At 36.7% G+C, this 71,315-nt stretch overlaps 1 protein-coding gene across 2 annotated transcripts; it reads right to left on the reverse strand.

The window, feature by feature from the left end:
• Positions 1-31,502: 31,502 nt before the first annotated feature.
• kcnj3a (potassium inwardly rectifying channel subfamily J member 3a) lies at positions 31,503-60,047 on the reverse strand. Of its 2 annotated transcripts, none has more exons than XM_053497309.1 (4): positions 59,839-60,047; positions 58,626-59,309; positions 57,410-57,626; positions 31,503-33,973 (listed from the first exon to the last, which is right to left on the reverse strand). In XM_053497309.1, exons 2-4 carry the CDS (start codon positions 59,301-59,303, stop codon positions 33,381-33,383), a joined length of 1,488 nt encoding a protein of 495 aa, XP_053353284.1. In that variant the 5' UTR covers positions 59,304-59,309; positions 59,839-60,047; the 3' UTR covers positions 31,503-33,380. The 2 variants fall into 2 exon arrangements, with proteins under 2 accessions (XP_053353284.1, XP_053353283.1); XM_053497308.1 differs by having other exon boundaries at positions 59,575-60,047.
• Between the last annotated feature and the right edge of the window lie 11,268 nt (positions 60,048-71,315).

The raw sequence follows: 71,315 nt of genomic DNA on the forward strand, positions 1-71,315 counted from the left end.
ACAGTGATAACACTGTTGAAATGACGGGTCAAGCTGAACAGATTAAATCATTTGTCCCAGCTTTAAACCTACCACAGTGTGACATTTAGCATATCCCCTTTATTTGATTTTCTTTTTATGAGGGCTAAAGGTACAAGTCATTTATCACTGTGTGTTTGTGACTGCTAATTTTGCCAGGAACAATAGCGTCTGTTTGGCTGAAAGGTAAAAGGGGTAAAATAGTTGTCGAGATGTAGAGTAAGAATGCACACAGTAAAAGTTTTAAAGGTGAATGAACTAATTTGATGTTAATTTTTCATTTTTAAATAGCATAAGTGTTTACTGAACACCATGCATGTTGCTAACGAGAAATAAAAACACAAGTACAAAAAAGGTACAGTGCAGTGCATTGATTCTGGTTTGTCATCCATAATGACCACTCGTGTTTTAAATCGAACACTTTCCTAAAATTTTCTTCACATCAATCATACCAAAACCGTTCATATAATTCTTAATCATTTACAATATGAGAAAACATCCTTTTTTTGCCGTATCTTAAAAGAAAACATTGTCACTTGATGACGCTAAATTAATAGCCTGAGTTAAGCTACTCATTCGTACTTTACAAGTTTAAACCAAGTAAAGAAACAGTACTCTATTCAAAAGTAGAAAGCTGAATAATATCCATTTAAAATCCATATTTAAAAGCAAGAAATTAAACTACTTTATGTGGTGCATTTGAAGTGTAATAAAAAAAGAATGTAAATTGATATACACATTGTTTTAATAAACTCACATTTATAATGCTTATTATTGTCCAGAGTTGCATACATTTTGACCGAGATCTTAATTGATAACTAAAATTGGATGCATCTTGGCATTGCATTGATAACCTGATCATTCAGTACATTCAGGTCATTAGCTGACTTCATTTTATTGCCACATGACATTGCTGAGTCTAAATCTGACCAACTGACGCTATCCCAGACCATAACACTGCTCCCAGAGGATTGTACAGTGGGCAGTATGCATGATCATACAGTATTTTTGTGCTTCCCTACTTACCCTGATGCACACATCACTCTAGAATATGGTCAGTCTGGGCACATCAGACCACATGAACTTTCTCTGTTCTCTATTTTATTTATAAAGTCCAATCTTTATGTACCCTAAGAAATTAGAGATTTTCAAATATAGAAAACATTAAAGTATTATTGATTGTATATATAGAAAATAATAAACTCATTACAATAATTTGTCTCACTTATTCTGCTAATATTAGCATGTCCAGTAAAGCATCAGAGAAAAGAGACACATTACAATCACTGAATTACTCCTTCAAGAACCCCTGCTTATAGACTGCACACTAAATAGACTAAAGTTCACATTCTATCCAATTACTTATGGATAACTACTACAGTCTGTCTGGCTTTAAATGAAGGGAGTCGATTAAGACAGCCATATGTCTACATCAGCTGAGCACTTCTTAAGGAGTCCAACCATTTACTGGTCTACTATGCTGCAGATTTATTTTAAGTTTAGTACTTTTGACTTAATTTAGTGGATGATCTATTATCAAGAAACACATTTAATTAAATGTCCTTATTTTAGAATACAGACAAATCTCGGTTAATGTCATATTAGCTGAGGAATTAAGATTTTCCACTTAAATGTTAACAATGTATGGTGCTCTACAGTTTACATTTGTTTATTTCAGATTTTACACACTCTTAAATTTTTTTTATTTTACCTTTTAAAAGACGTAACTGCTAAGTTGGAAAACAGTGGCTCAATGCTGTGTTAGTTACAACCTGTGTCCACCTGACAGCCATAAACACTGATTTGACATTTGCACACTTACAAAAATGTCGACTTTAGAACCATTAAGAGTTTTTTGGTTTGTCCCTTTGTGAACCTTTAAAGGTCCTGCGTGGAACCCTGCAAGTTAGGAGGCAAAAGTACCTAACAGAAGTTAAATGAAACTGTGACCTTAGGAATGGCCTAGTACAGTATATTGCTGCCATGGATTATTGCAAAGAGGATTATAAAAGCATCATCCAAACTTCACCACACCACAGATCGTATGTCTAGAAAAAAAAAAAAAATCATGATTTTTAAATTGACGGATTCTGACATGCTGCAGCAGATAAGTAATAAAATGCAGCAAAAAAAAAAAAACAGGACGTATTGGTGAAGCAGTCTGTTTTGTAATGGTTTAGAAGACTTGTCAGTAAATAACAGACTGAAGATGCATTAAAAACTGACATTTGCACTATTCTATCTGAGAATTGTTGATTCATATTATTGTGTCTGAAGGATATGACATTCACATTAGATTACTTCCACTTGTCAACTCACCCATGAGAAATGAAATTAATTATTTTTTATTAATTTCTCCTTATAATTACTTTGCCTCGTTACCACATTTCTGTAAACTGTGCGAAAGGAACTTTGGTGCAAATATTACCAAGGATTTATAATTAGATAAACACACTTGGTCTAAACACACAGTGGTCAAATCAAGGTTCCTTCAGTTAAGAGTTTGGTTTGAGCTCAAGTTCATGCTTTCCTTCTCTAAATTTTAGGAAATTACCATGTCTTTACTACATCCAGGCTTTATTACAGTAATGCAATTATACAGAGGAATCAGCCAGTCTTTAGTTATTCATCAGCAGCTTGTCCAATATGCTGCTGCTAGGCACCTGACGAGAACACACATCCCGAGCCATATCTCCTTTCGAGAGCATCCTCTCTTAAATAACTTCTGGTTTAATTCAAAGGTTTATCTGTTGTTTTAAGGCACTTAATACTTAGCACCTTCCTACAGTATCTCTCTGAGCTTCTACGTCTCCACACACATATAGTGCTTTTTAGCCTGTTTCATATAGACATTATATCATACTTATATATGTAAATCATAAATCTGTTTAAAACCCATAAAACCCAATTGGCACAGATACGTGATAGCAACGTAGCATAGGTTTATGATGATAAAACAAAATAAATAAATAAATAAGTGCTAATATAGAAGGATTGTCAGTGAGTATTAAAGGGGTTTGAACTGTAGGTTTTCGGCTATGTCAGGTAAAACAAAAGTTATTACTACTTTTAGAATGTGTACATTTCACCACTACTGGAATATGGGAATAATGTAGCAAAATTGTTGAACTCGCAAAATGAGCATATTATTATTATCATTATTATTATTATTTATCATGTGTATAACATCATTATAGATTATGTGTATCTGTGCTATTTCTTTGCCTTTGTGATGTTTTTTTGTCATGTTTTTATGCATGCACAGTTGTAGTTGGTTAAAATAAAATAAATAAAATAAAATCATATTGTCTATTCTGTGCAGAAAATGGGTAGGTCACTTTATACTGCACAATAATTATTTTTATTTAATTAATTATTAATAAATTTTTTACATTTCTGGTTAACATCTGTTGTTTTAAGTGTGCTTATAAATAAACTTGACTTTGACATTACCTTATCTTTAAGTCTATACTTTTCTACACATTACTAAGTCTACACATTTCTGTGTTTATGTTTTTTAGCCTGTTTCACTCATCACTCACTTATAATCTATACTGCTTTATCCTGTACTCAGGGTCTGGAGCCTATGCTTGCAGTGCACAAGGCGGTGGGTACACCCTGGACAGGGTGCCAATCCATCGCAGGGCTCACACACACTACGGGCAATTTGGGAACGCCAATTAGCCTAATCTACAGGTCTTTGGACTATGGGAGGAAACTGGACTACCTGGAAGAAGCCCACCAAGCATGGGGAGAACATGCAAACTCCACGCACACAGAGATGAGAATTGAACCTGTCTGGGAATCAAACCCATATCATACCGTTCATAAAGACATTAATGTTACACTTTTTAAAAACACAATTGTGTTTAAGATATCACATTCACAGTCTTCTTCTTCTTCTTTGTCTTTCTTTGTTGATTTCAGGGGAATCATCTGCCTTCATCTAACCCTATCCTATGCATTCTCTTTAATATTTTAAAGACGTGGAAATATTTGAATACTTTAAAAACAACAGGCCATCTTTAGTGTTTATGCAAAGATGTGAAGTCACATGAAAAGTCTGTTAAAGTCTGTAATAAATATGATCAAATACTGTATATGAAAACACTGAACACTATGGCATGACAACGACCAGTGCTCATCTAGAAATTGTCAACGTTAATGAAGGTCAAGCATGCTGACACATGGACAGCTGAGAGTGTTACCATAGCTACAATATGCGCGTGCATCACTTACATGAAGCGCGTGCTCAAAGTCAACCGATTCGCGTCTCACTGCAACCCGACTGAGCAGCGTCTCCCAAGGTCAGTCCCACGGGGTAGCGCTTATATCCACGTTCACACACCTGCACACGGCCACATCCTCCAGCTACATGCCTTCCCCCTAAACTACATTAAACCGAACCGAGTAGCAGCAGCTAAGCAACCCAGAGTGAAAGCAAAGAGTAAGCGCTAAGCAGTTGGGTTACCGTGGAAACGGATACGGACATTTCTCATTGGTCAGGGTCAGTGCGAGGCGAGAGAGAGAGAGAGAGAGAGAGAGAGAATTCAACCATATAAAAATATATACAACAAAAGCCTAAAAAATACTTAAATGCTCATAAGCAAAGGGACATAAATACACAAACACATAATAATTAGAAAACAATAATACATACACAAACAATAAATTATGAGAGGAGAGATTATCCTGTATAATACCTATAAACTATAAAAGTAAATTTTTATTTTATTATTACTTACAATGAGATGTGCTTATGCCTATCTTGATTATTTCCTGTATGACAGTGACACTGTGTATCATACTTCTAAAAAATATTATGGCATATTTCAGATTATTTTCAGTAAAATAACTGAAAAATACACCATTCTATATATTTTTAATTGCTCTCCTTTTCCTAAAACAATGCTGTTGTAATTAAGAGTGGCACAGTACTGGTTAGCACTGTTGGTTAGCACTTAGCAGTGTTTGGTAACTGATAGTTCAAAACACCCTTTAGCAGAATCGTGAATACAATACAGGGTTTTAAGAAGAGTGAAAACTTACAGAGATAGAGAATCCCTCACTCATGCACTAACTCACATGCTCACTTATCGTCTATACTGCTTTATCCTGTATACAGGGTCACAGGTGGCCTGGAGCCTATCCCAGGAAACTTAGGGCAAGAGGCGGGACACACCCTGGATCACACACACCCTGGATTAATGGCAATTTGGAAATGCCAGTTAGCCCAATCTGCATGTCTTTGGATGGTGGGAGGAAACCGGAATACCCAGAGAAAACCCACCAAGCCCAAGGAGAACATGTAAATTCTACTCAAGGTGGGAACCGACCCCTGGACCCTAAAATCCTCCATATTACGATAATTAAAACATTATTAAATTCTTTATTAACATGCCAGGTTTAAACAAGTAAAACATAATTAGGATAATAAACAATTACCCAATATTCTGTATATGGAACACCCTAAGTTTTTACTCTCTTATTATCTATATTATTTTTTTTAACATTACCAAACATATGTAGACACCAGACCATCACACCTAAATGTGACTATTATAATACATTAACATGGAGTTGGGCCCTCATTTGTTCTTATAACAACCTCCACTCTCCTGGGTGTCTTCTCTCTAGCTTTTGGAGTATTTCTGTGGGAACCACTGGCCATTAATTTTTAGTGGGATCAGACACTGATGTCAGATGTGAAGGCCTAATGCACAGCAGGCGTTAAACATATCCCAAAGGTGTTCATTTGCGATGGGTTCAGGGATCAGACTACATCAACCATGGCAAACAGTGTCTTTATGAGCGTTGCTTTACCCACAGGGGCATTGTCTTGCTGGAATAGGTTTTGTCCCCTTAGCTGCAGTAAAGGCACATCTTAATGCGTCAGTATGCAAAGACATATTGTGCAATTGTATGCTTCCAACCATATGGGTGTGATGACCAGGTGTTCGCATACTTTTAACTATATAGCATGGCTTACATTGCATGGGAAACTGTTTATAGAAAATAAAGGAGTGTGCATTAGATTGATTTCACATGTACACACTTTATTTTGGTACCCCAATTTAACACCATTCAGCGGCCAGTTGTCTTTATTGATCATTTTATATGATGCTGTTTTAGTAATCTGATGATGTCTTTTTTATTATCAGTTTTGACTGGACAGTTCTGCAGTCTATTTTTCACACAGTGTAGAATTTAATTATTGACCATAGCAATCATTTACTATGTTACCCAAAGGTACTGGACATTTTGCCTAACTCCGTCAAAAAGATAATGAATTCACTCTCACGCTACATCTAACATTTAAACATATTTCGCACTACTCATTGTAGTGTGTGCTGTTGTGTGTATTTTTATATGATTCTACACAAGAGTTCTATATGAGAACATATCACTGACAGATTAAACCAAAAAGTCATGCTGCATGACTGTACTGTTTATTTTTCCTGGATTTATTTGCTTGATTTTAAAGGTAAAAAAGTTGTTTTTATGCATTTGAGAATTAAGAATTAAAAAAATTTGACTTTATAGAATATGAATTATGAACTCATGATTACATAATTAACAATAGTTGCGCCTAGTGGCTCAAATGGTTAAGGTTCTGGGTTACTGATTGGAAGATCCAGGGTTCAAGCCCCAGCACCATGCTTGCTGTTGAGCCCATGAGCAAGGCCCTTGAGTCTATTTATATGCAAAAAATAAACATACTTTTTGTAAGGGACATGTGACAAATAACGAAATCTTAATACTTATATACAAAAATTCCTAACTATTACAAATAAGAACATTAAGTCATTAACAAACTCAATGGAAAATAAAACAGAGCATTGCCTCCACCTTGTGGAATACATAAAAATTTCTCCTAAATGTGATTGTAAACCGGTGTAATGATGTACAGAAACATAATTAATGAGTAATTGGTCAGGACAGTACTTTTTGTCCTGAATAATAATAATACACATTTTTGTTGCTACCTTTAGCACACATTTATATTCTATATTACGTATTTAATATGATGTACTTTTAGTTCTTGATTAAACATTTACAGCATTGCATATTTATAAGTTAGCAAATAAAATAAAAAAATTTAAACCCTGCCGACTTAAACTCCATCCCTGAAGCACCAGTGTCCAGCACAGTTTGTTCACCTCAACACTCTCACTGGTAATTAACAAATTTGTTGAACCAGCTGTGTTTGAGCAGAAGAATCAACAGATTGTGTTGGAAACTGGCCCTCCAGGACAGGAGGTGGAGAGCTCTTATTTAGATTTTTTGAAGTTAGACTCTTATTTGTTCACAATATACATTTCTAAACAGTAAAATAATTTTTTTACATATGCCAGCTTACTAGATTCTAAATACTATGGTTTGATAACATGGACTTCAAACAATAAATGACAAGAGCTACTAATCTCTTGGCTAATTTCATCTTATTGGTGGCAGCACTACAGTATGGGGAGAATTTCCAGCAGCAGCAGAATAGGACAACTTTATCCAAATTAAGGGTAAGATAAATGAAACAGAGATCCAACAGGATCTTGATGAAAGTCTGCTCAAGAGCTCTCAGGAGTGGCTTTACAGTAGATAAGTCTGTGTTAAATGTCTATGACTGTCCTATAGACAAAGCATAGGTTTAAATCTGCAGGGTAATTTACTCATTATAGCTTTGACTCAACTTTTGACTGAATTTCCTTTCTGAACTGCAGATGGCACTATCTCCACGTGTTCTTCATTTCTACCATCTTTATTTCTACCAGTGACCCTGATGGGTGTTCGTAAATGTCTAATAAAAAGACAATGTTCAGTCACTTTTAGTAAGTTATTGATTTATTATTATTTTTTTTAATTACACTGTATAGCATTTACTTTTAATTTTCAAGTAAACAAATTATCCGTTTTAATTGAAAATGGTGATTGCCAGTAGGCCTTTTGGTTAAGCTAGTATATTCCAACTTCTACAATTCCTATATATTTGGTGAGCAAACAAACATTATATTGAGTAATTGAGACGTTTTTCAGTCATTGTTGATTTAGAGTTTCAGTCTATTGCTGCTTCAGCCATACCTTTAGGCCCGAATTACACCCATGTCCAAACATACAAAAGGAGCAATAAATCCATTTATCAAATAATGAGTCACTCTCTGCTGAAGCTTTAAACATGGCTTGGGATTTATTTCCAACCTTTTACATTATTAAAAATTTTTTTTTTTGTCACAATACTGTTGTTTAAAACAAATGTGAACAGGTTGACAGCAAAATGAGACAGTTACATTTTTGCAGTTTTAAGATTCTTTTTTTTTTTTAAAAAAGCAAAAAGTTGCAAACTGATGGGGATGTTTCGAGTCACAAGTATGTTAAGAATCACAAATGTCAAAATAATAGGTCAAATGAATTTGAATATTTGAGTACACATTTTGTGTATACTTAAATACCTGTATATCTTTTCAAAAAAGATACAGGTAAAACTTGGTTTGTGAGCATAATTCATTCCGGAGGCATGCTTGTAATCCAAAGCACTTGCATATCAAAGCAAATTTCCCGATAAGACATAATGGAAACTCTGATGATTCATTCCACATCCCAAAACTATTCATATACAAATGACTAATTCAAAATAAAAATAAACAATAAGACAAATTAGCCTGCACTTTACCTTTGAAAGGAATCGTGGCTGAAGTAAGACGAGAGAGAAGAGCAGAAGGAGGATTACTGTGACTTTCATGCACGGGCACAAACACACACTAACAGAATCACTGCTCTCTGACATTGTCAGATTGCTACAGCCTTTTTAACTCTTTTCTTCACAGGGAGCGTTGTTGCAGTACAGTTACTAAAGAACAGTTACTACACTTGGACACAAAATGTCTGTCTTGCAAAACTCACAGACCAAGTTACTTGCAATACAAGGTTTCACTGTAACTCCATCACCCTGTGTCTGTGGTCCTTTATTTATGCAATTTAATATCAAAGGTATGTTGGTTGTGTTATAAGAAAGACAGCCAAATTGAGCAACTCAGAGCTGCTGAGACCCACAACCTGCTACCCGTGTTTCAATCTTAAACTTGCTACGCTCATGCTTTGACTGATTGTGTAGTGAGTCAAACAGCAAGCTAGTGGCAACAAATTAGATTAAGGAAAAATCTGTACTTGTGGCACACAACCATTTTAATTAGAAAGATTGCTGAAAATCGGAAACATTATAATCAATACAAAAACGTAAGAATACAGTATCACCAGCTACACGCTTTACCAAATTTAGACTTACTGTACTTTTTTTTACATGATGACAGCTCTATATCATATTACAGGTAGTTTAGTGACTGAATCAAACAACTGCATGCTGTATGTCAGATTATATCATAAAAGGAGTAGTGGACCTGACAAAACAAAAGCTTCCCACACACAAAATGTGCACCTTATGTCTATTTTTTTCAGCAAATCTTTCAAATCTTTAAGTTGTGCATTGTTTTGTTTTTTAATATAATACCATAAGTGATTTGTTTCTTCCAAATGCAGCAAATCCAGACCGTATGATAGCAGGGCCAAGAGGAGAAAATATCGGTACCAACTTTGGAAGTGAAACAGCAGGGTAACTAACAAACTAACCTTACCCAAGTTGTTTTACTAGACATCTTGTTAAGTATACACTATAGTATGGTAAAAATAGTAAAAAAAAAAAAAAACAGTAAGATATACAGTACAAAAAAAATACAAAAAAAACAATAAACTATAAATATCCAAATTTCCTCTTTTACAGAATGTGTCAAACATTTAGAGATTAACACATACCTGTAATTTATTACTTCAAAAATTAATGCAACATCAGTAACTGGGTGTTTTTCTTGGCTGCAACATTTTCCAAAAAGCAACTGAATGCATGTATTTCACTTACAGCACTGTTTTGCACAGCAGATAGTTTTGCTTTGCGATAGGCTAGTCACATGTGGGCTTCTGCTCTACAATACAGCTCCAATGTGTCAGGGTTTGCCTAATCCCTGGAAGTTTAAAGCTTTTGAAATGTTTACATACACTAACAGTTTTCTAATTAAACATTGTTATGGACAACTGTATGTCAAAGGACAATAATTTGCCAAAATGAGTAAAAGTCTGACAGCATTTTTGCCATCAAAGTGTTTATATTTACAGTAATTATACACTGTAAAATGCACTTAGCAATTTTCATGATCCAGAGTAACTTACAGAAATGCTTTATCCCTGTCAAAAACAACCTGTACTAGTAGAAAAAAATGGATATTTGAGATGCACATCAAGCTAAAACATTGTACAAAAGGACTTCATGTACTAAATAGAACATTAGATTGTTACCTCAAGAAATTGTCACATACTGTTAGTTATTGGACTGTGGGCTGAGGTGTGGCAAGGAATAGGTGCAGAGGGGGATGAGGGTGGCAAAGTCTTTTTAAATGATAAACCAAACATGAACAAAGGATGTTGGCTTTACTTTGGAGCATGCTATAAACAAAACAAAATAATCAACTAAAACACAGACTAGGGATGAAACAAAATATACAACACAGACAAGGGATACAAACCAGATGAGACAAGACACACTAAACAAACTAGACAGACTTGGTTAGGCTTACTAGCTGTTATGCACATTAGCTGCTAAGCTAGATAGTAGCTAAACAGACTAATTGCTAAACTGGCTAGTAGCCAGAGACCCAAGAGAGGAACAGACTAGGTACACAGCAGACTAGGTATGAAACAGACCTCTAAGGGTTAGTGGCTAAACAGGTTAGTAGCTAAATAGACTATGATCATAACAGACTAGCAGACTAAACAGACTAAGATCCAAGCAGGTTAGTAGTGCACTGGTTAGTATTTATACAGACTAAGAACTAAACATCGAAGGGAGGTTACTTACACACAAGGGTAAATACACAAAGGGCTAATTCTCCTAGAGGCTAATTCTGCTAGGAGACACAGAAACCAAAGAATCATGAACAAGACAGATGCAAACTTAAAGAGCCCCAGAAACCAAATGCCATCTATAACTAAACAAACTAAAACAGACCATAACCAGACAAAACAAATACCCACTTAACAGAACTGAAATTAATGCTCGACCCAGTTTACCAGAACAAACAGCTTTATTTATAACGTAACTAATGAATCCCACGTCACCTGACCGAGGTGCCTTCTGGGAAACTGAGTCTACCAGCAAAAACTACAAAACAAACACAGTGCCCTCTAGTGGTGAACACGCACAGAAATCAAAACAGGATTTCCACAAAAATTTTAGTTTCTCAGAAGAAGTCTGGTAAAGCAGTAAGTCAGTGCAGGCACATGTGCCTGAAACAGAACCAACACCCAAAGTGACCTATATTTAAATACCCCTCCTTTGACTTTAATCAAAATACTCTATTGATCCCAGCTCTGCTTTTAAGTGGCAGCATGGACGATGTCATTTACTGTAATTCCAGTAACTGTGAATGCTGAAATTGTGTGTTTGTAAGCAAGTGTGAGATTCAGTGAAACTGTTGCTGACTGCTGGCAGCAGCGTTTCCTAGCAACAATTCTAGAATGTACAGTATCTCTAGATCTCATGGGCTCTGTGAATAATTGGCCCCTGTGTGTTTCACAATGCCTTCAGTAAAAGATTTATGAGGCATAAACGTGTATTTTAATGCCATTTTCTTTTTTTAAACCTTCAGTGGGACTGCCTTTTTTCATTTTATGTTTCTTATCTTTAAAATGTATTGATGTGATAAATAGACATTTGACATGGCTATTAAATCAAACAACACATTATCGAGACACTTGGACAGTGATAAATAAGATAGAAGGAAAAACCCAGTACAGTGACATGACAGCTTTGCTGTTCCCTTGTGTCCAAAATGTAAATAAAAAAAATAAAAAATAGGATAGTCTCTGATGTTCTTCCTTTTTTCTAATTGGAGATGTCCTCTCAGTCGAAACGTAAATGCTGAATCCAGATCTGACACAAAGTGAAGTCGACAGCATGGAGGATTAGATAGGACTGCTGAAAGGTTAACAGAAAGGAGAGACAGAGGGACAGAGAATGAGAAAAAATAAAGGGAGAGGTGGAGAGATAGATGGGGGAATGAGTGACATATATTGTTGCCTCTCTTGTAGAAGATGGAAATTTAGGACAGATAAGAATAAACCTAATCAACAGATTGACAGGAAGTTTTGTAGTTCTGACAGTTTTATGACTTCCTATGTCCAGCAGCATTGCCACTGGGATTTGTGTCTCCTTCACAGAGAAGAAATACAGTATATTGGAATACGAATGCACAGTTTGTGTACTGCAACATAGAGCTTTTTCATTTTTATTCCCGTCACAGCCACAATTAAATTTTGTCTTTGTGTAGAGGATCATGGATCAGTGGCTTACACATTTGTTAACTAAATAAATAAAAAGTAACTTTTCTTTTTTCCCCTCTCATCCAACTTGTTAAACAAGCATTGGTTAAATGATCCAGAATTTTATTACTACATTTTAAACAGGAAACTAAGACAGGGCGCTAAAATGACTCCTCTTTGGTATCATCTGTTCATAGGACATTGTCCCAGAAGCATTTCGCTTTGTTTGGATGCAGTTCTGTGAACCCCAGTCACGCTTCCATGTTCTTTTTAAAAGAGGAGGCATTTCAAATAAATCCTTTATATATTTATATTCTTCTAATTGTGCTGTCATAGACTTTAAAATTGTACATGCTCAATGAGGCCTGTAGGGTCTGAGATGTTTTTTTTTTTTTTCTCTGAGCATAGTCTGACCTTAGATGAATGTGCTGGGCTGTCCTCTCCTAAGAAGGTGTCTTGAATGCTTTTCACTGTAAATGTTACATTTCTAGTTGTTTGAAAATGGTTTTATCATCTTTTCCTGATTTATGGGCAGCAACAATTATTTCTCTATGACCTTTGATTATGTGTTTCCCTTTCGGCATTGTGTCAGCACACACCTGAATGTTTGGGAGACATCCAAAAGGAGCAGTGTGAGGCTGATTCAGTGTATCAAGAACCACAATGCACAGAAAATTTAGGAAATCTTAAGGATATTGCACTCCTAGTATCAAGCTATTTCCAAACTACATTTCAAGTGTTGTTGCAAAGAGAAATGTCTTACCTGAGCTAAGGAGAAAAATAACTGGAGCATATATTTTGCCACCAAAACAAAAATGACCTGTGTTATGACACCTATCAGAATAAGCAATCTATCTATCTATCTATCTATCTTTATTTACACTCATCTAAAGGATTATTAGGAACACCTGTTCAATTTCTCATTAATGCAATTATCTAATCAACCAATCACATGGCAGTTGCTTTAATGCATTTAGGGGTGTGGTCCTGGTAAAGACAATCTCCTGAACTCCAAACTGAATGTCAGAATAGGAAAGAAAGGTGATTTAAGCAATTTTGAGCGTGGCATGGTCGTTGGTGCCAGACGGGCTGGTCTGAGTATTTCACAATCTGCTCAGTTACTGGGATTTTCTAGGGTTTACAAAGAATGGTGTAAAAAGGGAAGAACATCCAGCATGCTGCAGTCCTGTGGGCGAAAAAATGCCTTGTTGATGCTAGAGGTCAGAGGAGAATGGGCCAACTGATTTAAGTTGATAGAAGAGCAACTTTGACTGAAATAACCACTCGTTACAACCGAGGTATGCAGCAAAGCATTTGTGAAGCCACAACACGCAGAACCTTAAGGAGGATGGGCTACAACAGCAGAAGACCCCACCGGGTACCACTCATCTCCACTACAAATAGGAAAAAGAGGCTACAATTTGCACTAGCTCGCCAAAATTGGACAGTTAAAGACTGGAAAAATGTTGCCTGGTCTGATGAGTCTCGATTTCTGTTGAGACATTCAAATGGTGAATCCATGTTTCTTATTCTGTTTACACCAAATTCTGACTTTATCATGCCCTGTTACCACTGTGCAGGCTGGTGGTGGTAGTGGTGTAATGGTGTGGGGGATGTTTTCTTGGCACACTTTAGGTCCCTTAGTGCCAACTGGGCATTGTTTAAATACAGGTTACCTAAGCATTGTTTCTGACCATGTCCATCCCTTTATGACCACCATGTACCCATCCTCTGATTGCTTCTTCCAGCAGGATAATGCACCATGTCACAAAGCTCGAATCATTTCAAATTGGTTTCTTGACATGACGATGAGTTCACTGTACTAAAATGCCCCCACAGTCACCAGATCTCAACCAAATAGAGCATCTTTGGGATGTGGTGGAACAGTAGCTTTGTGCCCTGGATGTGCATCTGACAAAACTCCATCAACTGCAAGATGCTATCTAATCAAAATGGGCCAACATTTCTAAAGAATGCTTTTAGCACCTTGTTGAATCAATGCCACGTAGAATTAAGGCAGTTCTGAAGGCGAAAGGAGGTCAAACACCGTATTAGTATGGTGTTCCTAATAATCCTTTAGGTGAGTGTATACTGTATCTCATTTAGGTGAGTGTATACTCTCTCTCTCTCTCTCTCTCTCTCTCTCTCTCTATATATATATATATATATATATATATATATATATAAATAGCCGACCAGCTCCTGGGCAAGTCCTGGTTGTGCCAAACTTCCCATCTTCAAAAATCCCATCTTCGCACGCAGTTAATTTGACCACATGGCTTTTGCTTTGATACAGTATGCATTGACAGATGTGAGGTGTGTGCCCCTGCAAATCATGCCTAATCAATTAAATGCAGACCGCTTGTACTGTAACTCACCACTGAACAGCTGCAGGCACTGGATTAATGCAGAACCGTTCTGTCTAGATATTATGGGAAGAAAATTGGCATAGATGATACAGAAAAAAGAGGTGAGAAATGCATTGGAGCTCTCCAAGTCTTCCATTCTACCATTATTTATGTTTGAGGTTTTACATAACAAAAGGTGCACATTTAGCAACACATTATTTTTTATTAGAGTATAATATAAATTTGTTTCATTTGGTAGAAATGCAATGCTTCAAAAATGTGCAATTTTCTAACTGGAACCTAATTTTTATTTATTGTAGAATCTGTCTTCATTAATCAGCCTTTGCCCTCAAACTGCCACAAGAATGAATTTGTTGCTGACAAAAAAACACTTGTGATTTATCCACATATTTATTATTAAAATTTTTAACCTCTAACCTTAAATCATTTTTATGAGGAATTCTGCATTCACTCTAACAGCTCAGCTTTGAAATCACATCTTTAGTGTGTCTGTTGTGATGTTTCTTGGCTACTAAAGTACTGAATTATTGTCTAATTTTAGATTACAGCCTTAAGAAGGTTAATTAGGAAAGAAAATTGTGTGAGATTTATCAAACTTAAACAACATGAAAGCAACATCATGCTGTCATTTAGTGAGTGTGTGAGTGAGAAAGAGTGATGAAGATTTCATTCTAATGCCATGATCAAGTGTTCTTGTACACGTGTATAAGTGTCCATTTGTACTACATACAGTTTAATATAATCATTTAGTCAATCACAATTCCCAGGGTACACCACAGGGTAATTCAATTAATCAGATTGTTAGAGTTTTCTGATATCTTCCTTTAACTATATTAACTCAGTCCTCATTCCTCATATGGCAATACTTGGTTCAATGGTTCGCCACAGGATGTCGATAAAGATTCCTTCTCTATAAAAGTCCCCAGATGTCTTTAGGACAGTTGTCTCCAAGTTTTATGTAAGACAGTTTTCCATTGACCAGCCATCACATGCTCATAATAAAGCATAACAAACTGTAAATAAATATAACATAATGCAAAATCATTTTGAGCCCTAAGCTTAATATCTAGAAGCGATGAGAGACAATCACACCCAAAGTGCATTCCTTACTGTATGTCCAGTCTGCTCCATAATTTTGTTTTCATTGCTATCAGTGCAGACAAATATAGGTTATTGAAAATTGAAGCAGGGCTTTCAATGCTTTTGTGGTTATCTCAGGATACTCTGCCTTGATTTTAATGCAGAATGTCAGAGTTGAAATTGTCTCACACATAGTTTTAAGGCTGCATTTATTATACGGTGCAAGTTTGGAGCATGTAAACCACCTGTTGTCATAAACTTATGATTCTTGAAATTTCTTTCAAAATCAGTTGTATCACCATTTGGGAAATTGTTTTTTTTCAAAGAGCCTCTCCAGAAATGTTTTTTTTTTTTTTACTTGTTTTAAGTAGAGTTACCTTGTAACCTTAGTCTTTTAGTTTTTTTTTATAAACCATCAAAATCGATACAGAGAGACGTGTGGGTAAGAGGTATGCAATTCATAAATAGGTAATATATCTCACTCACTCACTCATCTTCTATACCGCTTTATCCTGTATTTTGGGTCACGGGGACCTGGAGGCTATCCCAGGAGACTTAGGGCACAAGGCAGGGTACACCCTGGACAGGGTGCCAATCCATCGCAGGGCACACACACATACTACAAGCATATATTTGGACTGTGGGAGAAAACCAGAGTACCTGAAGGAAACCCACCAAACACGGGGAGAACATGCAAACTCCATGCACACAGAGACGGGAATCAAGCCTTGAGGTGCAAGGCGACAGTGCTAACCACTACACCACCGTGCCGTCTTGGGCAATATATCTGTATATGGGTAATTGAATCTTATTTATATGGCGCTTTAAACAATGGTCAAAAAGTGTGAAAAATATCTATGAATCAAAATGATCAGATTGGCACTTATGAGCAAGCCGAGAGTGAAGTTGGCAAGGAAAAACTTCCTGAGGTGGCAATAGAAAGAAACCTTGAGAGGAACCAGACTCAGGGAACCCATTGTGATTTGGGTGATAATGGGTAGTAGACCTTGATCTGCAGTTGTATTGTGTGATAGGAGGATGGAAGTTTATTATAACAGAAGAGATGTTGAAGTTAAGAAGGAATCTTTTGTTATTTAAGGTTCATAAGCAAAAATTGTTTGTAGGAATTTCAAACCTAAACTATTGAGTGACTGCAGTCACAAGTCATCAGAGAACAATTTTAAATTCTATCGGTGTGGCCCGGTACTAATGAACAGAACTAGCAGTTCATTCAAATTTTAATCTTAACAGAGATGAAATGTTCACTCATCTAGTGGCTATTGCAGTAGCTCGTCAGGAGCCTTCCATGTTTTTCATTCTTTGTTTTGTCCTACTCTTCTCCTTAGGGTATATAAGGTCTATGTTGACTCCCAACTTGTCTATTTTTCTTTACTGGGTATACAGTACAAGGTCTATGGTGACTCCCAACTTCTCCACGAACTGCCAACTTCTATTCTTTATTCTTATTCAGACAGTATTAAATAAGCAAATGCTGAAATAGCACAAAACCTAATGAAATCAATAGCCCACAGGATTTTTAGCCGGAAAATGTAATTATTGATTCAGGAGACAAACTTGAACACAGTAAGATGCTCCTGAATGTTCTGGCTTAGGTGTCTAGTCAGAGTTGGTACATTTGTACACATGTATTATACACTAACTTCAAGCATGGAGCTTTCTTCACAAATACTCAAATTTAGACAAATAATTCCATCCAAAAAGACTCCTAGACCCACTTTAGACTTAGTATTGATTTGATTTGAGCTAGTCCTTAGACGTGACTATGGGTATAGCCAGTAGACCACTGGTGTCCTTAAAAATTAGGCATACCATTTATTCCCCATTATACAGTTTGGGATGAAGCTTTGAATGTGAATTGACTTGCCATTTCTTGCAAATTTAGAGACTTGAATGGCTGTGTTTATCAGGAATATTGGAAGTTTATGCTCATTAGTTGGCGCTCTGCAAATATCCCAATGTTTCCCAGATGATGAATGCAACAATGTTGAGGTTTATAGGCTTAGTACTCAGTAGGAAAAGTGTGCCAAATGCTCAGCAAGGATATTTCCTGCTGCTTTCAAGTCTAGGTGGGTGAAAAAAAATGTATAGACTTGTCACAGCAACAAGCTGTTACTGACAAGAATTTTTTAGTAGCCAAAGTTGTTGTGAGAGCAGCACTTACCTGAAATGACTGGATAGAAAATAGCTTGGTTGTACTTGAATATATTTAACATCCCTGGTAACATAATATTAACAATTAGGTTTTGTAGAATGAATGAGCTTTGCAGGTAGGAAAGTGGTGGTTTACAGTAAATAACACACAAGGTAGAATAACCAGAGTGTGGAAGTCAATAGGCAGAATTTGTGGCAGTCGGTTGCCTTGACAAATGCTAAAAACCCTCTCGCCACTTTTAAAAAAAGAGCATCTGAATGCACTTACATGATGAAGCTCCCCACCAAGCTGTTCCCAGGTTGTAGTTGCCCATTCTAATGCACTTTCATGTGTGCCAAAATATGATGTCTATTTTGGAAAAATCTGCATTGGCATGATGGACAAATGAACAAATTCAGCGAAATACCAGTCAGAGGCAATTATTCTCTAACACCAGATGAAGAAAATTCTCTCTCTCTCTCTCTCTCTCTCTCTCTCTCTCTCTCTCTCTCTCTCTCACACACACACACACACACACACACACACACACACACACACACACACACACTTATTCACAAACACACACACAAAAAAATTCACACTGATTGACTAGTCTAAGGCAAAGCTGTTTAAATCTAGCTCTGAAGTGCCAGTGTCCAGTACAGTTTGTAAATCACCATCACACCCTTGCAACCTTAACCTAGTGTAAAATTTTACACTAAATTAACATATACATTGAATTACTGTGTTTGCTTAATAGACTGGGCTTTAATTAGCAAGGCAAAGTGTAAAATATCCATTTTGTGCAGCACTTATGCAGTAATTATTAAGGATCACATCCCAGATTTAGTCCTCCTTTCACCTCCTTCCAGAATTTGGAGCATGGATACAACTATTTGCCATTGAGCCACAAGATATTTAATGTTGAATGGCACTAATGTTTGGTAAGGGTGCCTGGGGTAGGCTTTCCAATGACTGAACTATTTGCAACATTGTTGCAATTTACCAAATTGTCCACATGGCATCATTGTCTTATCTTTTATTAAATTAATCAAATAGTTTTTTTCCTGATGATTTTTAGAATGGACTGAATGGAAATAATTTTTATGTGATATGTTTTGTAAAATTTGAATGTCAAAAAGTCTAAAAGCTGAACTAGAAAATATTATAAAGTAGCCCTGGTAAATATTATAAATGGGGAATGTATTTTCTGTTAAATAATTTTCTCTGACTTTAGTAGGTCTTACAGCTAAAACAGGAGATCTGATCTGTTCTGCTATCATGAAGACCAAGGAGCATCTATTCCTACTGTTAGAAAAAAATGGAAAAGGTGATCATTAACATTGTATCCAATACTTTTTAAAATAGTTCAGTCATTTTTTAAGTTATTTTAAAATTTAAAAAATAAAGAAAAAAACATATTTTATATTGATGGTGATATATATATATTAAAATAGAATAATGTTACAATGTTTCAACAATATATTACACTTCAAAAAAGAGAATTGCTTTATTTCGTGTCCACATACGGTATGTTCCTTACTAAACCGAGCAATCATCAAGAAGGAGCAGCCCTGCTTTATTGTAATCATCATGGCCAGTGATCATGATAGGTGGATGAGCTCTCAATCACACCCAGAGGCAATATGTGTTTCTGAGTAGTAGCACTCTTTATGAATAGACACTGAATGAAAGATGATGAAATAGTTTTATTTTACACCAGATGGGGTTTGATTTTGGCTGGCTTCCAATGACAATACATTTTCTGTCATATATTTCTTACAAAAGGTTGCTTTTTTACATGTACTCTGCATGGTGATAAAATATGACCTGGCAACAACTAAAATCTTATGTACCTCACCTGACCTGGGGCATTTGTCACTGTTTTATTATGATGATTGATGTGGAGATATTCACTACTGTTTGCACAATATTGTTTGAGAAAACAGATGATTAAAATACTGAGCCAAGTAGGTCTGAGATTACAGCTTAAATAATATTTCATTCCTGCCAATTAAGTATTATTATTATTATTATTAGTATTAGTATTATTATTACAGTGGAACCTTGGATTACAAGCATAATTCGTTCCGGAAGCGGGCTCATATTCCAAAACACTCGTAAATCAAAGTCATTTTCAAATTTTTCCATAGGAAATAATGGAAACTTAAATTATTCATTCCATAGCCAAAAACAATGAATGCATAAAAATAATGAATACAAAATATGAAGTAAAAATAAAACAAATTAACCTGCACTTTACCTTTAAAACAGATAAGTGTTTCCATTTATGCGTAAAGACACTGTGTGTGTGTTTGCATACAGTATGTGTGTGAATCTAAAGTAAAAGGAGAGGAGGAATCAGCCCCTCCCGTCTCCCCTTCTCATCTTACACAGTAAACCTTTTTCCTCTCTTATTTTAAATTTCACACAAACACACACACATAAACGAAAAGTCTTTTTTTTTGTCGAAAAAATTAGCAAGGAATATTGCTAATAAATGTTTTGCTGTAAAGTAAAACAAACAAACAAATGAGCCTGCACTTTATCTTTGAAAAGAATCGTGACAGAGCAGTGTGTGTGTGTGTGTGTGTGTGTGTGTGTGTTATAGTGATAGGTTGTTTATGAACGTTTTTGCATGTGCAAATCATCGCAAAACCTCCAGAGGTGATGTCCATGAAACAGAATTAAGAGATTCTTTCTTAATGACTCTTCTACTCCGAGTCGTTCTTTTGTCACATGATTCCCATAGACGCTATGCAGTGTAGTACACAGGAAACAGAATTAAACGGTTCTCTTCAATGAGTCTTTAAGCCCCAAGTTCGTTCTGTTGTCACGTTGCTCCGATAGACGCTATGCGGTGCAATAGATTTAAAACAACGAACGATTTAGACTGGAAGATATGAGAGGTGATCTACAGTACACATTCTGTGTATGGGGACGTATTGGGGGTCTTTTTTTATTGAAAATCCAAGATCTGGTGTCCCCAAGTGGCGCATTGGTAAAGTGCTCGCCCTATCATCCAGAGATCGCTGGTTCGATCCCCGGGGTATGCTGTTACCTCTCACAGCCGGAGGTTTAGAGAGAGCTGATTGGCCGGGCTCTCTCTCACATGGGAGGGATGAGAGGTACTTTGTGCTCCCACATTAATGATGGCTCTACTGCCAATCAAGGGCGTCTGTGAGCTCACGCAAGCAGAAGGAGCGGATAGCGCTGTCCTCCGAGTGTGTTACGTTGCCCCTAACAGTGCGTGAGCAAGAAGTTCAAAAAGATGTGGTCGGTGACGTCACGTGGGTCGGAGGAAACACGTGGTAGTCTGCGGCCCTCCCAACTAAGTGGTAGTAGAAGCTTAATGTGCGAGCCCCCTAGTGACGGGGAGGAATTAGACACGACTAAATTAGGGAGAAAATCGGGGAAAATTTTGTTTGAACTTCAAACTTCTCATCACTAGTGTATGTGAAGCCGAGAAGGGTGGGGGGATGTAAAGGCGAGAGTGTGTGTGTGAAGGGGAACGGTGTCAAATTACTCGCGTGCATACACGTAACGACAGGCTGATACAGAGAGGGAGAAAATGGATCTTTTTTTTTGCTTTACACGCACGCACACACCTGTGTTGAAAAAAACAGTACACACGTGCTGTATGCACACGCTTACAAACACAAAATAAAATATGTTTTTCGCATAGACACATGTTCACAGTGTTATAGTAAACAGTACATGCGTGCACGGATGTTGATTATATCCAGTGTTGCCAACTCCTCAGTAAAGAAAGTAGCCATTGGCTGTCCTAAAAGTTGCTATATATTTTAATTTTTTATTTACTCTTAACAAAAAAAAAATAGTTAATGTTTTTTTTTTTTAAAGCTCTTACAATCCAAGGTGGGAGCGGCTAGCAGCGGCTTTGCGCACATGCGATTCATTTACTTAGTGACGCAGAGGCGTGAACATCTCCTGCTGTGACTGCAGCTGAGAGGGACTGCTAAGAGAGAACTGGCCGCCTGGGAATGCTTTGGGACGGGGAGGGGGCCGGCAGCAGCAGCTGCTGCACCAAGTTGAGAAGTTTAAGAACGGTATGGTACGCTCACATCAAAGTCTCTAAAAGCCTCCAGTAACACCAGAAAGTCATTAGATTTGTCGCTAGTTGCTTTTTAAAAAATGTGTCAATAGAGGGGTCTGAATACTCGTTAAATATAGCGACAAAGTCGCTAAGTTGGCAACACTGATTATACCAGTAAGAGACGCGCACTAAGACCCAGCAGGGGATACGATTACCCACATCTCGGCAGCGCAAGAGAGAGAGAAAACATCGGCTCAGTTGTGATCACGTGCCAGGAAAACAAGAAGCGCATGCGTGCTACATGATACTCGGTACTCGTAAACCAGGATTTGCTAATTTTTTAAGTCAAAATTTATATTAAAAAAGATCGCTCGTCTTGTGGAACACTCGCAAAACGCGTTACTCGGAATCTATTGCCAGGGAAAGTACATTGTCAAGACCACATCAATTTTCTCCCCATTACCACCTTTTCTCCTTAATTTGGTCACCAGCCAGCTCTTACTCTTATACCACTTGCTTTTATCCCATTAAACAGGGGGAGTGAATGTACCCATGGCTTCCTTGAGACATATTTTCAAGCTGCTGTTTATGCTGCACCCCTGGACATCATTCATATAGTTATGGCAGTGTAGCACATTCTAAGGCAAGCACCTTCTATCCACTTCCGCATTCATGTGCTTATAGACACCCATGGCCAATGTGTCTGTGATTGACAAAGGAGAAAGAGAATGCGATTCTTTACACCCCACCCTTTCTTGGCCCATTTGGCATTTGTCAGAATTCAAACTTGACAACTTGAATACTTATTTGCTAAATTAATTTGTTTTAAATTCCTTCACATAACCTGTTTAAAAAAGCTAAAGATCAGCACATAAACATGTTTGGCCAACTGTGAGTACTGGATATATATTTTTTTATTTATTTGTGATTCAGTTCTGTTTTTCCTGTGTATGCAATAGTTTTTCTATAGACTATTTTCTGCAATAGTTTATTCCAAACTTGCACAATCTGCGTTCCTAGAATAGTTTTAGATTTGGTATGTCCTTTAGCAGGACAAAGCATTAACTGAAGATGAACAAATTAATTACAGTAATAATACTGTACAAAGACATTACATTATTACAAATTACATTATTTTTCTTAATCAAAAGCAAATACAGTATACTATAAGACACCTTGTATTCACAAACTCAAACATTCCACACACCATATTCTACAACAGATCTACACCTGTTCCCTGTGTTCTCATACACACAGGCATAATTGCACTTGCACACTCTAATTTAACTATCTCCAGTTGTGAGGGCTGCAGGTGTAAGACAGGGCATTGACGAAAACCCAGAGATCAATTAGCTTCTTTACTCAAGCTGATATGAATGATTACCTGTGGGAGGCAACCTGCGGGTGCTTTAATTTGCTGCTGCACAGCACTGCCTGAGTAAGATTATCACTTGTGTTGTACCTGACTAATGAAACACCATTAAAACGTAGCTCGTTTTTTCCATCCTGGAGTGAACCACACACTCAGGAACAGAGGAACTTGGATTTAGAGCACTAACTAAGGTATTCTGTTAAGCACAAAATTGCAATTGTTAAATTTTTACCATATAAACCATAAGATAAACTGTAGCATAAAAATGTCAAATAATGCTTTTGCTATAAATAACTGATTCTAAGAATCTGATTCAGGGATATTGTCTATAGTTGCTGTTTTGTTGAAACCAGGCAATAAATACAGCATTAAGGAAATGCGATGAAAAAATATATATGTAGTGTATATAGATAAATAAATTGTATTTACCTGCAAACATTTTTGGTGATTTGACTAATGATTATATTATATAAGGTAATATTATTAAAACCTACCACAATGTAATCCAATTTTTTTTGGATACAGGTTAACATCAAGGTAAGCAATCAAGTCAATAGGAAGATGAAGTTGGTGGCTCAGTTAGTTGGCCAAGCAAATTTCCCAGTTAATAGCAACACTGTCCTGCTTTTGCAATAGTCTAGCATTAGTAAAAAATATCCTTTTAAATTTAAATATAACTGACCAAAGTATGAGATGCCTCATGAGCTTTCACACTTACAAGGCAGTGTTATTTCCGAAACCAAAAATTCTAAACAAATGTAACCTGACATCAACACTATTAAACAGGAGTAGTGTTTTAATTGGAGGTTCAAAAGCAGAAGGAACTACAAGCTCATCTCAGTTTTCCTGAGCTGAATTGATAGTAGTTGATTAAAAGGTCAGTTTCTTAACCTCATTACACAGACAGATCTGCATTATTTACAGTATACACAGAGGCTCTATAATTTCTCAGAGTAAGTAGACAAATAAGCAACAGCAAGACACCTGTTCTAATATAAAACTAACAAAACACATCGCACTGCATTTCAGCTTAAAGACAAGAAAAATTGCTGAAAGACTTCACTAAATAATGAGATCCTCATCATCTAGAAAATTGGCAAATGCCGTAATTAAGGCCTGAAATGTAACTGAACCCAGCAAAATAATTAGTGGAACAAAACACTTCTAAGGACGGATGATTGCAAAATACTACTTTAGTTTTAGGCAGGTGGATGGAACAGTGGTGCAGCTGCTGAGGTGTTCTGCCTCATAGCTCACGGGTCCTGGTTCGGTCCTGAGCAGGCGTTTCATGTTTTTGTCAATGTGGCTCTCCTCTGGGTTTTCTCCCACCCCACAAAAAAATGCAGGTAGGTGGACTGGCTGTGCTATACTAACCTTACGTGGGAATGCGTGTTTGGATGTGGTGCTCTGCAGTAGACTGGTATACCAGCAAATGTGTATTCCTGACTTTACTGGCTAAAGATAAAAAAAACTACATACAGTACATAAGCTTGTAAAATAAGATGACTTGGAATCTCAGTCAACAGATGCGATAAATTGTTCAGGTACAGTACAGTAACCAGCTACTGGATGTGTAGCTTGCAGTCTCAGGTGATTTTTGTGATACTGAGCCACACACTATCTGAAGGCCTGTTTCACATACAGTTTTTGTGCTGAGGCAACAGATGAGCAATAAGAGCAATGCCCCCCCCCCTTCCTTTTTACAGTAGCCCTTTACAGACAGGCAGAAAGACAGGCTCACTACATAATGTTTCTCACAGCTATGTTTGTGAACATAGTGCGAGGGAGGACAATCATGTCAGATAGGCTTCAGGGGGTAACACAACAGAACGAACAGCTAGGGCACTGCCTCAACAAGAAAATGGGTATATTTACTATTGTCTATACATTACATCAGAAATCCATGATGTGATAATTGCACATATTACAAATATCACACTGATTTGTGTTTAAAATTAATAAATCTAAATTTATTGGATTTCTTATAGAGGGTTATTAAGTATAGAATTAATACAATAAATTGACAATGTAGCAATAAAATATATGGTTACTGAAGCAATTAGAATGTGTCATTACTATTAGTAGTTGATCAAACCAAGATTTAAATGGCATTTCCCTGCTGTTGTAGCAAGCTGTATCATTATAATTATTTAAAACTGTTTTATCATAATATAAAACATACCAGTGTATAATTTTACCGACAACCATTGATCCTGAATAAAGCTTATGTGCATCATGTACTGTAGCAATACCAGATGGGGTGAGAAGAAGTGAGAAGCCTTTTTTTCACCCTAGATCAGTGGTTCTCAATGCTGATCCTGGAGAAAACCTTCCCCTGTACTTTTTAATGTTTTCCCTTCCCTACCGCACTAATTTAGATTCAGAAAAGGCTGTTAATTAGCTGATTAGTTAAATTGGTATGCAGGGACTTGATGAAACACTAAAACGTGCAGAGCAGAGGGTTTCAGAACTACTGTCTTGGAAAGAGAAGAAATCTGAGGAGCACCTGAGCCAAATCTATCAAACATTCATAAAATCTTACTTTCTACAGGTCATTAGACTTAAATAGATCTGCCTGATGGCCACCTCACCTCATTTCATTAGCATCATTTCACTCTGTTCCCTACCTACTGGACTGCTAGATTCAGTCACTTTACAAGAGACAGTTCATGACACAAGACAATTTAAATGTTATATGACAAATAATACTCCTGTACAATATTGTGCAGTTTATTACTCATTTCTTTCCTTCATTTCTTTATACCGCAGGGTCATGGGAAGCCTGAACAAGACTCGGGGAAGTACATAAGATACACTCTAAATGGGATGCTCAGCCATTGCATAAGCATGCAATGCCAGTAAACCTAATCTGAATGTCTTTGTCCTGTGGGAGGAGACCCACCGAGCACAGGGAGAACATGCAAACTCCACGCACACAAACCTTAACCCTGGAGGTGCGAGATCATAGCAGTGGCTGACCACTATGCCACAATGACAACACCAGTTTTTAGGGCCCAAGCACTATAGGGTGCGTAGGACCATCTTGTTTTACTAAGGGTTTTTTTCCCAACCTTTTGGGCTTTTTTGGTGCCTTAACATGCTCATAAACTCATGGAAATTTTTAATATCTCAAATGGGTCAGCTGTGACGTTGCCTTAAACATATGCTGAAAAGTGATTAATAACTTTCTGTGTGGCCCTTTATTGAGTGACATTAAGTTGCTTGCAACTTATATTTACATGTTGTTTTTTAGCATATTGCACAGTATATTGTCTCTATTTAATGTACAGTACCTATTGATTTTCTATGGTCTGTCACTGTTGCTTAAACTGAAATTGTTTTATGTTTATTAAATGTTATATTAATGCTAAGATTTTGAGGGAACTATTGTTCTGTATACTTGAGTCCTAAAATTCTATCTGTGTGTGTTGAGACAATTAAGCCTATTTAAACCTAAAGGTAAAAAGATAAAAGAAGCTTGAGAGATATGAGAGTGTAAAATGAAAGCCATATGTATATATACAGTATATGTATTTCTTTTTAATCTGTACTACAAAAAAAAAAAATGTGTGTGTGTGTGTGTGTGTGTGTGCTTTAATCAAATCCAAACTGGGGTCTAAAACTCTGGAGCGTTAGAGTAGAGTGACAGCTTGCAGTTGCTAGGTAACTACTGCAGAAACCCCTGCTCTTGAAGTATTTAGAGCAGATCATTAAGCACCAATTTCGACTCAAATAAAAAAACACACGAGGTTCATGCAGAGCACCAGTGGTATATTCAGACACTTTCTACACAGTATGTGCACATCCAATAAACAGCACTACAGGGGGTGCTGTGGTGTTTGGCACTGGGACATTAGCGGCGGATCCTTTGGGTGCTATGGGATGTGGAATGGAGTGTCCATTTATTGGACTTGTTTTTTTTTAGCACATTCCATGGATACTTGGTTGGATTAAGATCTGGGGAATTTGGACGCCAGATCAACAACCTTGGGTTCTTTGCCTGCTTGGCCACATATGTGTCAGGCTGTGATGTACTGGGTCTTCTAACATCTTTCTATGAGACTTCTAACATTGACTTTGACTATAAGGCAACATTGACTTTGTTCAGCAATTTGTGTTGCATTGGCACTATTGTGGGACCAGACCGGACAGGCTAGGTTTGGTTGACAAAGGCATGGGCGCCCACGATCCTGTTACCATATAATCCTAATATATTATTATATATAATTGATAATTAATGTAAATGACTTTAACTGACTTTATATATTCTGAAACCAAAAGCCTTCATTAGATACTAATTCAGTGGAGCCAATTCTAACCCTAATTTATTTATATATGTTCTTTTTTTTAAAAAAAACAATGAAATTCAATGTAATAACAATGTAATAATTCGCATTCATAAATATACACTAGTCTGTTTCTTGTATGATTAAATATTTTATATTTTTTATTTATATGTGCCACTGGCTAGTACTGAAAATGTTGTAAAGAGTCTGTTCAGAAGACATGTAATATTAGAAAGTGTGAATTACTTGTGGAGAAGAGCTTTGTCTTTTCTATTTCCATTGCCAGTCTGAAAACAATGCTGTTAAAAAATGTTTTTTCTCTTGTTTATGCTGTCTTGCTTATTCTCTCCCTTTTTCCTCTTTCTCTCTTTTTTTCCACTTTTCTCCTGGGACTATTTTCTAAACACAGCCAACAGATGAGGGGAGCAAATATGATGTCATGTTTTTGGGGCTGGAATGCAGAAATATTACTCAAGGCTGAGTTTATGATGAATTCCTCCTCGGTTTGTATGCTGTAGGAAATAAGAAGAGGATACAATCTGATGCCATGCTCATGTAAATAATACAAAAAGGACAATGGCATAAACATCCACACAATGTGTTTCTATTTACCTTTACTAAAGAAAAACGTCAGCTACAGTATGTATGTAATATGTTCAGTTATATACTGAATATATTCTACAGTAAAACAGTTTGAAATAAATACTGCTGCAAGGATCCTACACTGATTAGTATTATAAATATGATTGGGAAAGATTAGTGTTCTTCATCTTAATAAACCATATTAAGTAACTCGACAACAATTACATGACCTTTTATATTAAAGTTTATATGATACACATTCTGAATAAAGAAACACTTAAAACTAAATACAAATAGAAATCATTCTGAGAAATAAAAATTTAAAAGTTGTTTCTGTGTATAAATGTATGCTGTAAATTGATATTTCTTTATTATGAACTGGAAACAAAGTTTAAAGAGCTTTTAGACAATATTGACTGAATATAACAAATAAAAATCATGGAATAGACTGTTAATTAGTTAGAAATAAGAATGTCAACCAAATTACACAAATGAAAAGTTTCATACACTATAAGTGCATCTTTTACCAGAGCAAAAAAAAGTAAAAAATTCGGAATACAGCACGTGTGTGTGCATGCACGTGTGTGAGCATGTGTGTGTGTGTGTGTGTGTGTGTGTGTGTGTGTGGTATTGGTCGCCAGGTGCACCCCCATCTGCGCTTCCCTCAGAAGAAGAGGCAGCTGTTGTGGATGAGATATTCCCCCATGTGTCTGGCATGAAGAGCAAACCTCCATTAATACCATCAACATCACTGCACTGATGATTAGGTGCTCTCTGTGAACACAGCACAGATGGGTTGACAGGAATAACGTAAGTGATACAAACTTAGAAGTGAAAAAGCAAGAGAAAAGGGTGAGAAGTTTTTTTTTTGTTTCCTACTTTAGCTTGCCAACATTTGGATTGCCTAGTAAATTAATCAATACAAAGTCTTGAAGCCTTATTCAGCTTGTTAATGAGAGACTGTTGATTTGTTCTGTGCCTTTATTTCATTCAAGACAGAAACTGAGTCTTGAGTGTATTATCCTTTTCAAGAATATAATTTGTCCCTTTACTATAAAACACCATCTAAAAAATTAGGACTTTATTTATACAGCAATTGGCCAATTATGACTTATGTTTTTTTAAGACTTATCATAAAACAAATATGTTATTTATGTTTTACTGTAATTCCCACTGTGTTGCTTACTATAATACCCATTCCTCTTTCTGACAACCAAGACTATTAATCTTAGACTCTCTTTATAATCCTTATAACTGTGTTACTACTAAAATACTAACCAAAGCAAAATACTTCAGCATTTCAGGGATTATTGTAGGCCAACAACACATTTGATGAGATTAAAAGCTCCACAATTGCTGACAAGGACACCAGCAGAGCAAACACTCTGACATCTGCATCCTCTTCATCAGCACACAGTCAGCCAACATCCTCTACACATCCAGATATTTAGCTCTGCCACCACTATACAGGTTTTGATAAAAGATAAATTAAACATTTGTGTATAATTAGGGAAAGGATCTATTAGATACATTACGTGGCCAAAAGTATTCGGACACCAGACCATCATCAGACCATATATCGTTCTTTTTTAGGATGTTTAAAGCACACAATCATGTAGGGTGTCTTTGTGTGTGGTATTGTTAATATAAGAGCTGTTAAGAAACTAGGCAAATGAATGAATGGAACTAGAGGCCTAACCTAGACTGCACAAAGAAAAGTTTATGAAGAATTGTGTTGCCAAGGCTGGAGTGGAAAAACTCGAGTTGTCTGACAGAGCTCTTTGGGGTTAACTTTGAATGCCAAATGTGCACCAAGCTGTCTTGCTGACATTAGTGCCCCAAATTCCTACAGCCACATTTTTCCATAGCCTGTAACTGATCTTGAAATGTTGTATATATGGATCAGATTGCATAGCCTCACTTGTTGTATGTTCTTTGTCTGATAAAAATTGTGCAGGACAGGTAAGCAAGTAGAACAGGTAAAAAAAAATAAAAAATAAAAGTGGTTATATTTAGGATTGTCTGTTTATCTAAACCACTGGAGAGGCATGGTTTCAGCAATTATCCCAGGAGCATCAGTCAACAGTAGAACGGGTGGGAAAACACTGCAGCTCTGAAGAGCAGACAGCCTAATTATTGTGTCCAGCTTTATTTGTTTTATTTATTTATTTTTGTCATTTTGTGATATGAACAACTAAGTTTTCATAACTACAAAGTACAACCGAGTGCTTATACAGTATATATATTTCAGCAAACCATCAGTAAGCCTATTTAAGTGAGACTATGTTAATGGCGGGTGCTGATTGATTATAACACAGGGGCCATTTAATTGTGTCTCAGGTGATTTAACCACAATATATGGTGGCTAAAATTTGAATTTATTGGTAATCAGGGGATAATTATAGCAATTTCCTATCAGAGTGAAGGCGTCATTCAGTTCTGCAGTGATACTTTAACATCAGAATGAATCAATTATGCAAACAAAAAACACAATGCAAGAAACAAGTGGCTGAAAACTAAGCTCAAATTCCAGTACAGTTTGTTTGGTATTACTATCGCTTTATCATATAAAATTTATGAAAATCTATAAAAGTAATAATTTCCTAAAGTTTAGCTGTATTTTAACAATCATACTGTTCCATTTTTAACTCTTTAATGGTGTTATGTAAAAGCCTATCATCATTTGCTCTTTAGACAATCCCAAGTAAAACTCTTTCAAAAATGCTTAAAAGTTTATCTGTCCAAAGAATATTCGAGTAACCCTTGGAGGATACTTTTCTAAACAAACCAAACAAACAAACTAAATGTGTACTGCACATGTACGCATCTTTACAAGTGTGCTCACTATTTTTTGTGCAGTTTCCAAGCTTTTGAGAAAAGTGAATTGATCTAAGAAGCCTACAGTAAGTGTTATAATACTTACTTAATATTATTTCTATTTAATAACATTTGGATATTATCATTATCATGAAAATAATTTAGTTGTCACACACACAGAGAATCAATTGTTTTATTTGGTATTATATGGTATTGTCATTACAGTTTAGAATTTCTTTTGCTATACCGATAGCAGTTGACCTTGAATGTATTTTTCATATACTGTATATATATATATATATATATATATATATGATATAATATGCCTTAATTGTGTCTACCAGAGTTAACACTGGATTTGTCTATATGTGTATCGTAAAGTCAACTACGTCGTACGTTTGCGAAACCAAAGGTTTTATGCTTATCCATATCATCATATATGAAAGATCACATGAAACCTTATTTTACTAACAAAATATATAAAAAGATTTATTGGGTCTTACAGTATATTTAAGAATTGACATAAATAAAGGGAGACTTTTATGTATATGATAATAACTGAGGTAATCTACTGTAGAAAACCATAACATTGACTTCCTCAATAAATAACAGGCATGTTCCGTACTTCTAGTCTTAATAATCAGATCATTTTAAAATCAAATTAAACACCCAAGATGTTGGCATGGCATTAGTTCCATTGTCTTGGTTACATGTTTAATTAAGCTGTTTGGTTAAACAGGTGGAAAAAAAAAGAACCATTGTGCATTACCTTTTATTATCTATTGTTTTGGCTTACTAAACACAAAGAGAATGACACGAAAATCATATAAACGTTACAAAGCCAGACCTTGGTGCTTTTTACTAATAAAGGGTGCAGTCCAGTGTGTTGTGCAGTGGGATTTTCACCATCTATTGCAGCTTTCCTTTTACAGGTTGTGCATAATGATATTGCCACTGTGTTCTGTTAGATGCAGAGCAAAAGCTTCTATTCTATAACACAAGGCCATCTCCGCTATCATTTCCTCACCGGGAGGCTAATAGTGGGACAGTAAATGGCAGTAGGTGCCAAGATCTCCATGGTGATAAAGACAGAGGCTCAGGGGAAAGAGTGCTGCTCAGTCAGGGTGCATTAACAAGATTTAGACACCACTTCAGCGGATCAGGCACTTGCATGCATGAATCTACCTTGACATTCAATCAAGCAGTGAGGGAGAGAATTAAGTGTGTGGTTAGGTAATAAATGAGTTTAAGCTTATTTCAAAGGTTAAACATTGAACCATTTTTTTTTTTCATTTTTAATGGTATTTAGTTTATAATTATACAACAGTCTTAATATATTTAGACTACAATATATGTAAACTATCAAAATTAATTTAAAGCACTAGTAAAGCTGAAAAAACTAATAATAGTTCTTGTTAAACAGTCAACCACAAAAGGCATGTCCTGGAATTTACAGGAGTTCAAAATACATGTTTGTGTGTCTCAGATGTCAGTACAACAGACAAACTAGTCAAAGTAGTTACACAGAGGTCAGTGTTTTACAGCATTTAGTTATTGCTTAATTTAGGCAAAGGGGATAATGCATTGACACTAGTGCAGTCATTTTCATCTAGACACTAAACGAGATCCGGGATATATAATGATCTTGCAAATTTCTGTATTTTTTTTTCTTCAACACAGAGCTGATAGTTCTAAAAACCATTAAGATCCACTTAGCTTGTGCAACTTTCCTCTTATAAAACTGTTTTGATGAATTGAACCGATTTTGTAGAAGAGTAGAGCTTACCCTGTCTCTTAAAATCTTAAAAACAACTATTAACAAGCTGAGAAAAGTGAAAGAAGGTAATATATTCCAGGCTAACATTAGCGTAGATTACCTCTCCAAGTAAACATGCGTTTTAACAGAATCTAAGAAACACTTTTACATTAGACAAAAAAAAAAATAAAAAAATTCTTGTCCAATCATATGGCTTGATGTTCATATGACCAGCTTGTCCCAGCAATTTTTTTTCATTCTTTAAATAAGCGTGCCTAAATAATTCATGCCTGACAGCAAAAAACTGCATTACCATGCACTTAAATGTTTCATACATGCCAGAATGTGCTTAAAATGATAACCTGAAAAAATGTGCTTGCTGCATCTCTATCCACAAATCTCCACAAATTTGCTTTATCAAAGTTCTCCACATTCATAGGTATGCTAGGCATAAGATTCTGTCCATGCTAGCAAGCCTAAGGGAGCAGTACAGTACATACACTATGTACTATGTGTGGTTCCTTGCATCATCTACGTGAATCGGTCTGAGTTCATCTTTCGTAATTTTGGTGGTAAATGTCCGTCCATGCGCCCTCCACCCCCTGCCATTCGCTGTAGCTTGGGAGGCAAATCTGCCACTGATTGGCTGATGGGCTCAGCATTTATTTTGGAGCTCTTGGATACATTCTTTTCTTCAGAGACACCTGGCACAGAGCTGATGCGCTGCAGCTTTGTGGACAGGTCTCCCAGACTGTAGGCCATCTCTGACGTAGTTGAGCTCATTCGAAGCAGCTTCCTTGGCAGCCCGTCTCGTCCAGTCATCTTCTGCAGCTTAGCTGGGAGCTTGGTGGTTGTCTCCACGTCCTCCAAAAGCTCCAGACAGTCCAAAGAGTTGTTCTTTTCACCACTGTTACACAACGAAGGAGCTGTAAGCGGCGAGGACATGAGCAGGGCCTCGTCCTGCTCTTTAACACTGTAGGGTGGCGTGGGGACCTCAAACGTGGCGTGGAACTGGGAGTAGTCCACCTTGAAGAATCCCTCCTCCAGAGAGATGACAGGGAAGAACCGATGGCCCCACAACACCTCATCCTCCGTGTATGATGTTCTCGCTTGACAAGTCATGCCTGCAAGACAAGATATGAAAGGATAATGAAATTTACACATCACAGGGATTAATCAAGCAGAAATAAAACCAATGCATCATCAAAGCCTAGCAAAATATTATCATTCAAAAGCCTACTGGAAGCCACCATCGCACAACCAATACCTACCCCAATTTATCAAGCAGACATGGAAACCGTTTTTAGAGTGTAATGAAAAACATTCACAGTGAAACAGCAGTGCCTTTGTGAAGTCAATGAATATGGATGCATTACATGTGCATGTGCTCACTCATCCAAGTAATCAATTACTGCAAAACAATGTAAAAAAAAAAAAAAGAAAAAAAAGATATGTACATTCATATTGCTTCAAAGCTACAGATCTATGACATGACATAAAACTCAATGGTAGACAAAATTATTTAGAATAATAGGATTAATATGACTGTTTAGAAATTAGTCAATTTTACCAAAAGACATTTTCAATTACTTGTTTGGCAACCTGCCATATGACTTATGCCATCAAACCTACTGAGGTAGAAGGTATATATATATATATATATATGAGAACATTATGCTATGGATGTAGACATAGAGAAAAGGGAAAAAAAGTCTTCTTCAACTCAAAACACACTTTAGCTCTAATTCAACAGTGCAAATGTTTTGCAGTGCAGCTCGGGATATATTATTTAAGCACTGGGACATGAACATTTCAGATAGATTTATTAATACACTATATTTTACAATGCAATGCAATACAATTACAATAAAGAAATAAGTCACAGAATATGACAGGCAGAACAACAGGCAGAGCAACTGGAAGCTGGTCATATTGCATCCCTGCTGCTGTTACATGACCCCCCCCCCCCTTTTTTTTATTTGAGGCACACTTAAAAGAGCTTAAGTGTTAGATGATCTAATAATATAACATCTAGCCCACAAAGACGTCACTCAGTGTTACTTTTAACACTCCCTTAACACAAAAACAGTAGATTAATACTATTAGTCTTGAGATCCATGCATCATCCATTCATGGGGAACGTATGAGGTGCTAAAATTTGTAATGGGTAACTTGGGTTATATAGCAGAAAATGAGTAAGAATTTGTAGTAGACCATACAGTATACTTTTCCCATGTTGTTTTCTCCTTCACTACCATTCAGATTAGATCTAGATAAGAAAAAAATAAATCTTTTATTTTGAGGCAAAACTGAACTGTTTCCAATTACTATCTCTGCAAACATTCTCTCACCAAATAACAAATTCAATTACTCGATCCTCTCGCTAATAATTGCTCAGGTCACAACAGCCAATGAATGCAAATGGAGCCAGGGGCAGCACTTGGCTTAATCTTAATCTTTGCTTCCTTATCTTCCTCTTTAAGAACCATCCAAGCTCCATTGTGGCATTGTCAGGTAAAAACAAATGGGAGGTTAAGATAATCAAATTACTGTTGCGGATTTACACCAGACAAACAGACCTGATAAGGGGTCAGGGCTTGGGGAACTTGTGAGATAGGGTCAATCAAAGTAGCACATCATCAATCATATTTCAGAGACAGGCTGATTGTACGGTACTCACAATTGAAACAATGAAAAGCTTTCACGTGCGAACATTTAGCAGACACATTCTTTGCAAGATAAATGTAAAAAAAAAAATTTTTTTTACATTCACAAACCTATATCCAGGTTTCACTTGCTTTCCTCCAACCTCGACACAACAACACTGAAAGCAAGAAAGACGGGAAAAGGCTATAAATAGAGAAAGTAATATGAAGGGATCACATAAATCATTTCCTCACATGAAGACTTGCAAAGGCCATGTGCTATCAGCACAGTACAGGCTTCTTTATTCCTAGAGACTTTTTACGGGTATGGTCTTATAACGCTGCCACTTTCATAAAGTACAAAATTACTTTTCAAGAGGGCAGACCTATCCTCATCAAAAATCCATTTTGCTATCATGCCTCTTCCTTCTCCTTCTATGCACTGTGAAACATTTTACAGTAAGAGAGAGAAAGAGAGAGAGAAAAAGAGAGAGAGCACACAAGATATTTTGTTTAGACCATTCATTTGTTCATTTAAACAAATTGGACTATGAGCCACTGCATGATGCTAACGGAAGTGCTAAGAAACACAACAGTATTTTATTCACGGTGCCCCTTCTCACAGCCATCAGATTTATTATACTTTACTTATTGCATGTATAACATTTTATGTTCTGAAGCCATTCATAGAGCTGTAGGCTTTTTTCTATTCTAAAATACTGTATAAATTCAAATAAAAATTATTCTTATACAAGTGCCTGCAGCTGAAAGTGCCCTTGGAATACGTGATGGGAAACCATTTACTGTCTAAATAAACTAATAATCACCCTAGCGCCCCTATAAAATTATGGCAGTGTTTTTGAGCTTGAGTGTATGGCCAACACTGTTTACACAAGTCCACAGATGTGTAAGCGTGAACACACAGCTCCGTTTGGATGTGTACATTGTTTCTGCCTCATTTCTCAAAAGTTGATAGGAAGGCACACAGAAATATTCCTGGATCACTAAGACAGCATGCTAATTGGAGCTGCAAGTGACCAAATGAGGATAAACACTGGGATATAGAGCCCCATTAGATTTGTGCTGTTTAGTTGCCTGTTATCAGAGGAGGCAAGGATTATTAGGGATTATACTTTCTGGCAATGCCTGCGAATATATGACGCATCAGAGGCAATTTGTCTTTTGCCTCTGATATGCAACACCTGTCATCTAGAAAAAAGCAGCATTACTCAGCTCAGCAGCGGGAGAGGACGAGACGAAAACAACAAAGACTAAAACAAGGAAAAGGTACATGAAAGGGCACATTCAATATCAAGCATGAATACAACAAATTAGGAGGACTGCTATATCACTTTAATGTCCAACATACATAACTGGATGCAGTTTCTGTCACAACACTGAGAACAGCTTGATTATTTTATTTATTATTCATGATGCATCATGAACTTAAACAAAGCAAAAACAGCACTAAATTCAAACAGATCCAAAAAACAAATGTTTTTTTCCCACTTTCACCCTTCAAGCTTATAATTAAAATGCAATAATGCAAAATTCATTTTGCCTCATTCAATTGATCAATCCAGTTTCTAACAGGCCTGTGATAAAAGGTGTGTGTTTCTATGGAAACCTAATCCTACCATCATGCACATGTAAAGCTGCTACAATGAGGGATGCTTGGTTCTCATATTTAAATGTAGCTTTTTATCGAAAATGCATACAAAGAGTACTATGTCGTCATGAGAAAACGTATGACAAAAAAAGACCAAATACTTGACATTAGTCAGGAATAGTAATATAATAATACCACAGTAATATATATTTTATTTATGAACAGCATCACATTATAAGATATTCTGTGATTTAATTAAGACATGAATATGTATATCTGTATAGCTAGAAATACACTTTATTTTTAAGTCTAAAAATAAAGACTTTTATTTTTAAAAGTCAGTCCATATGGCAGCCCATATGCAGGCAGTGTTTCATCTCAGATGTCCATTTTTTTTTGTCTTTTATGTGATGCACAAAACATTTGTTTAGTGCATCACATAAAAAAACAAAACAATTTGGACATCTGAGATAAAACACTGCCTATATGGGCTGCCAGGGTGCCATCACTGAAATATTGAACTGGCAACATGGAAAAGAACAGATATTTGCCAGAACTTGATATATAATCCAGAGACCAATGGTGCAAACCAAGTTAGAAAACATTACATAATAACATATCTTAAATATAAGCTCTCATCTCATGTTCCAAAACACTCGTAAATCAAAGCAAATTTTCCCATGAGAAATAATGGAAATTAAAATTATTTGTTCCACAGCCCCCAAAAAAATACATAAAAATAATTAACACAAAATTAAAAAAAAAAAAAAAATTAACCTGCACTTTACCTTCAAAAAAAGTAAAAATAAATCCAGACAAATAAGTGTTTCCATTTATGCGCACAGGCGCTGTGTGTGTGTGTGTGTATGTTTTTGTCTCTTTTGTGCTGCGGAGTGTGTGTGTTATGTGTGTGCGCACGCGTAATTTGACACCGTGCCGGTTGCGTGTGTAAAGCACCCCCTCTCTGCTTCACACACACACACAAACACACACACACATTAAAGGCAAGAGAGAGAGAGAGAGAGAGAGAGAACCGGCATGGTGTCAAATTACGCGCACAAACACATACACACACTCAAACACTGATACACACTAAAGACGAGAGAGAGAGAGAGAGAGAGTGTGTGTGTGAGTGTGAACGGGCACAGTGTCGAATTAAACGCGTGCGCATACACATACACACTCCGCAGTGCAAGAGAAAGAAAAACACACACACACACACACGGATGTTGATTATACCAGTAAGAGACGAGCACTAAGACCCAGCAGGGAAGATGATTACCCGCAGCGCAAGAGAGAGTTGACTCAGTTGTGATCACGTGGCGCTCGGCGTCAAATCAAGAAACGCATGTGTGATACATGATACTCCGTGCTTGTAAACCAAGACAATGCTCCTTTTCCAAGTCAAAATGTATTTAAAATTGTTATCTCATCTTGCGGAATACTTGCAAACCACGTTACTCGTAATCTGAGGTTTAACTGTATATTAAAGCAGCTGTTATGCTAGCTCTCAATGCTAAAATAGTCGACATCAGTTGACTAGTAGCAACTACGTAATGAAAATAAAGTGGATGTAACAAAGGATATGTTCACATTACAATCCACACTGCTAAATTCAAATTCTTTTTTTTTTGCTCAGTTCTGATCAGTTCACATTCATAATTACAAGTGACATTTATCTGACTCTAATATAAATACATCTATTCTCTGAAATGGCACGCTTGGACACATCAACATGTCTTTACTCATGTTGTTTGGGTTAAAACACATCATATTTTTAAGACCACTCATTAATTTCAAACAATGGATGCGATTTTAGGAAAAAAATGTTTGGCAGGAATATTTTGCTCTGGAGGATGGCAAGCAGTTAGTTGGCCGTATTTGCTGAGTTCCATAAGAAGGAAGAAAGCCAGAGGCCTCACTTTAGCTCATTTAGCAGCTACTGCTAGCACTGCTATGAAATTCCTATGATGCAAGTCGTGAGTAATGTCAGCAAGCTCTATAGATATACACAGGGTCAAAAAGTCGCATGTCCTAGATATATTTTTTTTCCGGTAAGTGGTGATATGAGGGACAGAACAATCAGGACATATATATATATATATATATATTATATATATATATATATTTTTTTTTTTTTTTTTATGTAGGACAAAAGTGACAAAAATGATTGCCAATAGTCATCTAAACCCCTGCAGGAAACCAGACTAACTATGGATGAGATGACTATGACTATGACAAATCAGAAATCTATGGCTGTAACATACACGCCAGGGGCATACTGTAGTTAGTTTTAATTTTTTTTAAAGTAACTTCCTGTAAAATGTTGAAATTTCTCTTCTTTTTGTAATTTAGAGCAGGACTTTGAGCTCTTAGTTCTGCCAGGCACCAATCAAGTTGAATTATGGGCGATGATTAATGTTGAAACTGTTTTAGACCAAGAGCATTTCTGACAGGTACTTAACGAACCTTACCCTAACTGCAGTATATTGCCGATAGCGAGGCCTGAAGCTTGCAGGCTATGGGAATACTGCTGATTATTCAGTAGTCTTTCTCTGATGCTGTCTGGCTACAGAGCCGTCTATGTAGAGAAAGATTAGCTCCTTGCTGGCACTGCCGCAGCAGAAGGCTTGGAATGCACGGCCCTTGAGCAAACCAACAGAGCGTTCTGATGGTCACAGCTAATGCAGAAGTGTGTCTTAGCTGCAGCAGGGTTGCAAGTAAAGCTAAACCTTACATAACAATTCTAATCAAACCATTTCCTCGCCCATTTGCTCACTGGTTAAAGGACATGATAAAAACAAGCATACAGTGCTTTGCAGTGACGTATACAAACGCCCTAAGGATGTGTCCACCATGGTGGCAAGAAACACTGGCAGCATGGTGGACACAATAGTAGTACAGTATATGCAGTACAAGCCCGAAGTTAATCTATGAAATACGAAACAAAAATAAGCAAGAAAAAGAGGCAGGATGCTTGTTCACAAAGTGTACCATGCTGGTGGATGTAGGTTATATCCCAAAACCAGGGCATAGTAGATTTCAGTGCACTTATACAAATTAGCAAAGGAAATGTAGCGCTATATTGTTCTTATGTTTTTGGAATTCACCAACAACAATAAAAAGAAGATCTGTTGAAAAGAAGATCTAAATCAAGGGCCTGCATGACCATGAATCATTATACCATCCACAAAGAGCCACAACGCAAGGTGTTTCTGGTTGTTGTTGTTATTATTTAAAACTGCAGAAATTTAGAGCCAAATCAATGAATCTCTCTAAGTGCATGACATTAAACCTAATGCCCCATACATTAAACCTAATGCCTCATACTTCTTACCCTAACTCTCATTCACTATCATTGTCTTTCTTCCTCTTCTCCTGCACTCTCAGATCATTGTCTCAAAGTCCTGGGGTAAAGTGGCTGGGAGAAAGCTTAAAATGACAGCAGAGATAAAATTAATCAAGTAAGATTGTCCTTAGAGCTGGAGCTTCACTCTTTACACTTATTATTACAATTTTAGAGAACCTGATTTTATTTCCACATCACTTAAGCAGACAAATGTCTCTAGGCATTGTACAATCAGACAGCACTGCAGATGTGAAATTCAGCACTAAATGGCCTTCTTTTGTGAGAAAACCCCCAGGACATTAAATATGTAAAAAAAACAGTGTGAGTGCAATCTAATGATAGAATTTAATTAGAGTGTTCACTGATAATTAGTACAGTACATTGTCTGGTATAAGAATGTTTTTTGAAATATCAGAACACAGTACGGATCAGTAAGCATAGTATGCAAATTTATTTTAGCATTCCTTGACATCTGATCTGTGTGATAAATCATCTTAGATATGTATCACTAATAAATATCTACAGTTATTTTTTAATAAACTTGCATCACTACTTATCTACGCTGTTGCCCTGTCGCAGGTTCATATATATATATATATATATATATATAGACTGGGGCAATCACTGAGCACAAACACATTATTAAATGTACCATAAAAATGAAGAGAAAATGGCTCATTACAAAAGGAAGTAATTCAACTTAATGTGACATGTATAAATGTAACCATTCACACACTTTCAATTTGCCCTTTTTAATCTAATGGCTTTTGTAGCCATTTAAATACTGAAAACCATTTTCTGACCGGAATATTTTAAGTCTTTTTTTGCAGTCTGTAAAAGTGCAAGTTTTTTTTGCCACACATTAAAATCATCCAAGTACACAGATCATTCATAACACTAACACCGCCAAAAGGTGAACTGAATAACAATTATATATCAGTAAACTGGTGGCAGGGTCATGGGCACACAAAAGCTCATCTATGTCCATGGAGACCGAAGGCCAGCCTGTCCAATCTAATCCCACAGGAAAGCCAGTGCAGGACAAATTACTAAAAAGAGTTAATATTGGCGATGATAAAATTATATCAGAACACAACTTGCTGTGAATAGGCCTTAGCAGGATAAGATTCAAATGAAGGTTGTTGATCCGACCTCCAAATTCCCTGGATCTCAATTCGATTGAGCATTCATGGGATGGCCCACACAAGCAGGTCTGATCCATGCTGACTCCACTTTGCAACTTACAGCACTTACAGGATCTGCTACTCATGTCCTGGTGCCAGACACCACAGAACACAGAGTTATGAAGTGATCCCTCAAGAGATCAGAGCTGTTTTAGTGGCACAAGGGGAACCTAAAGTCAAGGTGGTTTTAATGGTATGGCTGACTGATGTCCTTCACTGAGTCGATCTTATAAGGGTTTGAAATAATAAGTGCAAGGTCATCAGCAGACTCTTCACACACAGAGCGGAGGGAAACTGGACACCACTGTGACCAAAAGGAAGGAGTGCTGGGATTGAAATGACACACATACTCAGGACTACCTTGGCAACCGTATGTTGCTGTCATAGCCTTTTTTCCCCAAAGGACACAACGCAAACATACAGAATTGAGGGTCACATTTTTATCAGCAGGCAGACTCAGCTGTACAATTTACCCAACATTTCAGCCATAAAGCAATTTTAGCCACAGCCATCTACTTTATTTCTGTGGAGCAAATTGATGTTGTTCCACAAACTCACATAATGTGATGATTTAAAAAATATATATACCACCGATGGTACAGTAAATTATTTTTAAGTGGGTGGTACAAATTGAATTTTATACTGTCCCTGGTCCCTCTAAGGTCACTTGTAGAAAAGGTCTATCGTAACAAAATTACTTACATTCAATATCTTAGAGAAAGATGAAACTGAGTGAATATACATGTATACACATTGCCTAATAAGGCTATAAGATAAGTGATAAGAAAAGATGCCATTGCAAGTGGAGAAGGCAATCAATGCTACAAAACCCCAGAACAAAGCATTGTGAAGAAAGTGCATAATGCCAAAAAAGGTCTAATATGTTATTTGTCATGTAAGCTTTTATAATGAAATAAAAAAGTCTTACAGTGAAAGGTAGTAACAATAATTTTAATAGCATTCTTAGTTATTTATCTTTGTTATTTCATATTGTTTAATTCTGGGTTTCAAAAGAGGACTTCGATAACATCTTTAAATGCACATGAATAACTATAGCTTAGATAAATCTTGATCTTTTCTACACTTTTCCACACTTTTCTTCACATTTATTTGAAAATGCAAATACATGAAAGGCAACAAAACTACAGGACTGTTCTATATTTAAAAATTACAAAAGTGACTAGACATGCCTGGTGTGCAGATTTAGATCAGTAAAGAATAAAAAGAAAAAGGAATGAAAGAAAGAACAATAAAAAACAAAAGCTATTCTAAAGATGTAACTGGTATAGAATTAAATGTGGGACAAAAATAGCAGCGCACTAGAGAAGGAAAGCCTCACTATGAAGCCCTACTTCAGCAACACAAAATCCATGTGTTTATCCAGATCGTTTAATGTGGTCTACAGCGACGCTCAGAAAATGACCTATAAATAGCACCAATATTCCTAATCTAAAAGGAGAAACAGTGGGACAGTAGTACTCATGGTTCTGTTTAGGTAACCAGAAGGTCGTCAGTTTAAATCCCAAAACTTCCACAATGCTTCGTGTAAGACCCTTGAGTTAAATCCTCACCTGATTAGGTATAAGTACTTTGGATCAATGTAATGTATAAGTGTAAATGTATGAAAATTTTTACTTTTAATATGTATTTGTCTTCATGACATTTTAACCTAATAAATGCCTAATAAATGATTCAAGGTACAGCAAGGTTCATTAAATAATATTTAACCTCTTCAGTAGAACTGAACTAAATTAGGAATTTAACACACTTGGTAATGCACACATTTACATTTCATATACGTTAGAGTAAATAATGTTTTGCTACTTAACATGAAAAATGAGGAATTGATCCGAGAGAGAGAGGGAGAGAGAGAGAGAGATGGCAGCGCATTAAAGCAGGCTAATTCACAACATTCATAGACTTTGAGATCAGCTGCACTGCTGTGCCAATTATTTCCATTTTTAGTCTCTCTCTCTCTCTCTCTCTGTCCCTCGCGCTCTCTCCCAATTACATTGTTATTATACATCTGAAGAAAGAATTCCTTATTAGAAAATAAAAAGGGGACTCGGCTTGATGTCAGGAAGTATGTAATATATCTCTCTCTCTCTCTCCCCTGTCAATTGCTGTGTTATGGCAATTTCCAGAAATGATAAACCTTCCTCGTGAAGCAGGGTTCATGTAAGGTCCCATGTCTCACTTCTACCTGCTGATTTATCACCATTCACCACTTTTCTGACAAATCCCTAAAGATACAATTAGCCACTTCTCTCTGTTAAGGCACACAGCTCCTGCCACCATGCGAAAGTCTCATCTGCTTTTTTTTTTAACAAGGAGCTCATTCCTCAAATGCACAATCAGAATGTAATAAAGTTTAAGCCAGTGAGAGAGGGAAATAATTGGCACAGCCGTACAGCTGATCGCTCATACAATAAATGTTGTGAATTAGCCTAATGATACTCCATAGCTTTACATCAGCATAGCTGTATATACAGTATGTTCACATATATAATATATCCTCCTAGGGATCAATTCACTATTGATCATGTGAAGCAGAATAACATTATTCATTACTTCTAGACTATAAGGTCAGGGTTCACAGTTCCATAAGAGTTGAGTTCTATAGCAGTACTTTACATTATAAATATTGCAATGCGTACAGGAACACTGTAAAGCTCCTAAGCTGGTGTGTTCATTATGAACATTTTTATCAAGCTAACTGAATAACAGCACAGTAGAGCTATGCTTAAAATCTTTCCCAGACTGATCTTAGGGCAGCGAAAAATTTGAACTTTGCCTTTGTGAGGATTTTTATCTTTCCCTGTAATGGGATTTTGCAGTGAACTGCATCCTTGCAGAACACACAGCACTGATGCACAGCACACAATAAGTGGAGGAAAATTCCTGCTCATAGATATATGGATTCTTAAACTACAGGCAAATGTCAACAATGGTACCCGTGCCTACACATAAACCTGGAATGAAAATTATACTCATACATACAGTGAAATTACTGGCACCCTTGGTATGATGGGTATAAGATGGGTAAAATAAGAAAATTTATAAAAAATGTGGGTAATTAGCTTAATTTCTCACCATCACCTGAATCATGTTCATTCTAAGCAAATTAAGAAAACTTACTTATAAGCACTTATTAATTGCGATCTTTGAAGATTTGTTTTTCCCCACAGCGGTCCTTGTGCATGGAGCTAAAACACATGTACCCTCCTCCATGCAGGGCAGGTTGTTTACAACACCTACGACATACCTGTAACTATATTGTACATGTGCATTTATAGTCTTCCCCATGTTGATAAATGACTAGTGGAATTTTAAACAGTATTAAACAGTAGGCTATATACCGTACATATCCCTGGTTCTATGACTGATTGAATTCCTACATTCAAAAGAGTACAATTTAAGCACGTTGAGTAATTTTCATCCTCTATAGCCTAAAGGACAGCATCAACAACTTGAGTGATTCTCAATCTCAGTAGGAAGCAGTTTTAACATTTTTACAGTCATTTACAGCCTGAAGAGGAAGTAATATAACCACTTGGAGTGACTAACATTCCCAACAAGCAGGGCTACACTATTTAGGAGTGCTATCTCTTAACTGTAAGTGTGTGTCTAATATCAGGAGATGTATGGAACCCCTGTTTTTATACAGTATATGGGCTCCAGTTCTGAAGAAAACCATCTTGATGGTGATCTGGAACAAAAATAAAGCAGAATAGTAATTTACACATATATTATAGTATGGTCCCACTAATGAATGAAGAATTGCTCAGACCACTTGTATGTGCAGTGGGCAGGATAAAACTTAACCAAACAACTAACCTTAGCTAATTTACCCTTGGAAGGAAAAAAAAAAAGGATTTTATTTTTGCTGTTGTGGCTGCATACTGTACATACTCTTAGCTTCTACTTGTTACAGTTAAACCTGATGAAATTGTGGCATCATTAAAACCTTTACAACTTTTCCATAGGCAATTTGTGATTGCGATACTGTTTAGGATGTTGGGTCCAACACAGCACCTTTTTATTATATTCCTTAAGGATAATCTTGGCTGCAATACCTGACACACTGTACACTGTAAACCCGAATGCTCAAAGTAATTAAACATATTGAGCGCTCTTAACTTAAACAATTACAATTAGTTCAAATTAATAGACCTTGATGAGTATTTAGAACTTTTAGGTATTTATGAGTTTGCAGAAATGACACTCATCAAGGTAACTGAATAAATTTGATATTTTAAGTATCTGTAAATACTTAAGTAACAGTAACTGTCACCTTAAAGTTCCACCAACTTAAAATCTTTCAGACTGGCAACTTTGTGTCTGACGTCAACAGAGCAGTGGTAGCTCAGTGGTAGGTGTTTTGCCTGCCATGCGAAAGGCCCGGGTTTGATTCCCAACAACTGGATGAAGCGCCTGTCCCAAGCCCAGATAAAATAGGAAGGTTGTGTCAGGAAGAGCATCTGGCGTAAAATCTGTGCCAAGCTTGTGTGCAGACTGGATCGTCTGCCGTGGCCACTCATTGCCGGGAGCAGCCGAAAGACCAACAACAATTTATTTAATTTGCAACAACCAAAAAAAAATAAATATAGTTGCTATTAAATAGTATGAGTTAGGCTAATCAATAACGCAAGTAAAGAACAATTAATATGAATGAGTACAACAAACTCAAAAACTCAATAGTTCCGTTTACTTAAAACTGGAAACATCATTACTTAAAAAAATGTATGTAACTGATTGCTAACTTATTCGGGTTTACAGTGTGTATAAGGTATTAATAAATAAATGTTTATTATTGTTATCCATACATTGTATGACATTTATTTGTAGAGATATGAGGTATGACTACAATCAAATACTTGGTTTTGGATGATACGATGAAGTATATTACATTTCCAATTACTTGACTTTATGACTTTATGTACCCCCTGTCACCTGAGTTTGTGTATGAAGTTTGGAATATTATGATACATGTTGTTCATTGAATATTGTTTCAGATCATGATTACATTTTTATTCTATATTGACTAAAGAATGTAAAAGACAAGAGCCACTAATTGTAATCCGGTGCATATGCAGACTGAGAGCCCCTATAGCATGGGGATCTTGGCTGGGTTACAGCAGGTTTTGCTGCGCTCTGACCCATAGCGCATCAGACTTAATTGCCATTCCTACTGTCACCTGTTCAGTGGAAGCTTCTCACAGTTAGGAGCTCATTTTAACCGTGTGGACTATAAACCGTTGTGGCATGCAGCACAATGGAGGAAACACAGTCTAATTGCTTTCAAGGACTAAATGTCAAAATCCTTGCTAGTCTTTGAAGCCAGACCTCTATCTATCATAGTCTTGTGACAGATTATCTATTGCTAATTCTGATAATCACATACAAATATTTAAATATTTAAACCTATTTCTAATTTTATAGGATTATATAAAATAAAATCATGTTCTAGACTAATCACCATAACAGCAATTAACCCCATGATTTTAATATCACCAAGATGCAATTACATTTCAGTTTGCCTGGGGCAGTCCAAGTGAAAAATACAAAGATGGATTTTATAGCTAGCTAGCTTCCAGCTAATATTAGCCACTTTCCACTAACAAAAAAAATGCTAATAAGAATTTATCTCATTATTTTTTGTATGAATTTTATTTTCCTTGTGTGTTTTTAGACAAACAGATAAGCTAATATTAGCAAACATAAGCTACCATATCATAAAAGACATTGATAGGTTGGGGACACATAACAACTGTAATGGCATTAATCTCTCATCTCGTCTTATTGTTTATACCGATTTATCCTGGGTCACTTTATACAGGGTTGCGGGAGGCCTAAATCCTAACCCAGGATACACCCTGGACAGAGTGCCAATCCATTGCAGGGCACACACACACATACATAAAATATACACACTACGGGAAATTTGAGAATGCCTTTGTCTTTGGACTGTGGGAGGAAACCTGATCACCCAGAGGGAACCCACCAAGCACAGGGAGAACATGCAAACTTCATGCACACAGACCTGAGGCGCAAATCGAACCCCAACCCGGGAGGTGCAAGGCGACAGTGCTAACCACTGTCATTGTTAAAATTGCTATTATAAATTGTTAAAAATTTCATCTTGTTATACAAATATATTTGTCTTTTTAGCTAACCTGTTTAACATTAAAGAAGCAACCTCTGATAAGAAAACATTCCCATCATGAAATGTTTGTCAATACACATTTGAGATAATATACAGTACAGTACAGTGTGTATGCCAATATCCATAGCATTATGCATCAGTAAATTGTAGATTACACAAGAAACACAAAAGACGAATAAAAAACATGTAACAAGTATGTGAACACCTGATTACAACCTCATTTGTGGACCAAACTTTTGTCTGTCTAAAATGCCATGGTGTGCAGTAGCATTACAACTTACCTTACCTAGAATTAAGGGGACTTAACCAGTTTCAATGCTCCTGTGCACAAAGTAAGACATAGTTTATAAGCCCTCAAGTGGACTTCACAGAGCCCTGACCTCAACGGCAATGAACACCCTTGAACACCCAACTACATTCAAGATCAACACCCGTGTCCAATACACTTGTGACTGACCAGCTATAACTCTTACAGAAGAATGAGCGCAAATCCCCAAGCAACATTCTAAAAGCTAGTGGAAAGACTTCCCACAAGAGCAGAGGATATTACAGCGACAAAAGAACTAACTCAATATTAATCCTATGACTTTGAAATAGAATATGGGAGACAAGTGTCATTGGTACAGGAAGTTCATACAAACGTTTTGCGTCTGAGGCCAGAACCCCCCCATCAGACAGTTCATGACCTGTAGGCACACTGTCTGGGACTGACGACCCTTATTTTACTTATTGTTTCTTATATAAACAACGTCTTTGGACTCACTTTCCACGACTGACTCAAAAGCTCCTTACCATTGCTGTTCAGTAATCAGATAATCAAACCCTGACCACAGAGTGCTCTGCTTGTTCTAATATTTCCTACTCTGCTGCTCATATCAAGTAGTAATCAGTGCATAAAGCTGACATTTCATATGACAAAGGTCCATTATGAACAGTCCACAAACGAAAATAACAACATATTTATAACAAATGCAAACTGTTAGCTCCCACATACCTAATCAGTCTTCTGATATGCTATAATCCACCACGCTCCTTAAGATCACAAAACTCCGGACTTCTGGTAGTTCCCAGAATTACACAATCTACAAAAGGGGGTAGGGCGTTTTCATATTTAGGTCCAAAGCTTTGGAATAGTTTTTCAGACAATGTTCGGGGCTCAGACACAGTTTCCAAGTTTAAAAGTAAATTCAAGACGCATCTCTTTAATCTGGCATACGCGTAACTCATCCCATAACCTCATACTCCAGTAAATCTATCCTGAATGGCAACTACGCTAATTCTTTCCATCTGTTCTGTATTTTTCTACCCATCCCGAGGCATCTGGAGATTGTACCAGCTTCAGTAGACAAAGGCCAACCCTGTGAGGATCCTGAGGCATCCAGAGAAGGACCAGCTCCAGCTGGATTCTGCTTCATGATGGTTTGGAGCTACACATGCTGTGCTCTTGTGCTCCCAGTGATCCAGACCCCATCTGCCCTCTGCACCTACTGACTCGTCCCTATGCTGAACTGGACTTCATGTTAATTTAAAGAACTTCTGTTATATTGAATTTTCACCTGCATAACACACATGATGTTATATAATTTATATCCGCTGTCACCCAAATGAGGATGGGTTCCCTGATTAAGTCTAGTTCCTCTCAAGGTTTCTTTAAAATTAAATTGAATTAAATTGACACACTGACATTAACTGGCAGAAGAGTTTATCCCAAGGCTACAGTATTTACAAAGAGTTAAGCTTGGACGCTTTGTGCAACGGTATATCAACAGCTTGCGGTTTATATGGGGACTAGTGAAAGTACCTATCGTTGATGGGAATAGAGCTTTTAGAAATAGTACAAACTAGAAATAAGCTGATCAGCTTTAATGTAGTCAGTGATATTATTTCTGGTTGAACCCCTGTACATGTACATATATATATAATTTTTATATATATATATATATAATTTTTTTTTAAGTGGAAAAAAATATTACGTTCATTTACATTGGGCAAGTAGCTCATTATTAGTAGCCTATTTTAAAGTATATTATCAAATCCAACATGTAACTGTTCATAACAAGTACTGCAAAAGCTTCTTTAATTTCTGTCCAGCCAGTTTTGCTTTATAAAACTATGTTGTAATAGATATTTTATAGGGATGATGTAGGGGGCAATCCACGTTGGCACATAACACTGCTAAGGGCCCCTTAGTTCGGGTATTTTACATGCCCTCACCTCAGAGTGCTGCAGATATGTTTGCTCTAACAACCAATGTTTTTTCTCAAAGTGCTTAACAATACTTCTATCACCTACAAACATCTTTGATTGTACTCGTCTTCTAAGCGCTGGAGCAGAATTTTAATCGCTGAGAATTTGTTGCTGCTGATGTTATATAATCTACGTGTTTTAAAAAATCTGTAACCTCTACCAAGGCTGAAACTATGACCTGGATGAAATATGCCATCAATGTTTTAACAAAAAGTATTTTTTTCTGCTCTGCATAATGACCACTAGTAATCCTCTAAACTGTTAAAAGTTAAACCTGAAAATGTAATTCTATCCTTCCTAAATGCTGGTCCCTGGAGCTGCTCCCTCTGCTGTTGTTACACTTCAGCATGTGCTTACCTGAAACCCTAATTAAACTCACACTCATATAAGTGCTGCTCAGACACATGCGCCAACCTACTTATGCACACCAATTTGAAATTCATCCCTCTTTCTCTCTCTTTTGTACCATCCTCATTCTCTATTTCTCTCTTACTTTTAGAATATATCAGTTAAGATGGATCAATTTAGCCTGCTTGTTACATATTTTTTAATAAAAAAAACACAACTAATATTTTAACATTGGACAAGTTATGAATATGCATGATACCACAGTACTGTTTAATTAATTTTTAGAAAGGTCCAGCTCAAGACAAGTGACATGTTTGTATCAATGTACAGTACTTAATTTAATGTTATTTGTACAACTTAAAATTGTATGATGAATGCCCTGCATGAACCTTTTTTTGAACTGTGTATGATTGTTTAAGGCTTCTGTAGAGAAGTCTCCATTGTCAGAGCTAAAGCTATAACTTTGTGTTTTCCAAAGTTTTGATAACAGTGCATTGCATGTTATCTGTTAAATTACAGCCTTTGTTTTATATCTGATTAACTCCAAGAAAGAGAAAAAATAGAGACTGTGAGGAAATTACGGTTTATAGCTGTTATAAACCCTAAGGGAGATGGTGTTATTGGGAGAAAAACCATTAACACTACCTCAACATGTTTCAACTGTGAGAACAAATGTATGCCACGTATACCATTCTACAAAGAACTGAATATTTTAGTTTTATAAAGTAGTTATATACTGTTTACTATTGATAAGATCTTGCGTTAATATTATAATATACTCATAGTACACCCTATTAAATGTATAAGCTTTTAATTATATATTATTCTGTTGTATTATACTGTATATTATTGTAGTAAATTTCATGTATATCATGGTATATTACTGTTATTTTAATATATATTTATAAATATAGAAAACAGACTAACTGTGTACTTGTTATCTCAATGGTGGTTAATTACTACTTAAAGATGCACAGTTTCAATTTGTTTTTTCTTTTTAAAGTAAAGAGTATTGAACACAGAACACAGCCTAGCTATTCAAAGAGTAAGTAATAGAAAACTTTTTTGCACTACAAATAGCTCATAACACCTGAATATAACAACACCTCATTTAAATGGCTTTCAGAAATGTCCATTTTTTTTTTGCTTTTTAAAATGTGGCTCCACCATTTACACATATTTGTTTACAGGCCGGCTTGACTTCATCAATATAGCAGATGTGTTAATATAGCGTACTGTAATATTGAGCTTCATACTACACCGTACTGATTGCAAACACACCTGATCTGGCTATGGCAAGCCTAGAGGGCTAAAATGCAGGACTGTGATGTTTCTAAAAGTATATGACATGCTGTGCTCTGTTAAAAAAGGACAGGACACAGCAGCAACCAAAGCTGCATCAAATGCTAGCTACTCCAACAAGACATACTGTAAAATGCAGTGGAAGAGCACATGCTGCAGATCCTCTTTTAACAGAAACAGGCTATCAGAATATTAGGCTCCTAACACTAGGTTCCTGACAGTCTTAGAGTTGATTAGTAGAATCTAATGGAGAATGCAGTGGCAATTCTGGGGCCCAATGAAGAGCTGACACCACAAGTGAGCCATTAGATTTGGTTATGTTTCCTGCTGTCGCTGTGCCACAGAGCAAGGAATCAAAACAAAGAAACATACTTTACTTACAGCTGAATACTCTCTCTCCCAACTCAAGCCAAGCTAACTAATCCGTCCATCTAGGAACCTCTAGAGGCCAACTAGGGACTGTGGAGGCCAATGACCATTATACAGTATATATATTTTTTTTACGACCGTGGTAAAACCTCCGGTCAACAATCACATTCACACCCTCCTGGAACGCCAGTTAGCTTTATCTGCATGTCTTGGGACTGTGGGAGGAAACCTGAGCCCCCAGAGGAAACCCACCACGCACAGCGAGAACATGCACACACCATGCACACAGACCCTGAGGTAGGAAATGAACCCGGACTCCTGGAGATGCAAGACGACAATGCTAACCACTAAGGCACCGTGCTGCCTAGCTAACTAATGCAGCTAGCTGTTATAAGTTATTTCAAATGAACTAGCTTACATTAAAATTTTTATGTTATTTAACTTGCAGGTAAAATATTGAATCATTTAATGTGTCATGTTTCTTGTTTATATGCACTTTGCTTTATTTATTCTATCTATATTTTTATAATGATCACTTTTGTTGACTAAAATATTCTGGTTAAATATCGCTTATAAGTGGACATAAACCTTTGCCTGAACAGTATCTGTATAGTCAAGTAAAAAAACAATAACAAAGCATGTACTCATACTTAGTCTGGAAAAATACTATTGAGGAATCACTCAACACCTTCCAATTAAAGCAAAATGGTTCAACAAACACACACACACACACACACACACACACACACACACACACACACATCTCTTATAGCATCAGTGGGCCATATATAACTTTTCACCACCCACATACCTCTCGGCAGGCAAACACACAGACACGCTGCACACAAAAAGGTAGGGTGATTTTTTTTCTTTGACATGGCAAGTGAATCAGGAGAAAAGAGTCAGAGAGAGGTAACATAAAAAATAAAACATTATAAAAGTATGTGATTATGTTATGTCACATTATTGTACTCCTAGGTATTCATTATGTAAGGAATAAAACACATCAAGGCATGCTGTTATAGGAAAATAATCCCCTGGCGTGAGGTTACGTGGACAGATGTAAAACAGAGTTACTCGTACCACCTCAAAGTTAATTTAAATCCTTTAACAACAAGACCTGAAGTCTGGTATCAATTTTAGTTAGTTAGTTTGCTAGCTAGTTAGTTAGATAGTTAATTACCGGTAGTTCTTGTTGTTTCAGCTTCAGCACAATCGTTTTCTCATCAGCGTTCTCTCCTTTCCTTCTTTTATAGTTAACAATAAAAAGTGCAGTTATTTATGTAACAAAGAAACTGCAAAATGAAAAGTACTGGGGTCCCCTACACTGACCCTAGAGACACTTTCCATACATGCAAAAAACACATCTCCACCATATCAACAATTATACATTTTAATGAAAATGACATAATTTTATTCCTTTTCATTTGGTTAAGTGAAGCATTTGCAAATGAATGCATGTATGGGACTGTTTATGGTTATTGATCTGATCTCCAAATTCCCCAGATTTCAATCCATCCATGGAATGCTCCAGACCAACAAGTCTTATCTCCATGGGGGCCCCATCCCACATTCCACAGCACTCTAAGGATCCTCCAGACCTGGAGCCAGACACCACAGTACAATCCCAGACGTTTTGTGGAGTCATGTCCAGAGGGGCCAGACAAGAAGAACCTACAAAATGTGGGCTTAGTGTTTTTCTTTTTAATGTCTTGGCTGATTGGTAAAAAATAGGGAATAACTTAATAGAATATGGGCAGTCAAATAAATCTGTATATACATTTATATTCTATATTTAATTTATATTATATACTTATTCGTATAACTAAAATGTGAAAAAAAATATTTCCACTTTGAAAGTCATCACTCTTGATACTGAGCTGCACAAAAACTGATCTAGTGGTTCACAGAGCACACTCGCTATCTCAGAAACAACTATCACACCAAGTCACAGGATGTGGCACAAAATGCAAGTCTGTGAATTAGCTAAGTTTATGCAGCGTGACTGCGAAGAAAAAAATGTCGGTGTGGTTTTATGTTAATATCTCCGACAGTGCTGAAAGTACATTGCATTCATTGCAAACTTTTAAATCACTGTGCTTGTCCTATAACTGCCCTGCGTTTCTGCTGATGCTGTTATAGCTTATCAACCACAAGATATTTGCTGTAAAAGCAATGCATATTGACAGAAAATGCACCGAAAGTGAAGAGTCAGAAATACTCTGCAAAATATCTTAAACAGATAATCCCATCTGTCATACTGTATCGCTATCAAAAAGCATGTGGTTTACTCCTGCTCACTGAGGGAAGAGATATACTACAGTATATGATGCATCAGCATCATTAATGCCAAGGCAGAAGATCATCAGCACCACTGCTACAGAGGTCCGTTACAGTGTGGGCAAAATGACATCAACCAAATGAGAAATGATTACAGCCTCATTAGAATGACTCACAAATTTTGCATTACATGTTTTCACAGCTGACAGTGTTTCATCAACTGAATGATCACAGTTTACTGATTTGGTTTCCGCCCCTGCACTACTTAGGCATCGAGATATGCCTCCATACGCTGCACATAAGCTCCCAGCAGAAGCACATGAATGTATCTACATTAAATATTTCTGCACAAAAAAATCTTCATTCCTATAGCTGATACTTTCATCTAAGTATATGATGTACCTATACATAATTCATTAGTGGGGAGGGGAAAACTGCTGCATTGTGGTATAGCAGACTTGCTTCCACATGAGTAAAGCACTTTGTGCACACTCCTGCTTGAATTTAGTGTTATTTGGTACAGCCGTGTTCCCAAACCTGACCCTGATTTAATGACTGGTCTTTGTGGGTCTTTCTAAAGTTAGCGTAGAAAAATGACTAAATGCCATCCTTGATCAAGTATGGATAACTTAATGTACAGATAAAGAAGTATGTGCTTATCTTTCTTTTTTTATATTATATTTACAATGCCATTTTTATATATTTTTTATTATACATTTAAATGCTGATTCTCGCCCTGTACTACAGTGCTTCACAAACAAGGTTTGGAAATAATCCGAAGTTCACTGGCTGTGCAAAACCCTCATGAATGCACAGCGGGGTGGGGGAGAAGGTTGCCGTGGAAACAGTGTCAAGATTTTTCGATTTCTTAATTAACAAATTAACAAAGGAAAAGACACATTACAAAAATAGTGAATAAAGGGAAACAAAGCTAAACTAAGTTCCATACAGTATCAATTTAATGGATATTTTTGCACACAGCTAGGCTAGAATGTACCTGCTGTATAATTATAAACTAAGCAAGGCCAGCTAAATATGGGAACAGCTCACTTATCAAAAATATTTATTTTTATATGGATCATCATATAAAAAAACACTGTTTTACAATCCACCTCCTTGTGTCATTTTGACGGGTGTTTCAACTGAAGCTTCAGCTGATTTCTTATAAAACATCATGATGCTTAAAACTAACCATAAACTCATACACTTTATGCAACCAAATTAAATAAAATGTAGAATTTTAGAGGACAAAACTGCTGAGTCAGCATGTGGACAGTTACTGCTATGGTTCTCATGTCAGAGCCAAAGTGAATCTGTTTCAAATGCTAAACACTCACTCACTCACTCAGCTAGACTTTTTCATCAGCAAAGCCAAAATCTATCTGCAAGAGCAAACTAATTATTACATAGAGGCCATGCAAAGTGTCAAGCTTTTAAAGATGTACGAGCACCTCACACACAAACAATAATGTTTAGTCTTCCCTTAAGACTTGTGAAACACTGTCATTGCACGAAACTGTAAAGAATACTACTTTCACACTCATCTGTCATAAGCCATGAAGCTCTTTCTTGTATGCACTAATGAGAAGAATAATAAGGCATCTTGTTCTACGTACAACCGTGTTTGCTTTTTTTTCATGACATCATTACTTTCACACTAGTTTTCACAAATAAGAAAATTAACTACAGTCAAAATATTACAAAAAACATTAAACAAAGGTTTATGAATGTTGAAGTGCTAACCAGATATACCACCAGGACTGTTCCAAGCCTTTACAGTAAATAAAAAACACTGTTTTATCAAATGTTCTAAACAGCATGTTCACACAAGCATTATATTCCTTAATAGATATAAAGTAGCACAATCTATTAAGTCCAGTAAAACTTTACCGTCATACTGTAGATAATTCAAAAATGTATAAATGTGCATTCGTAAACAAATCAGAAGTTCTGCCCGGTTTTATCCCAAACCAGCCATTCTACTACAGAATTTATGCTAAGCTGATACCCATCAAAATTATATACACACACACACAATATTTTTACCACATACAGGTAGCTAGCAAATGCTATTGGTAAAAGATCTTCTGTTTTATTTATAATTTTAATATTTTAGCCTTAGGGATGTAACCAAAGGCAAATAAATTATTCAGATTGAACCAATAAAGTCTTCTAAAGAAACACATATACAAAGACAAATAGAAGAAAAAGCTTACTAGAAAGTGTCACATGAAATTCAGTTAAGACTACTGATACACATCACTAGATGCAACATAAAGCAATATAATAAATTTTTATTATAAATGCATTAATTAATTAATTAATTCATATTAGACCATGATAGATTTAGATTCTTTTAAATCTCTCAATTTCCCAATAATGAACCGACAGAATGTCTCTGCTTTAAATAAGACATTTTCACCCACATAATTTTAATAGTCATCCAGTAGCTTTTACTCCTTATCCTGTGTAGGGTTGTGGAGACCCTAGAGCCTATCTCGAAAAATTAGGGTACACCCTTAATGGGTACACCCTTAATATCCAAGACAAATATCCCATTTAAAATTTATTTTTAGAAGGATCGGTCACAGGCCTGATATGCGTGCCTGTACTTAGAAATACATTCATTTCAATAATTTTAAAGGTATGTTTCAATTAAGAAAAGCTATCATCGTATACCCTAGTATGTCTATTGCGCAAAAAAGTAAAGTGCTAAATATCTTGACAGCTCTTAATCTGAAGCATGAAAACACTGAGTACTATTCAGTACAATCATTCCTGTAGTGACGAGGTTTGAGAAGACAGAGGACGTGGTCACATCCACTACATCAACTACTGACACAACTGACTTTTCAGTTTAATGGAAGTGTCAAGTCTAAAAAAATGTGGTACACACAGGGTAATAAAATGAACTAGTAACATTTGATAGATTTTAGAACAGCTAAATAGTAATATTTTTGTATCAGTAGTATGTTATGCCCACATAACCTCATTGTAAAGTTGCCATCATTTTATTCTTTAAGAAAATGAGATGCTACATCAGAGAACAGAACCTGCTTACCTGTGGTTTCCACAATTCCTTCCAGAATTACCACAATTTCAAACTGCTCTGTCTGCATGGAGCGCTGAGAGAGCTCATAGAAGGGGCTTTTACTGTCAATCACATGACAGATAGTGAGGGGAGACACCAAGAAGAGCTGATCTGCCCCAGTGCTGAAACCCACATCTAGCTCCAACTGATCTAGTGGGAGGAACTCACCTTCAGGGGTTTGCCGAGACTGAGAGAGAGAGAGAGATAGAGTGAGAGAGGGAGGGATGTGAAGAGACAAAAAAAATACTTTAAATTATGGTGGATGATCTGTTGTCACAGATCCTGTACATTTCATGTAAAAAGCAAAGCTTTCAATCAGAGCATATTAATAAAAATAAATAAATAAATAAATAAAATAGTCCTGAGTGCCAAGGAAGTAGAGTGCGTAGAATTACTAGTGCATGACCATTGTTATCTCACAGCTCCAGGGCTCCTGTTAGGTGTTTCTCTACATGTTCTACCAGTATTCATGACTATCATCTGTATTTTCCAGTTTTCTCACACCCAACAGAACACATACTGTACGGGTAGTGGGTTGACAACAATAAATTGCCCCAGGTGTGAATGTGTGAATGTATCTGTAGTGTTCTGCAATGGAATAACTTTTGCCTGTAGTTTTTATTATATGCTCCTAATTCACACTTCAACCCTGATCAGAATAACGCTGTTACTAAAGATGAAAGAAAAGGAAGGAAGAATCTGTGCAGTAGTAAAACAATTTTTTTTTTTTTAAATCTAGAATTTAGGATTAAGATTTGACTAGATTTTTTTAATTTCTTATAGCACAGTGATTCTTTCCCACATATCTCAGTTGGCAAGCTGGCATCAGAGCACTGGGTCAGCCAGAATACAGAGCCCCTGAAGCAGATATAGGGGGTAAGGGCTTTGCCCAAGGGCACAGCAGTGATAGCTTGTGCTGGGGCTTGAACCATCAACCTTCCGATCAGTAACCCAGAGCCCTAATTTGTACTGAGGGTATAGGCTAAATATACCAGAGCTATTACTTAATATGCCTTTAATAACTTTAAACTAATCGGCCTGTGTGATTACATTAAGAGAAAGCAATTGATGAATGGTGGCTTTCAAGACTATGCCAAGAAGCTCTAAACAGAAGTAAAGTTTTATTTTTGATTTTAAGAGATTTAGAGTAGTGTAGTTGTTCAGTACTTTCATGGCTTGCACTTACTTTCAGCAGTTTGCAGCGGATCTGCGCTGAGACCATGTGGCTGTTGCGCAGGTTTCCGACCCTGAACATGAGCGTGAGTTTTCCGTCCCGCATGGAGATGACTGCGTGCTCGCTGAACATCAGCGTCTCGGCCCTTTTCTTAGGCTGGGACATCTTAATGAACATGCAGCCTATTAAAAAGGCGTCGACGATGGAGCCGAGGATGGACTGGAAGAGGAACAGAATGATGCCCTCGGGACACTTGTCCGTTATGTACCTGTAGCCATAGCCGATCGTGGCCTCGGTCTCTATGAAGAAGAGGAAGGCTGAGGGGAAGTTGTAGACGTTGGCCACGCACGGTGTGTACTTGTCGTCGTGCGCCCGGTTCAGGTCTCCGCGCGCGTACGCGATCAGCCACCACATAGAGGCCATGAAGAGCCACGCCACCGTGTACGTCAGGATGAATATGAACAGATTCCAGCGCCATTTCAGGTCCACTAGAGTTGTGAACAAGTCGGAGAGGTAGCGGCTGGTTTCTCCGCCCAGGTTACCGTGCTGGACGTTACAGCGGCCGTTCTTATCCACGAAGCGCTGGCGTTTCCGCTTCCTCTCCGGAGCGGCCTGACCGAAGCCCGAGCCGCTGGATGAAGTGGTTACTATCTGGTAGTCGTCGCCAAATTTTTTCCGAAGTGCGGACATGCTAGCCTGTGGAAAAGAGGTTTAATTCAGGGTTTTACTTTTACACGGCAGGGTGACTTCATTAACCTACTAAACTTACAGGAACACATCTTTAAAGAAGAGTCTTAGAGTTCATTCTGTCACAAGGTCGAGTATGAAATGAAATGAAATGAAAAAGGAGAATTTATATGCGATACTTTAAACATAGCGGGGTTTTTTTTCCTTCTATTTGAATCTTCTTTAAAGAGAAGGATTTTTAGATGTTGCTGAGGAAATAAAGATAAAGCCTTACGTATATTGTACCATACGGATCCTCTCCGTCCGCAGGTGTCGTTAGTGTCTGTCAGTCAGTCCTGCGCTTACAGGTAACTAAACACACGCTCAAAACTGCCTGATCACTGCGCATGTCTTTTTATTTTACAAATATAACCGATTAAAAAAGAAAGAAAGAAAGAAGACAACAACGCATGAGCATCTGTCCCCAGGCGCAGGACGCAGTTTCGCCCTTTCTATCACCGCGTCGCTCATTAGATCACACACGAGCGTTAATCCAGACCTGGCTGCTCAAAGTTGCAGATCAGAGTTGCAGTCCCTCAACAGATGCGCCATCAGCAGGCTTTCCACTCCGGGGGAACTGTGCAGGAACCCTGTGGATTTAATGCGTCGCCACTTAGGGACTCGGCTCTGGGCTCTGGGCTTTGTCTCGACGGTCTCTTCATGCGCATTTTGGTCACTGCGAGTGCGGCGCAGGGCACGTGGATCTTCTCTGCGCGCCGCCTGCGCCCTCAATAATAATAAGTTTGCGAAGCTCCCATTCTTGCTTTGCTCCCAAGTCACAGCGCTTAGTTTCGCGGTCTTAGTGCCGCCTGTTTCTCTCCCCGCGCTCTTGTCTCTGCAGTTTGTGCGTTTCCCTGTGCGCACGCTGCTGCAGGGTTGCCAGATTGATTGTACCATGTGTATTAACGCGGAACAAAACCCCCCAGATTTACCCACGAATGGTCTTTTGAACATGTAGATGGCTTACACAGGTAAGTCAATTTCTACAATCCTAGAACATAATTTTATTTAGATATCATGACAACCCTGTAAGAGACTTTTCCATCATACATGGTCTATTTATAGCTATGCTGGAAACGTCAAATGTAATTTTCTCATCAAAAGAGAAGAATGGCCGGCCACCTGCCTTACCTGCCTAATTTGATTTGTGTTGACAGTCTGATTTACCAAAGGCCTTGGGAGAAGAGGTGCACTTTGAAGAATCTCTTTCTGTAAATAGATAAGCCCTCTGGCTCTTATCTCAGCCAAACAGATAGGCAATAAAATATACTGATGGGCATTATAAGGGCATTATTAATGTGTGTGACTGATTTTCTAATGCAGAAACACAGATATATATTTTTATATATTGCAGGCACTAACAGTGTGTTTGCACTTTCAATTAATCAAATAATGTTTTTTGGCTGTATATATGTCCTATGTGTGCTCCTCTGTCTTGTAAAAGACATGCTCATCATTAAAAAAAATGGAAAACAGCTTATATAAACACAATAATTGAAACCAGTAGTGTAGACCTATCTTGAAATCCTCAAAAAAGCTACAAAAGAAATGGAGCATGGAGATGACACACAGGGGCCTCTTCAAGCAGACTTTTAACAGCTAATCAGTGAGATGTCTTTGTGTCTAAGGACTCAGAAAGACAGAGTGATTTCTGCCCTCTTTGTATCTCCCCTGGTTACTATATCTTAGAGGAAGACTGCTTTTATCTCCATCATTATAAAGAAGAGCTGTTTTAATTTGCATGGTAACAGGTTTTATCTAGACACTCTTAACAGGTAACAAGTCTGGTCTAGAGATACAAATGAGCGTGCATGCTTACAGTAGAACACTCCATAGCTTTAAAGTACATCTACAGTAGTCTGTATAGCAAGTGTATTAAAATATTATATTGCACTGCAAATAACATTTAATCATTTGTGAAGATATTGGATTTCCTAAGTATCTTATTTTTTTCAAGCATTACAGCATATACATTTACAATTACAGCAAATGCAGGCAGGCATATCAAGAGTGAGATACAGAATTGCTTTGTAGGCTCCATTACAACATTTCCTCATGTTAATACAAAAAAAGTCAGGCTCTAAAAATACTATTAAGCGAAAAAGTAATTAATTAATTAAATGGAAAATATTTAATCAATTATGGTATATGATCTATGGTCCAAAATCATATATAATGGGTTATTATGCTCTAATCAAGGTTTCACTGATTAATTAATACACAAAAATTTGCATGTCAGCATGATTAATGAAGATACACAATGTTTATACTGTAGTAAGTTACAAAAAGAGAGGTACTCCCTACAGGAATATTAAATATTCTTAATATAAAACCTGTAAACAAATCTTAATTTACTGAAGAAAATATGTCTTGGCAGAGATATTTTCCACCCAATTTGGCAAATGTTTACTCAGCCTGGCCTTGGGCAGATCAATAAGAGGCAGCAGGCAGCTTTACATCACTCTCCATTTCAGCTGCTGCTGTGAGCACGGCCCACCCGAGGTCCTTTTCAGTCATTATGAGGCTACATCTCCTTTCCACATACTAGCTCTCCAGTGCGCAGTGAAATCAGTGCAGAGGTATAAAGAATAAGACCATGGCAATAAGACAGCATTAGTGCAGCAGAATAATGAACCTACAAAATAGCATTTGGTCTTCAATACATTTGTAATAAAAAAAAATGTCGATCAATGTCTTAACATCATTATCTTTAGTCATTTAACATAAATATACAACACACTCATGCTTTGTATGAACATTAGTACTTTGGCAATTGTGATTTTAATCATTACTGATTAATGTTGTGTTTCACAACAGTTTTTTAATTGCTGATTGTTTTACAGCACGTCTGTTTTATGCTCTCTAATTGTTTCCTTATACAGTCTTGCTCTTATTATGTTTAGAGCTGTATTAGATGTAATGTGAATTCAGAAAACCAGTCTTAATGCTGTCTTCTTGTTCCAGAAACATGACACTGGGTCATGCAGTAAATGATTGCCTTTGCAGAAGCATCCAATTAAGAGCTTTACAGATTCAACTATTTTCGTCATTCCTGTTTAAAGTCATACTATTTTCCCGGTAGGCTGGTCAGGTCTTGAGAAACTCTCATTGTTGGATTAATGAGTGCTGGGTGAGACAGGATCACTTTTACTGGTGCTCTCATGCTCATTAACGAAGACACAAATCTCTGATGTTTGCTTCAGAGTCTCAGCTAATGGCTAGCACTAAAGAATACATTTTGCTTCTGCTTGCTGCAGACTCAGCCAAATGACATTAGATAAACTTAGGTTCATAACGAGACAGAGAAATATCTTAAGGCAAAGGCTGTCAAAGTGAGGTTCAGGAATTGTCAGGGTTCTGTGAAGCATAGCCAAAGTGTGCTATGATGTTTATTCACATGCAGTGGTGGAAAATGTTTCCACTATTGTCAATGTTATCACATTTATTATTTAGTTCTCATAGTTTACAGCCTAATTGGATGTCTAAATGAAAAAAATGTTGGTGTATAAACCATATCAACAAGGGTATTCTGTGTTTTGTCAGTGGAAAGTCCATAAACAGAAATGGTATAAATAAATTGACAAAAAAAATTTTCATTCATTTATTTTCTATTCTGCTTATCCTTTGTATGCAGGTGCGATTCTAGAGTGGGGGACATGGGGTGGCATGGGCTCCCCCTAAAATATAATTGCTTATAATTGGCTTAGAGCGCCGTCACTCACTGTTTAATCTGTGAAGGGAAATCACAGTTCCGCGATTTTTAAAACAGGGAAGAGAGACGCATACCACAACTCACACGTCACATTGTTTATGGTGTACTTATGGTGTACAGTACAATTGTAACAGTACAGTCAATTGTAAAATGTTGCCCTGATAACATGTTTGTCTGATTATTTTTATTATTATTAGACTGCTAAATAGAGATGATTTAGCAGCAGTACTTGACACCACATTAATAGTAAATAGAGAAATGTTACTTAATCAGTTGTTTTTATAAATAAATGTACAAAAAACCTTTCCCAAAAATACAAATTGATATTTAGGCTCTTGTGGCAGTGCCACATTTAACAACCCGCATTAGGACACAGGGCACTGCCCAAGATTTTGAAAATTATGCTTAATGTTTTCTATTCCATTATGTACTGTATTTCTAATTAAATTTGATTTCTCATAGGGTGCCAACCCATTGCAGGGCACAGGTGCACACACATACTCATAAACACCGGGCAATTCGAAAACACCACTGGCGATTAAAACCCTTAACATTCAAAGTGCAAGGCAACCATGCTAACCACTGAACCACTTAGACAAACTCTTATTATACATATGTAAATAATATTCACATAAAATAAAATCTTGCAGAGGTGGCCCACAGAATTTTGGAATTTCTGGCTGCTTAAATATTTGAGAACCACTAATTAAAGGATCGGCAGCGCGTAGTGGTTAGCACTGTCGCCTTGCACCCCCAGGGTCCGAGTTCGATTCCCAACCAGGCTCGATTCCAGTCTCTGTGTGCATGTTTCCTCCCACATTCCAAAGACATATAGGTAATTTTAATTCACGTTCCCAAATTGCCCATAGTGTGTGAAGGAGTGTGTGTATGTGTGTGTGCCCTGCGATTGATTGGCACCATGTCCAGGTTGTACCCTGCCTTGTGCCCTCAGTCTCCTGGGATAGGCTCCAGACTAGCAACCCTGAATACAGGATAAAGCGGTATAAAAAGATGAGTGAGAGTGAGTGAGTGATTAAAAAATAATCTTTTACATGCTAATTGAGTTATTTGAGACCATAGCTGGGCCATTGTCATTTTGTATTTTTGGAGAGAAGTGATGTACAGTCCTGAAAACAGTACAATTTTTAACAAGGGCATGTGATTAATAGTAAAGAAGTGTTTTGTTGTTGTATTTAGGGCTCTTAACTCTGCTCTCTGTATTGGTCCATTGGTGTTGGTACAGAAAATTTGTGTGCCAAAGATCCAAACATGGAGCTGACTAATCTTGCTGCCCTAAAAATTTGAAGAATTACATTCAAAATTAAGGATTTTTTTCCCCAAAAAACAATCTGTAACCATCCCAAATTCATGTTGCAATATCCTAACAATTTTGCAGTTTAGAATAATACACTTGTGTATGTTTATGTCTTTTGATGTGAAATCTAAATTGGCCAAGTTTGACCTGAATGACGATTAAGATCATTGTAAGATTTCAATTGAAAAAGTTACGGACACCTGGGTAAGACACTTTTTAGCACCAATACCATGTTTAGACCGTATAATAACTAACCCTTTAGCCACAGTCCCAACAGAATGCTGACCTTAATTGAGAACTATTTATTCTCTGAAAATTACTTTTTTCAGTAAAGTAATTTAAAAACTTTAAATGTAACTTGAGTATCTGTGGCAGAATTCTTTAGGAAGGGTTAAGAGTTTAAAATATATATTTACTTTTTTCCCACTATATTTTTACTATATTATATTTTGCGCATCAATAATAATGAACTGAAAAAAAAAATCCAGAACAAGATTCTGTAAGTAAGGATTGTCTTGGGCTACAGGGATTTATCCTAAAGGAATCAATTTCTCTGAATAGAAGTAGAAATGACAGGTAAACATTTGATTTTCTCAGCAATCAGCTTCCCCTTTTTTTGTAATACATCACTTTTACAGTATTTCCAAATACTTCTGCTTTCTGTATGATGTCCTGTTTACGCACTGATAGCAGAGACATTGGTGATGACATGTAGCCTATTTGACAATAATAGTCTATAGTATTTGTTTTGGGGACTTGATCTGATTTATTTATTTAATAAGTGAGGCAACAAATAAAGGGTATGCAATCATGTCCAAAAGGGTCAGCAAGCAAATCACTTTTTGAGTATTGTCTCTTTTTTATTATTGAATCCCCAATCTCTAATCACTCTCATTAGAGTTATTGCACAAGCTCATACACCTTCATAATAAACTTCAAAAAGGTCTATTACAGTCCTTTTGACTGATTCTATAAACTGATTTGCTTAGCTGACACACTGGCTATTGGGAGATGTTGGGATGCACTGTTTTGCTGCAGGAGTATTGATTACCAATAAAGGCTTGTAGAAGATACTGATAATTTCCATCTTCAGAGGTGAAACACACAAAAAACACCTTCATCCTGTCAATTTTGCTCAAATGTGTTTTGTTTTTCTGCAGTGAGTGATTTTCCCTCGTGAATAAGGCAGAGGAGAAAACCCATCTGTTCAGTAACGTAACGGAGTGAGAGCTGGATAATGATCAGTCTTTGACAAGTGAATCCATCAAATATCACCCCACGGCCAGCTGGACAGGCAGAATACGTTCTGATAATATCCACAATGATTTCATTTTGATGATTTGTGCTTGCAGTTCCCCTGTTTTTCTTGCCTTTCTGAGTGAGCATAATAACATTATAGCATATGGAGCTAGTCAGGCTTGTTAACTGATGGTGTCTATGCTTTTCATCTGTTGAGCATATCTACAGTGTGTACTTTTTTGTACTAAAAAAATGGAGAGGGCATAACATTTTATTTAAATACAAATGCCTTTAAAGTACCATTTTAGAACAACCTTTTCAGTAGTCCACATAATCAGATAAATTAACTAGGCATAATGATATAACAGCAATGTTAAATAATTAAATTCTTTAAATATTGCACAAGCACAATGTTTACTAAGTCTGTTCTTTTGAAACAAAGGATAACAACAGGTTTATTAACAACCATTTATTTTAGGTCCACAAAATATCAGTGAGGTAAGTTACAAGCAAGGCTGCGCCAGTATTTCACAGAGAAGGTCACAAGAGCTGAGATCTTTCAACATCAAGCACAACCTGCCATTCTAGGTGTGAAAGCACTTATGAAGCTATTCAGGGGACTGTTTTCAAAAACAGCACTTTTTCAAAGAGCCAGTTCAGCATGGTTTGTGAGGAATGCTCCTGCACCCAATACCCAATAATGAACCTGGTTTAAAAGTCAAGTAAGTAGTAAGAAGGCTTAAAATACCATTTAGATGAGAAAAAAATATTTACATCAAGCATTTATTAACAATGTAATCCTTTTTAGGATACAGTTCAAGTATGGCTAATACATATATGTTTTTATGATTTTAGAGATGAAGAAAATAATTGCAAAGACTGTGTGTAAATGGTTTCTTTGCAGTGTGTACTGGAAACATTCCACTGCATACCTGTATACCTACTGCATCATAAATCATTGCACATTAAACTTCATCTAATGCAAGAGTCTTTTTTGAAAATTGCAAATCCAACAGGATGAAATAAAAACACCAGCCTGCTAATTCTGGTGGATGTTCACATGAAATTTGACTATAAGAATTTCTGCACTATTGTAATGTCTAAATGTTGTTTATTTTGAGTGGTTATGGAGCTGGGGATTTGTTGTACTGTATATTAATCATAAATTTCAGGAAGCGCGCCTTTATTTGAGTGTCTCTCTCTTTAAACAACCACATACAAACACAGACATGATACTATTTTGATTCAGGAGTGTGCGGCCCTATTTCTGCCTGAACTCTGTATAATTTTAGATCTAGATTTGAAATGCAATTTCCAGTCGGAAGCCCTCTTCACAGAATGCGCCAGTCAGGTGGCCGGAGGGAGAGTCACACTGGTAATGGTCACTAATTAAAGCTGCTTTTCATTTCAGTGACTATCAAACCTCCCTCTACAATTACCAACAGCACTTCCTCCAAGAGTGAAGTAGAGAGGGAGGGGAGGGGAGAGGGGATGAGGGGGAAAACGAGGGAAAGTCAGTGAGAGAACACGGGAAGCCTAATTATCTGTGCCTCTATTTCCATTATTGCGTTCCTTCCAACTCAATGAATGCAAGAAGGAGAAGCAATCTTCTATAAGAAGTCCTGTCTTCTATATGGCATGACATAATAATAACACCATAGAGAACCTGTACATGTAAAACAGTTTAACCTCTAATCCAACACCACCCTCAACTGCATTAAATTTTTACAATTTTAATTCTTATGCATGTGTGAACATAATATACATCAACTTCAATTATTCACTTATATAATAAAACCAATAAATTAATTAGATTCCTCAGAGATTAAAATTGTGGTGACTCTGAATACTTTGTTATGTGCAAACATGTAGAATCTAAGCTGTATTTTTTGCCTTTAAGGCTCAAAAAATTCACATATGGGAAAATTCATCACCTTATATTTACATGGTTATGAAAATTTAGGTTGCATAAATTCAATATAAATGCCCAGAGTTCTTGTAAAAGCATGTAAGAATTTGCCTTCTACATATCAAGAATTCTGGTTCAGGTTATATTAGGATGATAGAATAACATCATAAAAACTAAATTTTATTTAGTGTATTAACAGCATGTAACATCTAAAATATTTACAAAGCTTAGTCTTCCAGTGCTAATAATGAGGTCATGTTTTGATAGGTTTTACCATTTTATATAAACACAGGATTTATACCAAAAAAACTATTAGGGACTGTTACGGTCAGTACACTGAAAAGTGACTAATATAAAGGAAAAGTGACTAATATTCAGGAAAACTCTGAATAAAAACTTACTTTTTAGTTGAATCAGTTATGCAATCAATCTAAAACACACATGACAAAAACACAAATACATAAGAAAAATAGAGAATAATAGAGGAGAATACCCCCCCCCCAATCCAATTTCCTCTTTCCTTTTAGCATTCTCACATTCTATTGTCTCTGGGGGATTAAAATGATTAGGGGAGTTATTTAAAGCTGATATACAAATAAACACAGATCAAGCCCAAGCATGAGGAGCACAATATTAATTGCTTCAAACAAGTGGAGTGCTATTATCTACATTGCACCTCCTTTTGCTTTATTTTAATCACAACCCCTATTCCAATTTTTCACCAAGTGGTGAAGGATGTGTCTGCTTTGTACCTTTTATTGGTGCATTTTATTGGCTTTGCACATGTATTTACACAGTGGCAATACATTAAATTTTTTTTATTTGAATCATTTCAAATTCTTGCTTAACGTAAATGAAATGATTTGGGGCAGGTTCCAGGATACATGTTTTTAGATGCTAGTCCCCACCAGATCTAGACTGTGTACAGCCTCAGCTAACCATACCATTTATACAAACAGCGTTATACAACACTATCACCTCTTCATTGACCTAGCAAGCCATATTGTTTTGTGGAAAAAAGTGAACAGGAGTAAACCGACTGGGATGTGGGTAGGTTTATGTTTTACATGATTGTGTGACTCAGAAAAATTACTATAAATGCTATAAGCATGCATGTGTGCATTTGATTGCTTTTCCCATAATCTAAGATGAAGCACCTAGGTAGGTGCAATTGAGCTTTAGGTTTAGGTCGTGTAGGAAACACACTTTGAGGAAATATGACGGAAAGCTTACAAATCATTCAGAAAAACTAAACACTGAAAAGTCTCACACTGAAAATAGACACAGTGACAGTTACACATAGTGGGCTCACCACTTGCTGTACATGCCAAGGGTTACCATGGCTACAGATATTATCCCAACAACCATGACAAGACATGCTTAAAATACCATTAGAATGTCTACTAAACAGAGAAAGGGGTAATCGCTGCACATTAAGGTAAGCATCTAAATTACAATTTTTCCTGCGCTATTTTAGATCATTTTATGGACAACAATCATAAAGCGCACAGGGAGGCCTTCATGCATGATAAAATCATTTAAACAGAAAAATGTAAATAAAAACAGTAAAAATCATCACAATATTGTACTTCTGTTGATAAAGTCTTAAGTCTGTTTTAGTAATTCCTGAAAGCAGCTTTAGAATAATTCCTAATTTAATTTTAACTTGACTTTTGACAAAATCAATAAAGAAATAAAAGCAGGCTTGGTTTAAAAAGAAATATGCAATACAGTAATTATTTGATGACTAACTTACTCTGGCACTGAATGAGTCCTCTGTTTAGACCTAAGGGACTTTTCAGAAGCATAAGTCTCATTATCATTAAATAATGCCCAAAGTTCATCTTTACAGGGGAAAATCAGAAAATGGATTTCAATTTCTGGAGTTCTAGTATTTGGTCATTTAATTCCTCACAAATTTGCTAATATCGTGAAAACAATGGGCAACATTAAAATAGTTTACATTTTTTATTTAAAAAAAGAGGCAATTTTGAATATGTTTTCATGTTATCGAGTAGTATTTGGGCTTCAAAATGATGCACCTTTAAGGTGTTTGCCCTATTTTGAGGAGATCATAAGGCAGAATCCTAATGACACCACAGACATCTGTTGCTGGTTATCCATAGAACACATAAAATGGTTGAAGTGATGGCATTATTGTCTTCCTTGCCAATCAGAGTGGCCAAATCGTGTTTGCACAAAAGAAATGAATTAGTGCCATGCTCCTTGAAAGTGGTATGATGCTGAGGAAGCATGTGCTAGCCTTCACCTAGAGGCGCTGCTTGTCAACAAGCAAAGCAGACAACAGTAGAGGCCCCACATTGTATATTGTTTTTATTTAAAGTTATTAAATTATTTAGGTTTTTATTCTTCTTCATATTTATATTTTTGAAATTACAAGGTTTTTACATTCTTTATACTTATATTTAAAAATTACAAATTTTTTGTTCTCTTTTTATAATAATACTGTAAAAAAATTACATTTCACAATTTTTTGGTGGTGTCAGATTATTTATCATATAATGGTGATGGATGGTGGTTGAAGAGGCCCCTCGACAGGACCCCAGGACCCTGCCAGACTGTAGAATCACTATGCCTTCACCTTCTATTTAAAAACTGTGTGATTGAGAGCGTTATCTTGTGGGTGGGAGTTGGCGAGGACCAGATAGTAGAGAAGTAGTGTAAGGAATTCATAAGCTGTTAAAGACAATACCATTAGCCAACTGAGCTAAAATATCATCAAGGCTATCTAGGACCTGCAGAAAAATAAGAAAATGAGTAAAAACTCTACGAAATCGTTCTCCAAGATGCTTCCAACAACCTACTGTTGTTGTGATCTCAGCTTGTCCTCACGAAAAAGCAAAGGTGGTCATACTTAATGTTCATTTGACTCGGTTTCTATGTTTATCCTGTTCTTTGATATATAGATAGTTTAAGTCATTTTTTTTTTAACTATTCAGTATGTAAAAAAAAAGTAAGCAAAATAAAAATGACAATGATTTATGCTAGGTTTAATAGAAACCATTTTAAATGCATTAAAATACTATATATTATGTTGGAAAATACAGTATCTTACAAAAGTGAGTACATGTCTCACATTTCAGCAACCACTTTATTATATGTTCTCAAAAGACAATACTATAGGAATGAAACCTGGATATACTTGAGAGTAGTCAATGTGCAGCATAGCAGTACAGATTTACGGCCTTTAACAATAACTCAACATGCCTTTATTGGAAGGTCTGCTGGAAAGTCTGCAGAATTTCTGCAGGGCATCGTGTTGTTGCTGGGATCCTCTTCCACTCCTCCACAATGATATCACAGAGCTGCTGGATATTAGACACATGGTGCTTTGCTACCTTCCGCTTGAGGATGCCTCGCAGGTGCTCAATAGGGTTCATGTCTGGAGACACTTAACCTTCATCACCTTAACCTTCGGCATCCTCAGCAAGGCAGTTGTCATATGACGGTGTATTTTGGTCGTTATCATGTTGGAAAACTGCTGTTTGGCCCAGTTTTTTAGGGAAAGGCATCACGTTCTGCTTCAAAATGTCACACTACGTACATGCTGAAATCCATGTTTCCCTCAATGAGCCACAGCCCCCCAGTACCAGCTACACTCATGCAGCCCTAGACCATGATGCTATCACCACCAAGTATAACTAAAGTCAAGAGACAAATTTCCTGGTACTCCCCACCAGGGCGTCGTATACTGGACACCATATGACCCAACAAGTTTATCTTTGTCTTATCAGACACAGGACATGGTTACAGAAATTCATGCCGTTGGACAGGTTGTCT

This window comes from Clarias gariepinus, chromosome 5 (assembly GCF_024256425.1).
Source record: "Clarias gariepinus isolate MV-2021 ecotype Netherlands chromosome 5, CGAR_prim_01v2, whole genome shotgun sequence".
NCBI classification, from domain to species: domain Eukaryota; kingdom Metazoa; phylum Chordata; class Actinopteri; order Siluriformes; family Clariidae; genus Clarias; species Clarias gariepinus.

Coding starts and splice junctions, on each gene's coding strand:
- kcnj3a (XM_053497309.1), bottom strand. CDS start 59,303: ATGTCCGCACTTCGGAAAAAATTTGGCGACGACTACCAGATAGTAACC. Junction 57,627..58,625: donor TCCGCTGCAAACTGCTGAAA/GTAAGTGCAAGC, acceptor TCTCTCTCTCAG/TCTCGGCAAACCCCTGAAGG. Junction 33,974..57,409: donor AGGAATTGTGGAAACCACAG/GTAAGCAGGTTC, acceptor CTTGTCTTGCAG/GCATGACTTGTCAAGCGAGA.